This window comes from Ixodes scapularis, unplaced genomic scaffold (genome assembly GCF_016920785.2).
Source record: "Ixodes scapularis isolate PalLabHiFi unplaced genomic scaffold, ASM1692078v2 PGA_scaffold1__304_contigs__length_218370807, whole genome shotgun sequence".
NCBI classification, from domain to species: Eukaryota; Metazoa; Arthropoda; class Arachnida; order Ixodida; family Ixodidae; genus Ixodes; species Ixodes scapularis.
The window spans coordinates 2,345,922-2,418,010 of record NW_024609846.1 but is presented as its reverse complement, the minus strand read 5'-3'; the positions used below and the strand labels follow the sequence as shown (position 1 = coordinate 2,418,010).

General features: G+C 46.1%; 2 protein-coding genes across 2 annotated transcripts; both read left to right on the top strand.

Moving 5' to 3' along the window:
• The first annotated feature begins 31,420 nt into the window (after positions 1-31,420).
• LOC8024428 (mucin-2) lies at positions 31,421-48,031 on the top strand. The gene is made up of 12 exons (XM_042290596.1): positions 31,421-31,601; positions 34,679-34,738; positions 36,883-37,068; positions 39,952-40,155; positions 40,562-40,756; positions 41,649-41,990; positions 42,093-42,245; positions 43,261-43,471; positions 44,181-44,320; positions 44,799-44,999; positions 45,138-46,733; positions 47,769-48,031. The coding sequence occupies exons 1-12, from the start codon at positions 31,421-31,423 to the stop codon at positions 48,029-48,031; spliced, it is 3,732 nt and encodes a 1,243-aa protein (XP_042146530.1).
• Positions 48,032-49,964: 1,933 nt separating this feature from the next.
• On the top strand, positions 49,965-56,568 carry LOC121835997 (mucin-2-like). The gene is made up of 6 exons (XM_042290595.1): positions 49,965-50,007; positions 50,196-50,302; positions 51,702-51,777; positions 51,888-54,878; positions 55,461-55,643; positions 56,366-56,568. The coding sequence occupies exons 1-6, from the start codon at positions 49,965-49,967 to the stop codon at positions 56,566-56,568; spliced, it is 3,603 nt and encodes a 1,200-aa protein (XP_042146529.1).
• Positions 56,569-72,089: the final 15,521 nt, after the last annotated feature.

Genomic DNA, 72,089 nt, shown 5'->3' with positions numbered 1-72,089 from the left:
TGACTTCGCCTGTACTGCGCGGATTTAGTGACACAGAGCACAGAAGGGGTCAGTTTGGAAACTCGCTTCCCGGCGTGGCACCAATTCGCAGAGCGCGCAAGAGGTGGCGCTGTGGTCGTCCTAAGATCGATTCTCGGCAGTCTCTCATGCTCGTTGCTGTTCCTCTTGTTTTCGCTCGTGACGTCGGTGCCTCGTCGTAGGCACGTAAACGTTGCTTTCTGGCGCCTGGAGCTTTGTGTCGTTCTCTAATCAATGAGCAAGCGTGCCGACCAGGTGTGCTCCCGGCTCTCGCAGCGGGGAGGCCTCACAAACGTCGAAAAGTGAAGAGAAGCACCCCTTCTTTACAGCCCCGATGGATGCTCTGCGCCTGACAGTACAGCAGAATGCGATCACTCAGGAAATATTCACGCTCACATAAAAAAGTGATGGACGAGGAGGGTGTTGTTGCGAATCAGGACTGAAGAAAGAACAAACACTTAAGACAAAGACAACACAACCACGTCTTTCACGTTTGTCTTGTATTTGTCTTACATGTTTATTCTTTCTTCCAGCCTGTCATACAAAAAGACCCTGTGCGATTTGAGCTTTAACCCAACAACATTGATCATCATTTCTCGCACGTCATTGATGGGCAAACGGTTCTGATGGTCAAGATTCAACGGCAATTTAAACAAACGCTGTGCCCCGTCTGTTTCCGCTTGTCCCCGTGCATTTTCTGAGGCTGCAGACACTTCTGTTATCCCTGATGTGATAATTACCTACGATCCTGAAGCACTCGACGACGGCAGCAACCGAACAGACACGCTCACCGACGTTATCTAAATCTGTTTCAATACTTCAGGAACACAGTCGCCTGTCATAAAATGATGATGACAAAGGACACCTGACGATCACATGATTTTCTACAAGCTTGTGGAGAAGCAAGGCGTAGTTTCTGTGACGAGGGCTGTCACATTCAAAAGAATCTCCCTCTAGTTGTCAACATAGGAGGAAAGTTGGTGCCAGACGAAAGCTCTAGGAGCCAAAGTACGACTCAGCAATGACTATCAACCCTCAAAGAATTGGGATTGTTCTTGGGCTATGTTGACTTCCTCAGAGTGTGTGCTGGAAGCCCCTATGACTATTTCCAACTGTCAAAACCGCAACAACAGCCGTCTCGAATCGGCGATTTCTAAAAAAGTTGGATTGACAGCTCGAGGTTCATTGATCATTCCTAAGCCGATACACCTACCGGAGGATTCGAGGCGGATCTGGTGAAGCCCGCAGTAGACCATGTAAGCGATGCAAGTTTAGAAGACGCGGGGAGAACGGATCTCACTGCGACGGCAGCGCCACTGTTTCGCCCGCTGCCGCAACGTCCCGCGATCCTCCAGTGAATGCCGCTAGAGTTCCTAAACTGAGCCCCTCTAGTAACGTTGGCTAGCGCACACCAGCTCGGAGCACGTGGAGCGAAAGCTCGCGTTGCAGAACCTGGGGACCCGGAGTTCAGTCTCCACCCTTGCCCGTTTCGATCTGGATGAGCATCGCATACCGCTGTGCGGTCGTGCATCACTACTGCGTGGTGCGCGTTAAAGACCCCGGGCTAGCGGTTGTACTGCGCTGGCTAAATTGATCACCTAGATCTGAGACACCAGACGCCCATTAGAGCTGACTAGACTCAGACTGTCTAAACATGCACACAACACAATTATTAGCTGAAGCACAACCGAAAACAGCGTACTGCTTCAAAAGGTCACACGGACAGAACCTACACGGTCGCTCATCGATAACTACTGTGACGCAAACTCACCTTGCCATTTTCTAGTTCATGGGGCCCAGAACGAAAAAAAAAAGCTACAAAACGTCCAGCGAAACGACACACACAGCGGTCGTTTTCGGCCGGGTTCCCGCCACGTATACGAACCGTGCCGTGTTGCGTCGGAATGACCGCAGCTACCGCCCAGATCGCAGCCGCGTGGTCCACGCCTCCGCGGTCATAGCGGCCGCAGCTTACGTCCGAAAAACAATAGGTGCAGCAGGAAAGAAGAGCGCACTCGCGGGCACCAGCACCACAACCAGAACCACTATCACCACCGGGGCAGCAGCGAGCTCGGCTGGCGCAGCCGAGGCCGATCGGCCAGGCCGTTGACTTTGGAACGAAACGGCAAGCGTGCCAGGAAGGGAGGGGGGGGGGGGGGGAATAGGAATCACGGGCGCACCACAAAAGCCGTAATAGCGCGGAGACAGCAAGACAATGAGCAGGCAGGCATGCCCCCGCCTTGACGGAAAGGGAGAAGAAGAGGGACGCTCACAAGTGTGATGGCCCTAGCGTGCGAGCTGGCCGCCAGGCGCCGGTTATTGACTCGGCACCGCGGAGAATATCCGTGCAGCCGCCGCCCGCCGGACGACAGCAATCTAAAGGACACTGACCACACGGCCGCCACCGAGCGTACCCTCCATTATTGGCAGTCGAAGATGGTCCGGCCTCCTCGCCCGCTCCGCTTTTTTTGGGAAGGGGCTAAAAGCTGCCCCCCCTTTCCCTTCCACGCCCGCTTCGTTTCGGATTGCAATCCGTTATATGTGGCGGCAGCCCGCGTCTCCCTCTTCCTCCCTCCAGGGGCTCCCTCGTGCTTCTTCTCGATTCGATGCGTGCATCTCCCTGAGTAATGGCGAGCCCCGCGAGTGGCGTATACGCTTGATGCTCCATCTGCGGGCCCGCATGCACCGGCGAGGCTTTCTTCCGCTCTTTCTTCATCTTCTACGTCGTCTCGTCGATCAGAATACTTTTCGTCGTTTTCGTGCTTGTCCTCCTCGCGTTACAATTCCTACTTTCTTGGCTGTGTTTTCTTTGTGTCGAGCGTGTTTCGCGTTGTACGCTGCTGCGCGGGAAGCTGCGCTTACTCCGGGCTATTCCACTCGTCGCAGACCGGCCAGCTCATAGTATTAGCGATGGAATGGGTGCATTAGAAAGGGGAGAGAAAGAAAGAGCAGGTGTTACAGGAACTACTAGCCGCCCGGGGAATGCATTGCGTGCTGAGCGGAGCTGATCCCAGGCTCCTAGCTTGCGGACTCACCTTTCTGCATGCCGGAACGAAGATCCGTTTTGCGAGCGTGCGAAGATTGAGGCTCTTTTCTCGCCCCGTGTGCGTGTAACTTGTGCGATTCTTGGTATCGCTGACGGGTTTCGTTCACTGCAGAAGACGAGGCTGTCGAAATTATATTTGCTTCCGGAGTGGCACTTGCGGGCACTGGCCGAATGGACGAGTCACCGAACACGACGCGCGGCGCCGCTTTTAAAATCAATACTTAAGTTCCCGTACTTTTTATTTGTATTTACTTAAACAAGCTCGCGTTGTTGTTCACATTTCTTGTTGATCTCGCCGTCTGTGCGGACATTTCTGTGATCTATAAAAGGTCAAAGGTCAAAACAATTATGTCGTTCCTAAACATAGATGTGAGCCTTTGTTGGTTAGATTTCGTAACGGTGTTGTCCTGCGACAAGTTCCAAATTTCTCTAATCCAGTCAGTTATGTTTCGCATTTGTCTTACCTCGTGATGTAGCGTTGTTTATAGCTCAGACCTTGCTCCCTAGATAGGGTACTCCTGATTCTCGAAATCAAGTGCTTGCAACAATGGACGTTATGATGTCTGCGACGATTGGTTTTACGACCACAAACCAAATCGTTTAAATAAAAAACACAAAAGGATATGGCACGCTCAATGAGGCAGAGGGGCTTAGAGCGAAACACTGGTATCTCACTCTCCAGGCCAAAGTGACCCCCCTCTGGCTGCCGCCATTTTGTATAATTTTGACCATTCGGCACGTGACTTTACCAAATCCTTAGGTTTTTACGCGAAAAATTTGCCGTGATTTGTATTGCGAGCGCTGCAAAAAACAAACTAACAACAACAAAAAACAAATGTTGAACTAATTTCCAATACAGTTAGCCCCAGAGATTACTGTCCAGGTCGGATAAAAACCCAAAATACAGCATCGCCGCTGACGGCATCTAGAGGAGCTACTGCGAAGCCGCTCGATGTTTTGTCGGAAAAGCGGATTTTGAACTTAAAATATACGAAAAATAAACTATCTCGTCGGTACTCTTATTAAGGATCAATAATATATTTTCTGCGCGCGGTATTTCGTAAAAATCTAGGCGTAAAACTATAAGGTCACGTCTCTAGTGGTCAAAACTGTGCAACGTGGCGGTGCCCGGGTGGTGGTGACTTTTAGCTACCAGTTCACGCCCTAAGCGCCTCTACCTCGTTGGTCACACTGCTGTACGTGTACTATCAAGATTCGTTGAAATACGAACAACGGAGCGCGTGGCTTTCGGGGCATGCTGGGTAGTCTGGCAACGAACCAGCGAAGGTTACGCATGCGCGGTGAGACCAGGGGTTCGAGGACTCGTGTCAAACTCCTGGCGAATTTGCGTGGTATTTTCTGCGCGCTCTCGAGCGCTCTTTCCAGAGCGCGCGAGAACGGGCGGGCGAGGGCGCCCCTCTCTTTCAGAGCGCTCCCTAGCACTCCATCTCTAGCCGTCGGAGAGCGGAGCGGCGTCGGTTTCATATGGTAGATGAATAGGGACCACGTAGTTTTGTTGACGATGGCGGGCAGTGGCCTGCTGTGGTCTGGGGGGTCCGGCATGACGGCGATGAATATCTGGTTCTACCAGGTGCTTGTGCGTTCGACGGTGCGAGGATTACAACATACGGGACGACATTCTTTTGTTACTGTGACAGGAAAACTCGACGTGGGAAGTATTCCCAGTGCTTTTACGATATCGTTCATCCCACGTTGGTGAAAAAGCTAAGCCTAACCACTGAAGAAACAGCTACCAGATGCTCGCCGCTGTTTTACCGGGTTCTGTGGACGCTTCAAGAAATTTTCAGGTTTGGTAAATGCGCGTTCCAAGGTTTGAATGCACTGTGATTTGTGTCACATGACGATATGTGCTATGTCCTGTGAGTGATGTTGGGACGATATTCCGCCGTGGGAAAAATGCGATTGATTAACCACTGCATATTTGACTGTTCTGCCGTACGCATGACCGCTATCGCAGCGCGTTCACTCTCGGAACGCGACGAGTTCACAACTATTTACAAACATTAGTTTTCGTTGCGTTGTGCGAATATCGATTCGCATGTTGCTGTGTGTGTGTGTGCGTGTTTAGTCCGCAGCTCTTAGGCGCCCGTTCCCGGCTTGACCAGCGTCGCCGTCGCCGTCTGCGTAACCGCGCGTTGCATTATGGGACGTTTCCCGTAATGACGTCACACGTGGCGTTACGTGTGACGTCACGAGGGTCACGAAGGTCCCTTATGAAGGTCACGACCCTCACGAGGCCTTCACGAGGGTCACGTGTAACGTCACGAGGGAGGGCGGAGGGAGGGGGAGGAGGAAGGGAGGGGAATGAGAGGAGGAAGAGAGTTGAGGGGGAGGAGGAGAGAAGGAAGAGAGAGTACGCAGGAGGAGGAAGGGTAACCCCTTCTCCTCCTCAAGAGCTGCTCTCTAATTCGGCATTACAGGGAATTCTCAACGTCTTCCATTTTTTTTAATAACATGTCGATGCGTAAAACAGTTTACACTCCGTCACAGCCGTTATTTCATCACGTTGCGAGCGTAAATTTTGTTCAATCGTCCATCGTACACTCTAAAATCTTTCTTTTATAGATTACCGACCTTAAGAAGTTTTACCCGTGACTTGTCCGAGAATGTCAGAGCGCTCTGAGCCCAGCTGTTGTGATCGGCTGAAAAGGATCTCGAGATAACTCTGGCGGCAAGGATGGGGTGCTTTGTTGGGTCAAGGTCAGAGGAGTGAGGCGACCGTCCGAATTCATTTTCCGATATGCCTTGACTATTGCTTCGTGTGTCAGCGCTTTGACTCCGGAAGCCGCTGCACTGGGTTCCCGTTCGCGCCGCCGCTATTTCAGCTCTTTGCTGCGTGCGTTCGTGAGCGCCGCTCGCACGCACGCGGCCACGAGCTGAGATAACGGCGGCGCTATCGGGCCCCCAGCCGCCCCAGCGCTGGGGCGCGTCGAGTCAAAACGCTGACACACCGAACGATGGTCAAGACCTATCAGAGTTGGACGCGAATACTCGCACTCCTGGTCTCACGGCTCATGCGCAACCGTCGCTGCTCCGGCGCCAGCCTGCGCAACATGCACCGGAAAGCCACGTGCTCCGATGTTCCTATTTCAATCTGTCTCGATAGCACAGTACAAATCTAAAACTCAGTAGAAACATCATACATAAAAATTAACCTAAACAGACAAGCTATGGTCAGTTCTATCAGTTGCGGCAGCCATGAGGGTGATAATTACATGTGAGCGTAGCTTTACATCAACACTTTACGTGAAACACTGGGTTTCTACGTTCACATTGTCGCGGTGTCGTATGTCTTGCTGAGCAGAGTATTAGCCCCTGCAGTGATGTGATTGCTGCGCCAAAATGCGCCAAAATGCGCCAAGGGGCTAACCCTGCTACATCCTGCTACATTTTGTCAAAATATGGGTAATCTGCGCCAAGCCTGCGCCAAAAAAATGAAAGCCGTTTACAACTCCCTGTAACACCGAATTAGAGTGCAGCTCTTGAGCAGGAGGAGCCAAGGCCACAAAGGTCACGTGACCGCCCCTGAGGTTACGTGACCCCCTCCCCAAAATCACGTGGGGGTCACGTGACCTTGGAGGGGGGGTCACGTGACCCCCCAGTGACGTGACCCCCAGAGACATTTTTCCGCCAGATTTAGCGTGGAAATTGTTCTGCCAGATTTAGCGCAGAAAATTTTCCGCTAGATTTAGCGGGAAAATTTTTCCGCTAGATTTAGCGGGTAAATTTTTCCGCTAGATTTAGCGGGGAAATTTTTCTGCTAGATTTAACGCGGAAAATTTTTCCACTAGATCTAGCGGGGAAATTTCTCCGCTAGATTTAGCGGGGAAATTCTCCCGCTAGATTTAGCGGGGAAATTTACCCATAATGCACCGCGCGGTTACGCCAACGGCGACGCCGACGCCGTCGCCGTCGCCGTCGGCGTAACCGCGCGGTGCATTATGGGTAAATTTTTCCGAAGGAAAAAAAAAACCCGAAGGAACCCGAGGTCGCCCCGAAGGAACCCGAGGTCCTTCGGGAGGACCTCGGGTTTCTTCGGTAGGACCTCGGGAGGACCTCGGGTTCCTTCGGGAGGACCTCGGGTTCCTTCGGGAGGACCTCGGGTTCCTTCGGGAGTTGCATGCAACAGGTTGCATGCAACCTGTTGCATGCAAATGACATACAACGAGTTTTGTGCAATTCGTTGCATGCAATCCAGGTTGCATGCAACCTGATGACGTCATCGTCATCCGCATTGTCATCGTCATCATCACTGATGACGTCATCAGTGACGTCACTGATGACGTCATTGGCCTTCGCATCGTCATCGTCATCATCACTGATGACGTCATTGGCATCCGCATCGTCATCGTCGTCGCTGATGACGTCATCAGTGACGTCCCTGATGACGTCATCAAATCGTCATCGTCAAGGTCACGTGACCCCCGAGGTCACGTGACCTCCCTGAAGTCACGTGAACCCCTGAGGTCACGTGACCCCCTGAGGTCACGTGGCCGCCTGAGGTCACGTGATTCTCCACAGGTCACGTGACCCCCCAGGTCACGTGACTCCCTTGACGTCACCCGACCTCCCATGAGGTCACGTGACTTAGGGAGTCACCTGTCCCTCAGTACGCTTCCATCCTCCTCCTCAAGAGCTGCGCTCCAACCGGCGTTACTGGGAATTGTAAACGGCTTTCATTTTTTTAATATATTTTTAACGATAGACGCGGGTGTGTGCGGAGGCTCCGACGCTATAGCGTACCGGGTACCAGTCATGCCGTCATGCTGTGAAATGAAACCGCGTTTTTGCGCGGCGGGGGTTACTTTGTGAACTGAAGCACTCGCTCCTTAAAGCAACAGCCGTGGGAAAACTATATTTGGTCCCTGCCTTCCAGTCGCCATGGACGCGCGACGTCGGGTGTTGCCGTCCCCACATCGCTGCAGATATGGCGCTTTCTAAAATGAAACTAAGTACCACCACACGTTCATCAACATTCCTGTTCTTGTTTAAATCATACGTTACTACAAACATCCCTCTTCAACTCAAAGACTGCTGTGTCGAAGTATTGATTACCTAGGTTTCTCTCGGTGGGCTTTCTTTCGAGAGGGACCCCGGTACGTGAAAAGACTGCCGCGATAAGAAAGTTGAAGAGATGTGAGCTAAATTAAAGAATCGCATTGTCTGCGCTGAACCCGCACAGCGCGCTTGTTTGTTTCGAGTTCAGTCGTTGCACAAAGCGCTCCAAGTACTTTTTGACCCTGGCTTGCGATGTCTTGCATCGGTGCGCTCAGATTTGTTTTGCTTTTTTTTATGTGTTTAGCTTGTACCTTGTTTGCCTCCCTGACAAGAACGCGCCGCTGGACTGTTTTTCGTCTTATGCTTGACAGTTACATTTTGCATACAATTTCGGGAATCAGTTAGCGACGGAGCGGAGTGACATGGTTTCGGTTGCGATTGTACAGCCGCTGTCTCCGCTCGCGGGACGAAGCACGCGCGACTGCTAGCCTGCTGAAGTTGCCCTCAGGTGTTTGCGAACTTGATTGCACGACAGAGGTACCAGCCGGGACGCTTGCAATCCACTGTTTTACGTTTGCTTACTTTTGACGAAAATCTGATTCGTCAGGAACCAGGAAAACGGTGGCAAGCGGTTTTTCGGAACTGCTCGGCAACGCATACAGCACTGTAGACTTGTGAAATGTCTCAGCAGTACAAACACAAGCAACGAGTTCCGTCACAACACGTCACATTAGAACACTACACAAGTCGCAACAAAAAATGGCCTTCATTTGTACAGCGTTTAAAACGAATATTTTATTTTTCTGAAAATATCTGCTCCAAAAGCCACTTTTTCTGCTCCGAAACACTGTCTTGGCTGCTCCAAAAGCCACTTTTACTGCTCCAAAACACTTTTTGGTTGCTCCAAAGGCCACATTTGCTGCTCCAAAACACTGTTTTGGCTGCTCCGAAAGGTGCTCCAAAATGACTAAGGCCAATCACACCACTGCCCCTGTAACGTCACCTTTTTCCTGCACACTAACGCACTGAGCTGAAACAAGCTGTTCATTGGGTCTATGGTATGAGGCATTTCTAACACCATTAACGTTTCGCGCCATGCGGGAGCTCGCATTTAAGCTGAAAACCTCGTAATCTTTGGCTCTCTCACGTTCTATCTTTCCCTCTCTCCTTCTTTCCTTTCTGGCTCCCCCCAACAAAAATCTGTAGTGTGTTCGCACTTGAAGAGTCGCTTCCCGCAATGTCTGCGTCTCTGCTTCGCGTCAACTATTTCGTGCTACGTTGTCAAGGTCAGCTCAGCTTCGGCAGTGCTCCAACGCGTCTCTTTTGCACGAGTGTGCGTACGCACGAGACACAAGGTGAAGCCACGTGCTCTCGTGGCATTTCGGGGCAGCAGAACCGGGGAAGCTGTGCCGGCCTTGACAACGTTGTACGAAATAGCTGACGTCGAGTATAGACCTTTTCGTGTACTCTCGTCCCCAGCCACCTAATAGGCGTATCCGGTATGGGCGATGAAAAAACAAAAACGTTTCAACCTGCAAATAGTAAAAAAAATAGAGGGGGAGGCGAGAGGAGAATGTGTGACGGTTACGCTTATATCCTACATGTCTTCTATTGGCGTGGCGACGGCAAAGCAATGTTTTCGCCCATACTGAAAGTGGAGACAATTCAAGATGGTGGTGCCCTTGTGAAAAGCATCTATGGTCAAGTCTCTGTTGCTGTTCAAATTTCTCTCAGCATGTTTAGACCATTCCAATGAAGTGCTTCAGGCAGGTGCCATTCTCAGAGATCGTGCGTATGGCGCGCGCTTTGCTCGCTTTCCGAAGCCACGAACACGCGCGTGCTGGGTCGTGGGCCGGCTTGCTACAAACAACGTGATATGCTGTTTGCTGTGATATGCTGAGATGGAGCACAAACTGGGCAAACAAACGAGTAAACTAACATAAACTGCTGAGTTTTTTTGTTTTGTTTTTATGCTTTATAGAAATGGTTTGCTCGCATGCGTGGACTCAACTAAAACTATCCAACACATTCTTCTTCCGTAGTGTAACGAGTAGAAGGAATATACGTATAGCCAATACTTGATTGACGCCTGCGACATTCTAAGAAAGAGAGCAAAACGAAAATCAATACGGCTGAGCAAGCAAGTCTCAGAGGACAGCGGCAATAGATAGCTAACGTGGCGGTTTACGACAGGTTTCTTTAAGGCAAGACGATAAGCAGTTACGTAATTGATAGCCTAGAAGAAAAAAAACCGAGAGGGATTGCCGACGGAAACCAAGTGGTATTTCTTCCTTCAATAATATGTCCCAGCAAAGCTAAGCAAACACATTAGAATCCCCTCAATCTGAAGAAACTGTCTTTCGACGTATTATATGGGCAAATATACGTTGCCTCACCGTGACTCAAAGATAGAATCAGGGACACCGCGCAGGTATATCCCAACGAGGCAGGAACGACAGAATCGCTTTGGCTGCGGAATGCCATAAACACTTCCAATCGCTTTGTAGGCGGCATACATCCTCTGTGGAAACGACCGCTGCTTCTTGTTCCAATGGCGTCCCTTTTTGTTTAACTACCCAAACACCGAAGATTGAGACGACAGGGAGTAAGACATCTCAGAAAACGTAGCCTCTGCAAGGCCGGTCGCAGACGTGATTAGAAATATATTCGGAGATAAGAACCGAAAGTGCGACTTTCCATTGACCCAGTTTGTGCAGTTCGACGTTTCTGCGGGTTCCAACTGACAACGCCAAAGTCGTTAGTGGCTCAACAGCGTGACGGCGGTTGTAACTTTCTCCCATGCTCAATACATTCTTTGGAATGCTTCCCGGGAGCTCTTAATTGTCGACATCTCAAAATGACTTTCCCCACAATTGTTTCTTTTTTTTTTTTTTTACAGAAGAAAGCGAAAAGCTAGGCGATAAAACTTCACTTCGTTCTGTTGACAAATGCGAGTCACGTTTCAAGAGAAAAATGCACTTTCTCCCTCTCATGGTCTAAAAGAAAGACTACGATTTTTTTTCTTAGTTTCTTCTTTGATGCGCACGAGAATTGGTTAAACTACGCACTTGGCTTTATTCCCTCTATGGCGGCGGTGTGGAATAGTCGAGGATCGGGAGTTTTAGACCTCGCCAGCAATTCACGCACATGGGTCTGATTCATCGCAATATTTGAGGGAAACTTTCGAAATCAAAATCAATCTGCGTACCAATGGCTTCTGTGTCACAATGAAGACTCTACGAGTGCCGAATGCCGACATGGGGCTTGCAAAAAAAAAAAAAAAAAAAATACTTACGCAGCCTTTATTTCCCAAAAAGGTATCTTCCAAAATATGCGCGGCACGATACAGTACTCTCTCTTTTCAAATGCGCTACGATGAGGTTTCGCAGGTTACCTTTGAACTCTTTCAAAACTTCATCGAGCAACATTGGCAATCGCCATTCCACAGGCTAGGTGGCGCAAGCTACCGCCCGTTACACACCCTATAGCCATTAACACCCATCCATCCTTGGGCACGAAGCACGTGATTGGATCCGAATCCTCGCCGAACGCTGACGCCGCACTCGTGTCCAATACATGATCAAGCGGCGTGCCCAAACAATGGCGGTCTCGGATAAGTCACGGACCAGCCCACGTTTGAGAAGGGTTTATTAAAAGTGGAAAAGTTGCACATATGTGGATTCTAAGTCGTCCGTACCTTTTTAGCATGCCCATAAACGGGAGCGTAATCACCCTGCAAGGTTTTTGAGAGCAAGGAGATGATGGATACGGCATGGCTGAAGTTAATGGTAGAGACCTGAAACCCGGGAAAGAGAGAGATAAAAAGAGACAAAAAAAAAAAAAGAAGAAAACTATGGACAGCACAAAAAATCTGAAAGGTCTCTTTTTTTATTTTTGTTTGTTCGTTCTGTAGTTCTGATTTTTTACTTTAAAGCAACAAATATCGAACGCGTTGGACTGGTGTTACGTTGTTGCTCGTAAAACAAGTCAGATTGGCATCTCTGATGCGTGCGAGGGCTAGCAAATTGGGGAACAAAAAGCTCGTAAAACCTCAAAAAATTCATGGAACATTGACCTTCTTCAATATACAAAAGCAAACTGTGACAAAAAAACAAAAAACAAAAAAGAAAACCGCCAGTGATTAGCAGCCGAGTTCAATCGTCAACAATTATTTATTCGAAGCTGCAAGAATATAGCTCAGCTTCCTAGAAACGTTGAAGATCAAAAGATATGGCAAAGAAAAAGGTCCAATAGTCTATAGGTGACTCGGAAACTGGCTGAATTGCCGAACATTTCGCGCCATTAACAATTTCCATCGCAAGTTTTCTTTTTTTTTTTTTTATATACAGCGGAGACGTTAAGAATTAGTTTCCCCAGTATCGTGTCCGCGGACAAACAAATGTCGACACAAAACTCCGGACAGCAACCGCCATCTATGAGCGATGGCGGTAACCAGACATCCGGCTTGCCGGTTGTGTGGTTGCCGCCGTTGCTCATAGATGGCGGCAACCTTTCCAGCCTTTCCACTCTGGCTTGCCGACTTGCGGCCGGCCATTACTTCTTTTCCACCATAGTACAGTTCGCTGTACTATAATGGTGGGGTTCTTTCTTCACCCAAAGCAAAAAAAACATTTTTTTTTTTATTTATTATTACGGTTTTGTGTATTGACCGCCAGGCTCTGTGGACATCCGATTCGCTCGAGAAGGCTTGCGAAGAAACCTGCCGCCACAGCTTTCTGTTCTAGCCGCTAGGTGCCGTCGATTTCGCTGGTGTCGTCATCGGTCCATGTCCTATAGGCGGCACTTCGCACATAACAGTGGAGAATTTCCTGCGTGACCTAAGAGCGCTCGACCGCCTCGTCACAGCACCTCTCGCAGCACCCTCACTCATACAGAATGTGGCGCTAAGGTACGATGGATCCAATCAAGCACCGCCAAAAGTGCCTCGTCACGGCGTTCGATGCCTCTCTGGGTTTGCTATCTCTAACTCAATCAATCAGGTACAGAAAAAAAAAGCACATCGAAGACACTTAAGACTGCTTACGTGTAGGAATGCGAAAGCATTCCTACAAACAGCGCCTTCGTACAAGCCGCGCGCCACGTCTTCCTTTTTGCACACGGCGCTCCGGCGGTGACATCACGGTCCCCCACTGCGCAGGCGCGGCGCCCCCGCCGGCCTCACGGTTCCCGTGACAAAGCATCTGCGTTGCTGTGCTTTTCTTCGTGTTTTATTTCTGAGGCGCGTCCGCTTGGACCTTGAGCGACCCCTTCCGTGACGAAGCATTTTGGTTGCTGTGCTTTTTTTTTGTGCTTTATTTCTGAGGCGGGTTCGTTTTAACCTTGAGCCTGGTGACGTATATTTATGGCCATCTCTCGGGCACAACGCCGACGCCGCGCCTTCGCGTATTCAAACATAAAAGTTTCGCCTTAAAAAGAAAAAAGAAAACGCAGGGCTGCGGCGCAGTTACTGTGCTTGATTGATTTTGTAGGTGATAGCGAAGGTACAAATATGATGATTGCTGTGACGGTACACTTTTAACGCGGCTTGATTGTATAATGAACTTTCCCACATGTTTATAGTTACTCTCAGAGCGCAGTGCAATGCTTATTCGTGCACTAAAAGGAAGGATCCAGCAAAACGGTTTTGCCCGAATAGAAGCATATCGACTAACACGGCCAGCAAGTATTCCAAAATGCGTCTTTGCCGCATCGAAACGCAAGAAGGGGGTACGCCAACCAAAGGACGACGGGAGAAAAATGCTGAGTCACTTAGCTGTGGACGCATCCTCGGCGTACCGCACAGTAGAACAAAAGCGCATACTTAGAAGGTGCATGCTCAACAGACAAATATTGCACCGCGCAGATGATTTTTGCAAAGGTGTTGCCATTTGATTGGCGTGTTCTGCCTTGCATTCGATGGGCCAAAGACGCCTTTTTGGAACGCTTGCTCGCCAAATTCAGTAGGTGTTGGCGGAGTCTCTTGTAACATTCAATAAAAAGTATATCTGGAACTCGGCATTCCACGAAGAAACAAACAGGAAGAAAAGCAAGACGCTATATCTTGAAACAATGACCTCCTTTGCACCTAAAGTCCGGTCAGAGTCGTACACGACCCGAAGGGGCCAATCGGGCAATGTCAAAATTCCATCGTCATGACGTCCGTTGTCTTTTGGGGACCCTATTTACGTCGCACCAAGCGCACGCCTGAAACTCGTCACACGACGAAGACAACGAGGCGTCATATCGCAAGAGAGAAAGACTCTAGCCCAGAAGAGAACGCGCACGTGTCCGAGAAACGGGAGTCAGAAACACAGGGGGGACTGGGTCAGTTTCGTCTCGGAAGGGGGGGATGCGCCGATGGTGGGCAGCGCGCATCCAGACGACTTCCGGTGGTTCTGGGTTTCTGGTGCAGCGTGACAGTCGGCGACCAGAACTGGCAAAGCCATTCTCGAGCAACAGGACGACCGTCCCAACCTGGGAGGGCAGCGGCGCCACGCTTGGCCGACCAGATTCCGGGCGGCCGCCAACTTTTGCCTTGTTCTTCGCCGACCTCGGCGCAGTTTGCCACGACGGAGATGGCTGCTCAGATTAAACGCCGCTCTTTATTTCTCCTTTTTGTTTTTCGGTGAGAATCGGTCGACCCCTTCAGTCAGGAGTTTTGGAGCCGCTTGTGTCTTCAAATTCTAGTCACATCGTAGTGGCAATGTACTGTTGAAAAGGTAAAGCTCTTGTCAACAAACTTTTTCTTTCATTGGTTCAGTTCACGCAAAACAACCTAATTCCTGTTTGTACCTTTTTCTTTTTTTTTTTTTGGGGGGGGGGGGGGCGGGGGGGGGGGGGGAGGGGGGCAGGTGTGTGTGTGTGTGTGCGTGTGTGTGTGTGTGTGTGTGTCTGTGTGTGGAAAGGGGGTGTTATTTTTTTTTCATTAGTTCAGTTCACGCGAAAAACATAATTCCTGTTTGTACCTTTTTTCTTTTTTTTTGGGGGGGGGGGGGAGGGGGGGCAGGTGTGTGTGTGTGTGCGTGTGTGTTCGTGTGTGTGTGTGTGTGTAGAAAGGGGGGGGTTATGAAGACCTGTTTCCGACCGACAACATAAAATAACGTTTTCAGTTCCATTTTTCTGCTACACTAACCCAGTCTATAGTGAAGGACCGTCCCTTATACCTTAAAAATAACCCGACTTTCTGTGGCCTGAAAAGTTCGAATGTAAACATACATTTAGCTTCATCGTCAAATGTTAGACGAGTGACGTCCATAGTAGAGGATGACCAGAAAAGACGAATTTATCCGAGCGCCACCATCATGACACCGAAAAATGGCTTGGTTGCGCGAATGTTCGCACCAAACATTACAAAACACCCAGCTACAACTAAAAGACTTCGCCCCCCCCCCCCCCACACACACACACACATGCAACACGGTGTAAGGACTGTGTTTTAGTTTTTGTTTCAATATTTATATTATCTCTAATAATACGTGAAAACTGATAAAACGAGCGGACCTAAGTCCTCGATATCCGCGAGAAGTGCAAAACGAGCGTTCTTTGTGTGCTCACATTTGTATTTTTATTCCGAGAACTAAGCAACAAAGCTTTGTTCTGGTAAATATTTAAGTTATACGCACTTCCTAAAAATAATACAGGAATTGATATAGACCGGTGCTTGTCTGGTGCTTTGCTACCACGCTACAACGCCAAAACGTTACTCACATACAAAAAAAGAAAAAACAAAAAAACAATGTAATCATGAATTTTGTTCGAAAGTATTATCAGTTACACTTTATGGTTATGACAGTTAAAAAAAAAAGTAAAGGAAGTTTCTTCCAATTTAAGACTGGCGCCAAACTCCAGAGAGTAAATTATAGCGATAGCGGGAGGAATAGTGATAAAAAAAAAGAGGGAATCGCAGAACTCCTTTTTTTTTTTTGTCCTTTATTTTCTCCGCGTCTTACGATAATTTCTTCGGACGAGAAGAAACCGGCCGCTCTCTTGCGCCCGCTCATTTCCTGCTTGCAGCGTTGCTCAACTCCAAACACGAACGGATGACTCGCGCCGCCAGTTTCGCACGCCCTCGCGCTTTCTCGCCCGAATTGGCCCTTTCGCAAACCAACTGTTTTATATTCACTCAACAGCACCGAACTTACGAGCTTATTACTCCAGGTCACATACGCGCGCTCAAACACACGCAACGCACAAAAACAACGAAGACGACGAAAACAACAACACCAACCCAAAAGACAACAGAGCCTCGGCGCTAAACAAAAGGCCACATCTTCCGGGGGCCCTCCGCCGTAGAGAGGCACTTACGACAAGCACCGAGATTTATCGCGTACTCTTTCAACTACAGCGCCTCCCTCCCCTTTTCACGAATAGAACCACGGGAGAGAAAATAGAACCACACACACAAAAAGCGTCTCGAGCAAAAGTTTCAGGAAGTGCGGAAGAGAAATGCATTTTTTTCTTTTCCGCGTCCGAGGTTATTACGGTAGTAAAGCTCGCTGCTGGCGCTGCTTCCAGCAGACTGGGAGCATCTTCTTGTGCGTCCTCGACATTGACCTCCGACGCAGCAGCGGCGGCGGGCAGCCCAGGCCAACCCCTCCTCACACCCGCGGGTACTCAACGGTCCAGTCCGCGCTGAGTTACGGGAGGAGGAACCGCCGCCAGCCGCGATGGATTGGTAACGCACATTCCACCAGCGTCGCCTGCGCACTGGACCACGACGCCCGCGCGCTGCAGGCTGCTGGGGCGTTAGTCTTTCCAACGGGCGTCGCTTCCTCCCGCGTAGCCGAGAGAAACACGTCGGCGGCATTCCCCCACCACCAACAACCGACGGACGCAACGTTGCTCCTGCGCAACGGACTCGCGCATCTCGGCTAGAAAAGAACGCGCGGCGGCACCAAGGTTCAATAACCCGGCCAGTTTGGTTTGTGTGCGTAGCGTGGGCATTATTGCGCGCCGCCGTCGGTATCCACACTTGACGGAAGATTTCAAGAGGAGGCAATTTTCGCCTCAACGGCTGTCAGTTTCTAGCGCGGGGCGAGGACTCCTTCCGTCGCTTTCTTCGTCCGCTGCCGACGGGGGAGTCGCCGCCGCCACTGCACATATTGACGGACGTTGCCGATGCTGATGAGGCTTATTAGGGGATCGGGGGAGCGGACCGGGAGGATTCCCGCCGCGCGCAGTCTCGTTTTGTTGCAAGTTCTTGTTTTTTTCTTTCCATCGGCCCGAACCACTTGTTGCTCGGGCATGGGACGCTGCGCTCTTCCGAGACTGTAGGGTGGCCAGACGCAAAGGGTTACCCGGTGTTGCGTGTTTTGCTGCGCGCGCTTTTGTCGGCGTTGCGTTTGTTGCTTCAAAGGCGAGCATTGCAGGGTGTTTGAGCATTGCCGTTTGTTCGGGCTGGCTGGAACGCGGCAGTGCAATCATGGTTGTTTGAGTTCGGGTGCGTGGGTCAGTGCGTTTCGAGCGACGTGCGTTCGAGCTTCCTCACTAAACGAGCAAGGACGGGAACGGACTTATATATCAGTGCTATGTGCGAAAGCGAGACTAAAACGACAGTTGTTTTAAATGCACCTTAAAGAAATTAATTGCCCGTATTGAATACCCGAGAATGAACAGATAATTCTTGAGTAATGATCAACTTAACGAAGTGAATACAAAAATATGCCAACGTTTGTTGAGGCCGATGAAAAACGAAATAAAATAATTTACTTAAAAATTTATTGTCGTTTTTATTGTAGACGAAGGAGGATTAAGATGCACCCATCAACCCACCTTGGCATTGGCGTCACGCCTGTTCCGACTTCCGACAGACAGTCACAGAATTAACTTCCGCGACGCGATTGAGCTTAAGCTAGAGATATTAAAACGCACACACAAAAAGGCAATTTTCCAAACATGATATGACCTAATAATCCGTCCATAGAAATAACACTCTTGTTTCACGTATATTTATTCATGTAACTTCCTATCACATGAGATGAGCTGAAACCCACGATTGGATTCTAAGCATCTATTAACGTTTCCTCATCATGTCCACCCAAGATGTTTTCTAATGCATACAACTACATCACTTATCTTTCCCCGTTTCAAGAAACCGATTGTGAAGCAGAGCCGTGCTTGTTTGTCGTAGAGCAGTGTGAAGTAGTTGTTATTATTTCCTCCTGAGGCAAAGTACGCTACTTCAATAGTGAAAATAAAAAGTTACAAAAAATAAACATAACTTCAGTGATATTCGCAAGTCTAAAAACCTCGGGACTTGAGTGCCGCACTTTCCCCGAACAGAATGTATAGGACCAATCGCGTAAGTGCAGTGTGCTCAAAGTAAAAAAATCCCCAGTCGTGCCGAGAGTCAGGCTTCTACTCTTTGATTCCCAGAAGCCCAGAGTCCCACTTTGACTGTATGTTGTCGTTGTCTAACGCGCGCTTGTTTCTTTTCTCGTTTCAGCTCCACTCTCCTCTCAAGTACGGTCTCCGCGAGATCGAGGTAAGTCTCGGGAGGCCGAAACGAATGCCCCGCATAAATCTCGCTTATCTGCCTGTGGATCGGGCCATTTGATCCGATCCTCATTCCAAGGGCGATGCGACCGCAGCTACTGCGCAGTTCGTTGCCCAAGCGCTACGGTCACGATCAAATTAGTACGGAACGTGCGTAAAGCACCTAGAGGGTCCGCACGCCTCCGTTAAAAGCGGTGGTGATAAGCATCCAATTCTTAACGCTACAAACGAGCGATGATTGGGCCTTCGGAATGCGGATTGTACGATCACAGTCCCACCCGGAACGCTGGCTGTTAACGAGAGCTCACTCGATATTACCGTCAAAGCTCTCTGCTCATGTATGTCAAAAAGCTGCTGCGACCACTTACCAATTGCTCAAAATAGAATGTTAGATAAGCATGTTTTTTGCTTTCAATCGAGTATAACAAACGTTTTCACAATTTACGCACTTTAAGGTATTGTAAGCTAATGATCACGACTCTTGATTGGGTTAGTTAGTTCATTAAAAAAACTAACTAAATAGCGCCAACAAGAAAAACATGAAAAGAGTCACACATATAAGAGAAGCAATGACGGTCCTTGTCGTATGTGGACCGTTCTTGTCTTGTTCGCGCTATTGAATTAGTTTTCGGCTAAGATTGACTCGCGTGCACGTGCGAGTGTTCATTTTGGACTGCGCATTTGTGAAAGGACAATGTGCTTGCGGGTAAACAATTTCTTCCTTTACCTGTTTATTGTTTGCGACAAAAAGTGACCACACGTTTTCTAGAGCTACGAAGGAAGTGGTGAAATGAGAACAGCGGACAATTAAAAAAGAAATATCTGACTCACTGCGTTGGGCAACACACCGCGAATAGAACCAAACCCTTCTTTATCATAAAAAAAAAAAAATACGGAAGGAATGAAGCATAAAAACCGTGAGTCGGTTGTGTGCCAAGACATCTCCTTTGTGAGCGTCCTTGGTAAGAAAAACCAAAACAACGTCTCGAGAGTTTATGCGGAAATGATTCAGAAACAATCGCATTACGCCATAACCACGCGACGTAAGCTCTGTTTACAAAAAATACCATCAAATACTACGAAAAAACTACAAAAAATAATAAGGTAATTAAGACAACGCGGTAGGCTACGTGTGAAATCACGCCTTTTGGATAAAAGAAGTCGGAGGGCTGAAGTTTTCACGGCACCTGAGGAGACAAACGCAGTTCAGGGATTAGAACCGAGTGTTAACGCAGCACTTATGTCAAATCGATGTACCGCGATTGCCTCTTTAGATGACGTTGAAAATTCAGCCCTATAGGCCTTGTTCAGGCGTTAGTAAAAGGAGCTGTCGAATCAATGTGCATCCTGTCTACTTTCTTGGACAACGATGTCCATCAGCTTTAACTTCTGCCCATTTAATGAATGCACCGTAGATCACGCGGCCTCTGCACTTTTCTCGTAATCGTGTCAACATGCGTCGCTGACAGTTGCAATGAGTAGCCCGAACTACTGGGAGCACGTAAAAAAACGATAATTGCATAGAAGCGTCGGTCCGCACAAAAGAAGCTCTACCACGTTTATTTTATCTTTTCGGATCGCTATTCATCCCTCCCGGAAGTGGGCAGTCTTTGTTTGCCCGTCGCTGAGCTGTGTCCGAGGAGCTTTGACTGGCAGCTATGTCTCCGGTATCAGAGCTTCCTGCTAATGATAGTGCTTAGTAGCTGGTCGCGACGCCTTGCGGCCTGGAAAGTGGCGGCCTGCTCGCGAATAAGCGACACCCGACACAGAAGTGGAACGAGCCTTCTCGAAATTCCGATGTCAATCTTAACCATAAGAGGGAGAAGGGAACCACACAGCAGTCTTATTTCTGCGTTTTTCTGACAGGCATTTCCCAATTCGACATGGAGCCACTGCAGAAATCCACCCATAGGCAATTTTGTATGTTTCAAGACACGACTATAAACAAAACTCTAACACAACAACTACAACGTAATGGTGTATTATTAGCTAAGATTTCGTTCCGGAGTTTTGTTTCTGAAATAAGTATTTCGCTTCGTATGTAGGCGGTAAATAAATAGCCGTTGTACATATATTAATACCGACGTATCTACCTCAAGCGGCGTGATATAATCTCAAAATCGAGCACTCACCACCTTTGGTAGAACTAAATATGAATCTACTGATTCTGTGCAAGCAGCCCGCTAATAAACACAATGTCTAGAGGTAGGGGCAATGTCAACATGATTATTCGCTGCGTCCATCCACTCTCTAAAAGAAAACGCAGGCCTTTTAAAGGCCATTAAGTACCCTAAAGATATCAGGTCTAACTCGGACGACTTGCTCGTTGTCGATTCGACGTAATCGCTCGACGTAAACTTTGGACAGCAGACACGAGGCAACGCGAGAAAAGTCGGATAAATTTGTAGGAAATAAGGTGAGTGCAAATAACAGCATAAAAAGACGAAAGAGAAAAAGCCAAGTGTAATTGAAGGTGATGCTAGTGCTACTATTTAGGCATCATCTTATTATCCTCGCATCTTTAGTGCTCTCAACTTGAGACCAGCAACCATGTGGTCGTTCTCCCACTAAGTTGTCTAGCAACGGTTCAAATATAATGGCCACCTAGTAGAGTCTTGAACTGTTCAAACTGCTCTAAGTGACGCGAGTTTCTCCTCAAGGAGATTCATACATACAGACGCATCGTACATTCATTTGCACCGGTGTTTGGGGATAAATTGTTCAATGACTAAAGTTCTTTTTTTTTAAAGTTTAGTCTATTGTTCTAATTATTGTTGCTGCAGTACCCGAAAATTGGGTAATTTGGATATGTCTATACTGCTTCCTACGTACCGTTCTGTTCAATGTCTGTGTTTCTTCAAAACACGCGTCGAAAACTGTTCAGAAATAGTTGTTTTTTTACTATGTCCAAGTAAACTTGTTCATTTCTCACTTTCTACGATGCACCCGGCTGTTAATTTAGAAAACAAGAAGAGAGAGAGAAAAGAAAAAGGCAAGTTCTTATTCCCGATTGTTTATTCTTTAGCGCCGCCGACTTCCTGAAACCTTGACGGTCAGCGCCTTACTTCCGCTAACCGCGCTCCAGCCTACCGGGTGGGACGTCCCCGCGACGCACCCCGCTCACGCGCCCCGCTCACGCGCCCCCCATCTCACGCGCGGCCCGCTCTTCCCGCGCCCTCTCTCTTTGCCGCCCAGGATGCTACTTCATGCTGAAGCACTACGCGAACGGCGAACAGATCGAGACCAACGAGCCGTGCCTGAACTGCACGTGCGTGAGCAGCATGCTCATGTGCTACCTGCGGGTATGCCCCTACGTCAAGCAGCTCGGCGACGACTGCACGGTGACCAAGCGGCCCGGCGAGTGCTGTCCCGACATCGCCTGCCCGGCGGGTACGTCCCAGCGGCCAGACACTTTGGGGGCGCTCGGTACGGACAACTAGCCGCACTCTTTCGTATCTTCTATGACTAACCTAGGAAACACTCCTTGCACGCACGAACCCAACCCAGAACCCCCCGTGGAGTCCCTCCCCCCCACCTTGCCCGTGTCCCATCTAGGGGCCGTTTTTTCTCACCTTTCCCTGGTGTTACGACTTTTGGGCCTGTCCCTTCTTACTCCCCAACTCCCCCGCGTCTTGGGTCTCCCTTTTTGGGTGGTCTCTTGCGTGAATGGTCCCCAGTGGCTGGGCTAGGGACCACGACGCAACGCACTCTTTCCTGGTTGGCTGCCGCCGTCGGTCTGTTCTGCACACTTTGGGAGCTTCGATGAGCCGTGGATTTGGCGTATGCATACTACAATTTGCTTCGAAAGATATCGGTACACCATAGTCTTCGAACAAGGCCGAAAAAAAAAGCGCGTGCAAAGCACACTTCAGATTCGCAAATATATGACTTGGATAAACGCGTAAAGCCCATAAGTGACAGGCAAACACCGATTTTCGTTTGTTTAGTTTGCGCACGTTTCGTACTTGTGCGCGTTGTGAGTTTATAGCACATGTTAACGCCCTGATGACCTTGGGCAAGAGGGATAGCCGCACCCCGCCATGCACAAATAAACGTATTTTCAGTCAATCGGTATACGTTACATACAATTGCGAAAGACAAAGAAATAATCTCTGCTTCTTCTGGAGTTTCTCCTGAACGAGACACTGAGTTTCAGAGTAATCGTTCATTCGTCTCAATAAGGTTCGCGCAGTGTCTCGCTTTGTTTGTCGCTATTTCAGTCATTGCGTAAGAGAAGAAAACGCTTTAAGAAAGACACATTTAATGGCAGGAACATAAAATGGCAACGCTCATAATGGGAATAGCGTACGACGTGAATGTTAAAATCTACGCGGTCTGAGCCGTGTCGGCCAATTACAACCGTATTTTTTATTATCGTTGTAACCATACTAGCCTTAGCTAACCTCATAATTGCAAAGCAAACCAAAAAAAAAAAATACCCAGACCAACAATATGGACGGCATTAACCCAGCAGGGAGTCTGTGTTGTGGTCCCTACGCCGGCGTGCCCACCTGCCTGGCATTGAATGGTGCACCCAGTACTAACCGCATGCCTCCTATGCACCTCCTGACTCGTGCACTCGTTCGCGGAGTTGCACGCAAGTCTGGCGGCGACGGCCAACGGTTGCACGATGTCTTGCCACTGAATGATTCTGAGAATGTTTGAAAACCGCTGGGCTGAAGAAACGTGCGAATCTGTAAATTTCAGACAAAATGAGATGCTGAGATAACTAACTACACGTGCTGCGAGTTAAGTGTGGCTGGGCAATTCAAGTGCCTCTAATGATTCAGACTCTGTTTAGCTATATTTTTTCATTTGTTGCAACTACATACGTTTTACTATTTAAAATCAATACTAGAATGTAGAAAAATAGTTCCACCCCTAATACAGGCACCCTAGGAATAAAATTGTTAACGGGAGCCGATTTAAAAAAAATGTGGGTGTGAAGGTAGATCAGGTGTTAACAAAAATTAAATGATCATTCTTTTTCCTTTTGTAGCACCGGGTTTGTTGGGTTTCTAAATGCCCAAAGCTGGCGTACTGTTACAGTTTGCGAGTACTTGAGACCGAGGGACTATAAAATATGAAAACAACAAGCACACGGAGAATGTTGACTTCATTTCGTTTTGTGTTCCTCGGTCTTGGGTTTTTATGAAGATGACCGTCCGCTAGAATTAGAAGTTTATGGCTCTTCTACAATCCGTGAATCTCTGAGCCTCTAACATAATAAAACGATGTAGAATCTCTGAAGGTCACACTTGACTTCATGTTAAGATTTCAATGAAATCTAACGGCGTGAAAGCACAGAGACACAAAGCCTTTGAGGCAAGAGCGGCGACCTAAATTTGCACCTCATATGCAGTTATAAAAGAAAATATAATACACCATCTCGTTTCTTCAGCCCAGGTTTGAAATGCACGAAACCTTGCACCCTGAAGCTCCTTGGGTCCAAACCAAACTGCACTCTCGTTAACAACCACAGAACAAGATACCCAGTGTTTCTGCTCTGCATGAACCTGCACAGCGATCCTAGGATTAGTCGGAAGATACGGTGTGGTTCGAAAAAAATTAAAGCAAAAACATTCGCAGGAAAGATCGATTTATTGGACCTGTGATTAAAAGTAGATTGTTTTGCTGGGTCTGTCAAAGCACAACGACTTTAATGTAGTAGGTACAATTTTAAACAGTGTTACAATAATAAAGCAGTCGATGTTATTCTGAACGATACCGCTGAATTAAGTCTTCATATTTTTATTTTATGAATAAGAACATGGTAGAAAGAATATTATAAAAAAACTTGAAGTAATTTATCACGTGATTAGCAGTAATATCAGAGATGTATGTCAATAATTTAAAAAAAAGAACAAGGTATTGTAAGACGAATATGAACAATAATACAGCCCAGCAACACAATCGAAACTGTACGCTTATCTGGAAGACAAGGTTGGGTGCAGTGTTTTTTTGTTTTTGTTTTTGTTTTCAAATTGAACATTGAAGTGCTTTTTGCAGTGGTGCAGCAGGGTCAAAAGCTACCAAAAATGATGGACGGCAGCCGAGCAATATTAAAGTATTAAAAAAAAATTATGCACTATTTAGCAAAAAGATGTCAATGACAGTACTAATTTTTGTTATGTAATCAATTAAAAAAGTGACTTTAAAAATTGAATATACTTTACCTCTCGCCTCAGTACAGTTTTGCCTTTGCTGCACGCACCGTTTTGTGAAAGCTCGCAAGCGTTTTGTATAAAAGCAACGTTTTACCTTTTGTTCAAAACGGCTGAGGATAATTTTGCAATACACAAGAAATTCACGTTTTTTGTTTGTCATAAGTGTTTGTGCAAACCAACAAGACCGTCTAAGTGTATTTATAATTCCTCGTTCAATGTATCACTATGTTTGTGTTTGATTTCCAGGTTTGCCCTCTGATTTTTGTGTCTACAGTTTTACACTCGAGTCGTTTTCTCACAAACATCAACAAAACTCCTCTGACGTCAAGGATGACCTCGCACAAACAAAGTCGTCTACCACTCTAAAAAGAAAAAAAAAAGAAAAAAAAAATTATACAGCAACATCGCTATCGTAACAACAAACACACACAATGACATGTCACCGAGCTTAAATGTAACGCTCATATTTCAGCGAGTTGTTGGCGTGCATGCACGCCGAAGGAAACTTGTACCGCCTTGAAATGAGCTCAAAGTTTGTGTAGTCAGAACCGCCTACCATTCACCTTTGCAAGTTCCCGGTCGAGTTCAACGGTCTGATTCCACTGCACGAAAGGCGCCGTAAATTTCCTAACCCGGCCATAAGCGCCCCCACGAAGAAGGGGACGGTCGCTGTGTATAGTGTCACAGATATGCATCTCAGGAACCGCCGCCCTACTCTGCTCATCCGCCACACGAAGAATTAACGAGCAGCCTCTGGCCTGCGAAAGATAGTGGCGAAACTTTACTTTTACGTCGGGGCTGTGCCGTCGTTTTCTTACACTATCGCAGGGACTTCGTTCACGTCCAAGGGAGAATCAATTACTCGAGGAGCCGACCGCTCAGGAAGGGCGGGGATAAGGTTTCCGCTTGACCGACATTGTAGCCTAGAGTCAGTCCTGTTTAGCTTCGTGAATGCATCTTACACGTGGCCATCCATCTTATGCCCGCTGAAGACAAGATGAGGCAACTAGAACATACTTTCTGCCGCTCGTATATAGTCTGAAGCCCTTAAATGCACGCAGAACGTAATGTTGTTTTTGTTTGCAATTAATTATTTGTGTTTGCCTACATGTCGGTAGGAGCCCGAGTTTTCTTCGTGTTCACAGTTTATGGAAGCAGGGAATGCCCTTGATAAGATGAATTTGTAAAAAGCTGGATTTGTTTTTGTTTGTTAACATATCTACGCTAACAAACAACCCAGCTGCAATTTTAGTCGTTGGTGCAGATCTTGAAAATAATAAGTGTAATGAAATTGCGAAACCATTAAATATGCATTCTAATTATAGAGCCTGTGGGCCTAAGCGGCAATTTGTAAACGTATATAGAGTTGCTGAAGGACAAGAAACGTTCGAATGCCTAGCGTCCCTAAGCAACACCACGTAAAAGAAAAGTCCTCCACATGACGTCATTATTAGTGCCCCCCCCCCCCCGTCCTGTTTCAAGCGTGCCAGCATCACGCTAGTTGTGAAGCGCTGTAGAACGCGCTGGCGGCGATGCTGGCCTTGTCTTCTAGGTGTAATTGGTCCAGCACAGGGTCGTTGACTTTGGTTTTGCTTTGGCTGCACGTACACGCTCGAAGGTCACTAGACTCCGCAGTGTTAGTGAAGTTAAGAACCTCGCGCTAGAGACGCTGAACTGAAAGACCTCCCTGTAGTTTTTTGTTACACGAGTTACTACAGTGCTCGACACTTAAAACCCGTTCACAGTCTTGCGACCTCTTAGAACTGGGTTCCTGGAAACCTCTTACAACGAGAGGACACACTGGCGCCATCCATTGGGTAGCAGTGTAAACTTGGCCTCCGGCATATTTTCTATTTCTCTCGCGCATTATCCTTTCTTTCTTGGCTCGAAAAACATTTTGTCAGCATTATAAACGAGCCTTTCTTATAGGTATTACGCACATTTGACCTCGGAAATCCCGCAAAACCTTCGCTCTTGTGAAATGCAGTTCCAGGGTCACCGCGTAGATGGCGCCAGAATGCCAGAGTGTTCCCTCGTCCTAAGAAATATCAAGAGGCTTCAACAGGGCTCGTCTCTCTCGGTCGTACTCGGTTGCAGGAGTGTGAACGGGCCTTTATCCTTTCACAGAGCTCAGAGTTCTGACGTCCTGCCCGTTTTCGTCTCCTCCTCTCCCTCGCTTTTTCGGCGCATAGGAAAGGAAGACCAAAAAGCCATTCCAGAACCCCGTGTCTGAACAACCAAAGAAACTTTACGACGTGAACCCCTATCGCCGTTTCCCTCGCGATTTCCAACAGCCAGACTAGGAAAGTCCTTCGGAGTTTAGTAGCCGGGCCAAGTGCAGCACGACTTCTCTCTCGTCGTTGACCCGAGCGCGAATTAAAATCATGAACGCGAGAAAACAAGAACAAACGCACGCTCGGCGCGGCGAATCGCAGCTCAAACGATGCGGCACCGGGGGCGGCTGGGCGCGTGCGGCTTGCTTTCACGCTCCCCGGGAGGGAGGCGAGAAGCCTCGGCAGGATGTAGGACTGCGCGAGCGGGAAAGCACAGGCCACAGTCACGCAGAAGAGAGAGAGGCGAAGGGGTGGACACGTGCGAGCATTTATACGCGCAAGAACGTGCGCGCCGCGCGCTGAGATGCTAACGGTGCGCGGCCCCAGCGTCTTTGTTTGCATAGCCAAGGTCCCCGGCGGTCAACAGGTGTTTTCATGGGCAATTATCGTCGCCCACTTTACAGTTATTCGGTTTTCCTGGCGTGATGTTCGTCGAACCAATGAAGGAGTGGGCGACGCCCTACGAAAAACCTCGCGCGCACACTTGTATCTCCGTTTTTTTGTTTTTTTTCCTTTTACGAGAAGACGCGAAGATTCTCGTGGCTTTCACTGAGGACTCAAAAGTGAGGAAAAACATCTAAAGAAAGTACAGCATTTTATTTTTGGTTTTTCGAAGCTACCTAGGCGTCATTTAGAGTTCCAGTGTTGGCTTCTCGAGCAATTTCGTGCCGGTGCGATCGTTTTTGTCGTTCGCAAGGGGAGTGGCGTTATCGTTTTTGGCAGCACTTGGGATGCGCTGTTGTCAAGCGAAGTCGTGGGGGGCAACCACGGAACAATGGGAACTTTCCCGAACAATGGGATTCGTGCTCCACGCGGCCCAGGTAGCGTAAGGGGAAGTCAGTCCGTGTTCTTTAAGCATCACTATCATGATTTGGCACACATCTAACCGCCACGTTATTGCGTAAATGTTATGCTTTAGTCAGCTCGGCGGCGTAAGTTTAATCCCTCTGAATTTATTTTAATAGCAGACATACCCGTTGATGCCAAGAGTAATGTCCCGAGCCAGCTTACCTTGACAACTGGTATATTTTTTTGTGAATATTATTTTATCAATTTGCGTGTTCTTAAGAAATATAATCGTACCTTTTTTCCCAGACGAACATAACACTGGCTGCACGAAACCGTTGATTACTAAAACTTTCTTCAAGATATAAAAGCTTTAAACGGACAGGTACTATTATCTTCTCCAGAGGCGAGGCTCACCATGCACACATTTAATCAACTCTGACGAGAGGCATGACAGAGAAACACCTTGTTGGCGACCAGTAGCAGCTTCAGCGGTACTGGCAAGTAACAAGCCCGTGTGGATGTTTCCCATTTGTGACAATGGAATCTCACAAGGGGAAATACATGTTAATGTTGATTCTAGCGACATGTCGAAGTGCACACTGAAATGAATTCTCGTACTAGACAAACATTCAACTAACTTTGTTCACAGATGTGCAAAATACTTCTCCGTAAGTAACGATCTTTCGTTTCAACGTCTTCATCATGTAAAGAAGATACACTTTTGTGAACAAGCGAACTGCTGAAGATCACATCAGGTTGCCAGGAAACTGCTTTTGTTCTGTCGGCACGCAGTGTCGGTGGTTTGTTCGGTTAGTGGGTCTCGGTCGGGAGCAGCTGCGTGCAGCGCTGTGGGAGCTGTGGAGTATTATAGGCCTACTTCGGAGATTAAGCCAGAAAGATGGCGTGGCAATGCGTGACGTAAAGAAATGGCGTCACTGGAGCGTTACGTGACCCCCCGGTTGATGCTGTGCAAATAGAAAATGCCGTGGAAATGTGTCCGCAACGTAAACAAGAATGAGGAGCACTGCAAGTTTTATTGGTAAAAAAAGTTAAAGCAAACCGGCTACTTTTGAAAATGGGCGTAGCTTCGGAACGTTAATTGACTTATATAATTATTCATGGAATAGTCATAAAACAGTTAATAACGGCAGCGTTAAGCTTTGCTCTTACACATAAATAATGCATACCGTTTCATTATAAATATAACTTTTAATTAATATAACTAAACATAATACGCCGTCAGTTTATGAAGAAAGCACAGCAAGCAAAGTATGAATAAATACAAGCAAAAGAAAAGGGTAATTTCATAAACGTTTGGTTAGGTAATATTCACCGTCGAAACCGCACGGGTCAAAACAGCAGCAAAAAAATATATATATATATTTTTTTATACAATCGGGACGTGTATCGAAAAAAGAATGAACCAAAACACCCCAAACTTTGTTTTGGCTGCTGCTCACACGTAATCACATTTCATTTAGAAAAATAAATACCATGCATAAATCGAACCAGTTTTGGGAAGTAAACAGACGAGGCTCTTTATATGAGCTATTTATTTAGATGTGACTTTTATTGTTCTTTCTTTGCTCAGGCCTAATATATTACCTCGGTACTAAGTACGGCAGTCCCTCATTGCTATCGACGCATTAGCCGAATTTCGTATCGCACGTAAATCTACAAACAAGGTAGGTAAGCTGATGTGAGTCGGAATGCATCTGTCACCACCCGAAATTTATGGCAGCGTTGGGCTGTTAACAGCTTAGGCCCAATTGAGTCGTGCTCGGTATGCAGATAATTTTTCTTTTCGCGGTTTTTATCTGAGGCTTATAACTGGCCTGCGCGCAGCAAGTTGCGATGGATGGACAGATACAAACCCAGCAGTTCAAGGGAGAGTGTTTTGAAATATGTGCCGAAATATGTGCTCACAGCGTGCACAGATAAGAAGATGTTCGAAATCAAGGGGGAGCCCCAAGGGGTTGTTCCTTATTTACAAAAACATTAGCGAACGAAAAAATATTGGAAAAAAAAAGTACGTTCGCATTATGTCTGACAGTTTGTTGATTGCGGTGAATGGCGTTGTTGAACAATCAAAACAAAAATTCATAATACGATGAGTTATAATGCGAGAAATACTGCTCGACATTCTGTACCATGGGCTCTCATCCGCTAACAACTGATTACACTCGAGCACAAAAAGAAATAAAGAGGTACTCGATCAAAAAACACGCAATAACACACACACGCACGCACACACACAGGCACGCACGCACGCATGCACACGCACACGCATGCACACGCACACACACGCGCGCTGAAGCGCGCACATTTAAAAGAAGAAGCAATCAGACACAACCCAAACAAACGCACGTAAACACATAAGGCCGAACAAAAGCAATGAACGTACATTCACGCGCACAGTCACGGAGAACCGTTCGCACGGTTGGATATTAACGGATGCAAACAAGGACACGCAGGTTATAGGCACACAGTGACGCTCTTACATCGTCGCCAGTCGCTTCTTTCTTTGCATTTCACAGGTCGCCTGAAAGGTAAACAAAGGCGCCGTCGTTTTCTCGCAAGTTGTTTCTAATGGGTGCTCGCCGTGCTTGAGTGGCGACTTGTTTCCCCAGCGTCCGAGGACCCACGGACCCAGCGGCCTCCCCCGGGAGCGCCATACAAAACGCTGCAATCGGCGGTCGCTATTCTGCTCCTCTTACAGTGCCGGTGCCTACCGCCCTCTATGAACCCGAAACGGAACCTCCGCCGACCGACGGATCAGGTAGCCGCTTCCTCTTTGCCTTCTCTCTTTCTCTCCCCCTGTTCCTCTCTTTGAATTTCTTGTTCTGTTTGGAAGGAAGGGAATGAGAAAAGATTCTCTTTCTCTCCTAACGCGTCGTCCTGTGTACTAGCACGCATTGATTCATCACGAAACATTAAAGAAAAAAAGATATAATTTAATGATGATATGTTTTATACAGATGTTGGCATCGCCTGTGTGTTGCAAGTTACCCGATGACAATTAATTAAAAATATGTGAATGTAGGGACCCCTTAAGCTGTACGAATGCATACTAAGAACACACCGTTCGCCTAGGTCGGCGCTGTTACACGACTCTACTAAGATGACATGGCTAGATTGTTCCCGTGTACGTGTTCGGGATAATTAAGCTTTTTTGTAGTAGCAAATTAAGCATTAAAAAAGACAATTGAAATTATTAGAGCACAATTATTAGAACAATTATTAGAGCAAATTCATCATGCGTTCAAGGCAGTGGACTAAAGGAGAGGTGATAAAATATAAAATAAGAACATGCAAGCAGCATAAAGTGCTAGTCTTGGCAACTGAAATGAAATTGACCATTCGTACATAAGACAGGCGCTTCACACCCCCTCTCCTCTACTCTCAAAATAAAAACGACCTTAGGAACGGCTGAAAGGTTGCGATCTTTATTCCGTGTTACGCAAAGTAAAAAAGCGTAGGTTCCGAGCCGGAATTTAAACACAGAGCTTGGAATCTGTTCGCTGACGTCTGCCCGACCCCTCGCAGGCTGCTACATGGACGGACGGCATTACGCGGAGGGCGCTCGCATGCCGCGCGACCCCAAGAAGCCCTGCGAGGTCTGCTACTGCATCCGGAACAGCAGCGCATGCGTACTCCAGGACTGCGAGCTGCACGTGGACGGATGCTTCCCGGTGTTCTCGCAGCCCAGCTGCTGCCCTTCCAGATACAACTGCAGTAAGTGCTGGGTCCTTCGCTCCCGTCTCTATCTTCTGACGCCTTTGCAACGGTAATTGCAGACGCGTTCCGATAGCAAGGGCGTAGTGTGGAAGTTTCGGTCTCACCTAAAAGAGCCAAACAGAGACCACGGAGTGAGCGAGCGTGTTGCGAAAATGGTCGGCCAGGTCTCGTGTTCTCATTGCTTGAACGGGAGTTCCAGTCGAATGCTTACGCAGAACTCGAGTCCAATTTGTGGCGCGCAACGCGGCTTTTTTAGCACTATGCCAATAATAATAATTGCGGTTGTGCGGATATTTAGACAGCGTGTAGTTGATGGCAAAGTCTTGTAAGCACAGAATATGTGATAGGCCTTCCGCTTATCGGCGTCCGTCTGCGGCGTCCTTGGTAAGGCTCTTCTTTTTAATTCTGCCATTGCTTTAGTACTTTATAAGCTCGCCTCTACGATCTTCCACCGAAGAAGAGAGTGGCGTCTGGACGGCACCGCCTCGCTACAAAACAAGTGTGTCTAATATTTGCTCCAATTGGTGACAAACGCGGTGAATGGCGCAGTATTACAAACCCACATCCTTTCAAGGCCGCGAGTCTAGATTTATTTATTTATTCCGCTTAATGTGCCTATAAACAGCTCGAGGCCTTACTCGTGTGCACCATATTACAATAAGATCTATGAAGATCCATTATTTTGCTCATTCATAATACCGTTACAGACTGACTTACTTTCAAGGCCGCCAAGCGCGCGACCGCGTGTGGGCGTGCGGCCTTAACTCGAACGCCGCGCGAAAGTGTATTTCTTCGCGTCCGGAGCAAACGCCGTCCTTCGCCAGTTCAGCAATAAAATAATCAAAAAGAAATAAGTGCCTCGCTATAGTCGGTGACAGGTCAAGAAGGAAGTGGAAGCCCCTCCCACCTCTTTCCAGTTTAGTAGAGCGAACGCTGGAGAGGAGGTCGCCTCCTCTCCACCGTTCGCTCTGCCAAAGGGGAGAGAGGTGGGAGGGGCTTCCACTTCGTTCTTGACCCGTCACCGACTATAGTTCCGTCGGTAAAGCATTTGGCTCACAATCTCAAGCTGGTGAGTTCAAATTCTGCCGGAGGACTGAAGTCTTTTTAAATGGTTTCCTGAGCACGTAACGCTTTCGGTGTCGGTTTTTCATTCCAGCCAGACAAACGTTACACCCGAAACGTTACAGATCTCCATGAAAATCGGGTGTTAGAACAGATTCCGTGTTAAGCGCCTTCGCTTGGCTTCGCACAATCGATTTAGGGAACGAGTTGCGGGTTTAGTTCGAACGCTAGATGTATTTACGCCTATAGCCCCAACGCCCCGAAATTGCCTGCGCTAATAATGGCAGGCTCATAAATTCAAAACCGAAGTAATCCAGTAGCAACAAACTGCATGTCGAGTAATAAAATGAGAGGCGCGCTCTGTTCGTCAAATCCACTTCGCCGCAGTACTCCGGAGTAAAAGGAGGACCCCGCTTTACGGATACACTCTTCCGCTATCCGGACGGAGTTTCCGAATAGAGAACTTAAGACATAGAATAAACTGCACTTTACCGACAGCTTAAGAAACGCAGGGCCTGACCTATTAGGTTCACGCTTCTAGTTTATCTTCGGCGTTCTTATCAGCTAATGCGGCAATCTCACTTGCGGAGCCATCAGAAGATGCTTGGAACTCGACTAGCTCTGCGTTCTTTAAGCTGTCCTGGACTCTAAATAAACAACAACAAAAAAATCTACATGCAAGGTGTCCCCTAAAAAAAATTACAATGTATTTTTCCCAGCAAAAAAACAAACAAAAACAAAAAAAAAACTACGCATTGGTTAGCGTTTACTTTCCGCCCAAATGTAGTGGTAGCGGTTCGACCCAGATGCCAAAGTTTCAAAACCAACCGTTTATCTCAATTAGCAGCTAGAATTAATTTTCTTACAATTCGATGAAAAAATGTAGCAGGTTTTACCCCCCTTTTTTTTTCTTGGTAAACAGGCGCCACTGAGCTTTATGTATTCGAGAACTCCGTAGGCATCTATCTGCCCGTTGAAATTTTCAGAGGCTTACTTCTAACTCTTGAATAAGATAGTCTCAAGCTCTGAAAGATTGTGGCTCTGAAATGCGGTCTATTTTTGCGCCGAAAAAGCACTGCATTTATTTTCTTGGCTGGGGGGGGGGGACAAGCTATATATATATATATATATATATATATATATATATATATATATATATATATATATATATATATATATATATATATATATATATATATATATATATATATATATATATATATATATATATATATATATATAGATATATATATATATATATATATATAGATATATATATATATATACATATATACATATATATTATGCCTGCCCCCCTCCCCCCCCCCCCCAAGCAAAAACAAAACAAACAACAACAACAACAAAATACAGTGTTTTTCCGCATCAAAAATACACAACACATCCCCAAACGCTCATTCTCTGACTAAATACCGGATGTTTCCGGTTTCAGCAAAGACTGACGAAAATTCCTGAAATTAGTGTGGAGCAGGTACAAGGTTAAAACCCTGATAGGAGACGGAAAGATCGCGCTTCCGCCTTTTCGCAACTGTTAGCCTGCTCCACGAGTGGTGACTTTAGCGCACTAGTACGCTTCTCACGCGTTAAAAGTCTTTCGGAAAATTACTGATATAATGGTTTTCGATGAACCTCTGCAAGTTTCTTATTGGAGTCATTTGTATAATTTCACTAGTTAAAAAGTTAATTACGTTTTCATAATTAATAAGCGAACTCATTAATAAGTATCCCGCATATTCTGATGTCCGCCACCACTAGTAATCCGGTCCCGAGAAAATAACCTTTTTACCTCAAATACACTATATTTTTGGAATTATGGTCAGTACTCAGTCTTCACATATGATTACATTATAATATTATTTGAATTAACGAGAGTGTTAACCTAGAAAAATCAGCACATTCGCTGTGAGGCAGTATTGAAGAGGTTCCATTGCGAATATTTCGTCGTATCCAAGCTTTGCTACGAAACCTAATATATTTTTCTTTTCTATCATCAGGCAAAGAAGCCGCCACAACGGTTCCTCCCGGTTTGATTCCAACAGAAGCTCCAGATACAGGTGAGTGCCTGAAAGGGCAACAAACGAATACTTGCCGCTATTCTCACTTATTGGGCAGAATAAAACGAGTTACGCTACTAGACTGCTTGCATATTATGTTATATCATAGCTCTAAATTAAGTAATGAAAGGTTATCAAAATCTTCTTCCATAAAGTTAAAAAAGCAGTAAAGAAAATTTAAGGTGGACGCTGATATAAGAAGCTTCGATAAAAATGAGATGAGTTGTAAAATTGACACTAAAATAAATCTGAGCAACGCATAATTTTTAACGAATAGATTGAGGATTCGAGCAATAATATTATAAATTTTAGTACTAAAAACACGACTTTCTCAAATAGTACCTATACGAATCCCAGAAGACATAAATCCTTATTTTAGGATGTCAGAGCGCTACTAGTAATTATTTATTTTAATAATGCTAACGCTATTTTTCGTTTTTATTGATTGGTTTTGTTAAGTATTAACATTTTCTTTTATATGTAACATTCAATGTTGCAGGCGTTACTGAAAAAAAAAAGAAAGGAACGAAATACGTTACTCGTTACTTGCAAGTGAATGTAACGCGTTAAAGTTTTACGTTACTTCAATATAACAGGAACGCGTTGCCGAAACCATTGCCGATAAAATTTAACGCACGTTACTTTTGCGTTACTTTTTTAAATTATAAATTATGTCGTTGTACCATTTTGACGTTTCGAGCATGTATAAGCGCCATATTAAAAAAAAAAAAAACAGCAAAAAAACATTATGTTACAATTGAAAACGAGCGTGTTGGTTAATAGATACAAAACTTTAAAGTATAAAACATTGAGGACGAGGACGGGAACAGGACATCTTTCATCCCTCATGAAACAGGACATCTTTCAGCCTTTGAAAGATGTCCTGTTCCTTCTTTATTTTGTTTCGCGGGTTTGCCGCGTAGGGGGCAGAGATAAAGGCGTGGTGCCTGACAAAGCCTCTGCCCCCTAAAGTCCAGCAGCTCAAAGCAGTTACATAATAACAGACTCTACAAAACATCCTACAGTTAAAATAAAACAACAGAAACAAGTCAAAGAAACAAGAAGAATAGACACTATATTCATTTGCTAAAAAATACCTCTCTAAACGAGTGTTGGTCCTAAGAAACCAAAAACAGTAACAACAAACAGTAACAACAAAAAACTAGTATGCAATCTTGTGTTCCTTCGACATATCAGCATCACAAGCAAGTTCACATGAAGGAATACCATGAAAACAAATCTTTGAAATTAGCTATATCTAGCGATTGTATTCTTGGTGAAATACACTATCCAAATGAGAATGCGATTTCACTGCCAACCAGGAAACTTCTACAATCCCTTTTAAAAGCAGGTAACGTGTTGTTAAAGTTAATGTTAAAGTCCGTTCTATTTAGAGTTTTAGTTGTTTGAAAAATAAAAGTTTGTTGACCATAGTTGGTTTTTATGACCGGCATCCTTCGCTTCGGATTTCTAATCGGATATGCACTAAGGCTGTTCGCTGGTGTGGTGTAAAGGACGGAACTTTCCCGTCCTCGTCCTCAATGTTTTATACTTTGAAGTTTTGTAAAACATTATGTCCATGCAGAAACTGAAAATAATTACTCTATTTTTTATGTTTTACCATAAATACTCAAGAAAAATCGCAAAACAACTTAAAATCTTTTATAGTCACATAGCTTGGCGCTTAAAAACACTAAAAACATTGAAGTGTAATTTTTTTAAGTCTTGGGGACAAAAGTAACGAGTAACGTAACTCTGTTACTCGTTACTAGAAATAAGAAACTTAAACGCGTTACCCGTTACTGTTTTGTAAATATGACGAGCGCGTTACACGTTACCGAAAACAATTGACGCGTTACCGGTGACGACGTTACTAGTCGCCAGTTACCGCCAACTCTAAATTGGGGGTTCGAAAATGTAAAGGAAGAAGTTAAATTTTACTCTAATCGTCGCCCGTATTTATTCCAGGAAATTCACAACAAATACTAAGACAACCTTTTTTTTCCACGGGGGAAGGGGGTAGGGTGGGAGGGGGAGGGAGGGGAGGGGAGGCGGGAGTGTTGGCAATGCCGTATAAGCGAGGATTGAGAGCGCGCCATCTCCTCTGCCAGCGTCCCTCCAATAATGGCCTCCTTTGCATCCAGGATGCTTGCACGACGGACAGCTCTACGACGACGGCGCCCCGATCCCGTCGGGCGAGGCGTGCAAACGCTGCTACTGCATGCGCAACGAAGTGGTCTGCGCCGTCAACGAGTGCAAGGCGCCGTCCGACGGATGCGTCGCCATGCCGATCGAGCCGGGACACTGCTGTCCGCAGCGATACGAGTGCCGTGAGTACCGTCTCCTTTGAACTCGAAACCGTCAAGCAATAGTGGGTGCGAATTCCCTGTACATCTCCTAGTGGGACACGGAAATACTAGCAGGTGACAACCAGAGTCCAGAGACGTGATTCTGCACGTGACATTTTCAAAATAAGTGCAGAAACTTGCCCGGACGTGATTGTTCACTTAACATATAGCAAGGTTGCAGGCGAGCTGGTTTAAGATTGACATAACAAACCCTAGAGGGAGGAAAATGGTAAACCGACAAGCACAGAACTTCACACGCCGTTGAAACTTTATTGTACCAAGACCTCTTCAAATACGCCAACCGATGTATGCAGCTAGACATAACACATGAAAGGAATCTTCGAGAAACTAGAACCTACGAGCAAAAGAATATGACAACGCCAAAGCACTGTAATTCGTTCACGTTATTGTTATCTGGCCGACTACAAACGATGCCGAGCTTGTAATGACCGAGTTGGTCTCACAAATTGAACGTGAGTTTACGCCAGTGATCTGGGTGCTCTCGGTGACAAATAAAAATTGTCAACGAATATTTGTGTTCCCGTGTCCAAAATAGACCAACTTTGAAATGTTCGGACACTAGCAAATGATGCGTGCATTGCCAGCCGAGGCTACTGGCTGCGAAATATTGGCGGCGCGGGCCGACGAGGGAATTTCTGACAGCTTGATGGGGTTACACGTTGAAGAGGTTAACCTTGCTTGATTTTCTCGAGTATTTTTCTCATTAAAAATAGCGCACGCAGTTTAAAGCGATCGCGCGTCTTATATATCAGATACATTAGTAAAAACGTTTCACCAGTATTTAGCGAGACTGGAAAAGATCTTCTGTTGTCCTTCCTAGGACTAGATTTTTCTTAGAAAAAACTTTCAGCCTTTCTACTGTGGTGAAGAAGGAAGACCAGCGGAGCTGTACGATGGAAAGTAATGACCCGCCGCAAGTCGGCAAGCTAGATTGAAAACGCTGCCGCCATCTATGAGTGACGGCAGCAACCAATTACGTGGCTTGCCGCCGTCGCTCATAGATAGTGGTAGGTGTCTAAAGTTTGGTGTCTACATTTCTTTACGGGGGACAGAATCCTGGGGACACTAGCCTTTAGCAGCTCCGCTGTAAAATTATTAGGGGCAGTCTATAGAAATCCTATCAACATTTTAACGACTCTTTCAACTTCCTATCCAGTCACGCCGTATTGACAGTTTTCAAAATATTGTGTGGAGACTTTCTTTCAATCGTAGAGTACAGACGCTCTAAGTGCTATAGAATTTCTTTCGCTGTGAATTATAACGATTTCTGTCGCCATAAAATTTCTATTCAGTAGACTTGATAGAATAATAAAATGCAATGCAGAGAAGCGACACCACACCCCGTTGAAACCTGCTTGCGCAGGCTGCTTTTCTGACTGTGTCAAATAAATATCGCCTGTAGCAACGCTTTATATCTGGAGTACAGTTCATTAACCTTTAGAAACCACTTTTTGTAATTAATTATTGATAAAAAAAAATTACATATTTCTAACACTTCTGAGGCGATCCTCGTTCAAATCGTTGCCTCTCAAGTATAGGATATATATGGCGTTGGAGCAGACAACACGACTGAATTACTAGCGTTATGAGGACTCCGTGACGTGTGTATTTGTGGTGCCTGCGTATGTGGACACGGTAAGTGGCGAGTGCATGTTTTTATGGATGTACTGCGACAAACGCACAAGTAATGTTCAGCATTTCTTTTTGTCTCGAGTAACTGGCCAATTGTCTATTAAAAGGGGAAGACGAGTTGTTAGTCTTTACCTTTTTCAATGCAGCTTCTGTCGCATCAAAATTGGGGTGTGTGCATGTTTATACAACTTAGAACTTAGTCTGCCTCATCGAGCGACTTGTTTCCCAGCTGTAGATGAGAAATTTAGCCGGTGCAGTACATCCTCAAGCCTGAGGTGTTTAATGTGCACCACGCAGTAGTGATACACGATTGCACACCGGTACGTTGCTCATCCAGATCGAAACGGGCAGGGGTGGGGATTGAACCCAGGATCCCTGGGTTCTGCAGCGCGTGGTTTCGCTCCACGTGCTCTGAGCTGGTGTGCGCTAGCCTACTCGATCACCGACCCCCGCCAGCTTCTATCCAATCCCTTTACACCATGTTTTTTTTGTTTTTTTTTTAAGTTTACAAAAAGAAAACGCCAGAAAACTAAAATTAGTGGAAAGAAAATTGCATATCTTTTACAATATCTACAGCCTCTATACTCTACTGTTTATAGAGATTCTGTAGAAATTGAATACACATTTTTGTGAGAGGATTGTCGTGTTCGTTTTTGCAATGTTTTAATACGCGTCAAAAATTTGTTCCGCATGACACCAGAAAGCACGAATGTCAGGATCACGCTATTTATTCTTTATTTAGATGCGTAATCTACTGAAGGTTATTAATACACATATGCCGTTTCTTTACCAAAGAAATGTATAGGTATAATTATGAATGATAAACCTTTTAAAGAATTGCGGAATTGAGTGTGACCATGTGTAGGAATAACAAAATAAAGAAAACTACTTGATTGTATGTCGCATATGACGAATTCAATTAAATGTATGCCTTGAAACAGGCTTAGCTGAATAAATAGTACAAAAGTCATGCTAATCACACCTTTAACGCACGAATACTTTACGCGTTGATTAACACGATCACCAAGCTCACTCTCGGGCTAGTTCAAACATTTGGGTTTGAGACCGTCTGTGTTATGGCCGCGTCTTGTTGTTTATGACAAGCTCAAACGCAAATATCTGAACAATCCTCTATGCAAAAGCTGATGACAGTTAAGACTGCAAACACCGACAAAAAATGACTTCACGCCCATTTGACCGCACCTCTTGCAGCCTCCGACATGACAACGCTAGCACCCGGAGAGACGACCCTGACGCCGTACGGCACAACGCCAGCGCCGCCGTCTACCGCGACGTTGGAGCCCGTCGAGGGGCGGAAGAAGACGCCGGAACCGGAAACGGCGACCACGGGAACAGTCGTCCCGTACACGACCACCATGCAGCCCGTCGTATTCCCCTCAGGAATACCAGGAGAAGGTAAATGACCACGTCTGTGCCATGAGTGTTTGACATACAGTCACAGTTATTATAGACAGCGCAAAACAAAAATTCACACGAAGTCCTGCCAGCAACAATGGCTACATTAAGATCAGAGAAGTACAAGTCAGATTAGTTTTACTAGCAATATGCCTCTTCTGTCAGAGAAGCGTGTTATATGAAAGCCGGTGGGATAAATGGGCACGAATTAAACTACCATCACTATGTGAATGTTGTTGTCCTCTCAGATACGTTACACACCTTTAGAGTTATGACACAAGAGAGAGGAGCGCGATCCGAGTACAATCCGATGACCAAAACCAAGTTGAATTTTCTCATGAGCGTGAATGGGGCATATTCACAAGCTGCGATACAAGGCCTCACAAGAGCTTGTGGGCTCTTTCAGGGCGCTGCCGATTTGAAGACGCCATCTACATGCCAGGAGACGAAATCGTATCGCAAGACCCATGTAACACAAACTGTACTTGCGCCAACAGTTTGGTTAGCTGCGACCAGGTCATGTGCCACGAACCGGAGCAAGACATCACAGGATGTCAGGCAGTACATCCCGAAGGCGCGTGCTGCCCTCATTACGATTGCCGTAAGTTTTCTCGTGTTTTTTGTAAAAATTTAATTTATTGCCCACAATGTACCATAGTGCCTTGTGGACATTTTTGTAGGGGTTGGTACATGGATTTAGGATAGACAGGAAAAAACCAATCTCCACCGCCGTTCATGTTTGGGTGCTTTAATTTATCAAAATAACTTTGACTGTAAGAAACACTCGTCTGTGCATCGTGTATTGTTTTTTTTTTCTATCGGAAAACACATTATAAGCTTGCATTAAAGTAGTCTGACAAAATACTTTATATGAATCTGTCTTGTTCTTATTGGAAGTGCACTCACAATATATTTGAAATCTCGTGTTCTTGTTTACCCCATTCTTGGTTTTTTTTTTGTATTTCAATACCCTTGGTGCGTATGTGATCATTTTACCAACGCACTAAACTTTTTAAACAAAACGTTTGTAGTAGATGTACTAATAATATGATTTTGTTGCAGCCACAACTGCAGCTCCGGAGGTATCTACAGGCACTCTGGCTTCCACTGTTGGAAAAGGTGCGTCCGTGTCCTGGATAGTTGTCCTTCGACGTTATCTTTATCATCATGATGTCACAAAAAAAAATCTTTCCTTTTGCCTCACCGTTGCAGCTACTTCATTAACTTCAGTTAGGCATCTTTACTGCACGAGCTTTACATATCAAGGTTGCTGCCCACGTGAATCTTAATTTTGTCGATGTAGCGTGCTTGTCATTCTGATTGTGCAAATTAGAAGCACATGCTGTCATTTGTGAAATGGTGGCTGCTGCTCTTAAAATCCATCAGATTTATTGAGATATCTTGCCCACGGGACGTTATAAGATACCATTATGTATAATTGAATACGTCTGTTTTTATCATTGTTTACTGAATCTTATCTTCCAAACTCACAGAGGTGTCTGAACAGCCGACATCGACAGGTCCAACAGAGCTGCCTTCTGAAACAACAAAGATACCTGAGACAGCAGCTACTGGAGAATCCACTACCGTAACCACGGAGGCTGTGACAACTCCTGTTGAGGAGGCTACAACGCTGAAAACCACACCGGAGGGTACCACGACCTTCCTCACAACCGAGGGCGAACATGTCACGACAGAACCTACAGGTGTTGAAACAATCTCAACAGAAAAAACTACAACGGCAACTCCGGAAGTGAGTGAAACAGGAACTTCTGTGATACCAGAGGTAACCACAGGAACAAAGAAACCAGAAACCGAACGGGAACGCGAAGAAGGTGAGACCACAAGCCCGGGGGCGGTGACCTCTGTTGGAACTGAGCAGCCCCAAGTCACAACAGAATCAGCGGAAGTCACTTCAGAGGAAGCTTCATCTGCAGCACCTTCGACAACGGAAGCGGTGACAGCTTCTGGTGCTCCGAAAGTTACCATTGAGGAGGTTTTCACGACAAAGGGTTCCACCACAGTAGAAGAAATGACAACAGTTGCGGAGGGCGTAACGACGGAAAAATCCGAAGCTCCGAGTTTCTATGGTACTACAGAAAGCACGCCAGAGAGTTCAGCTGAACCCGGAGCTACAGCTGAAGTTACCACAGGCTTTTCAGTCACGCCCGTTGTCACCACAGAGCTACCAGAGGCTAGCACGGTACCCAAAACTACTCAAGAAACCACTAAGCCGGATGTTACGGCCGGAACTACTACAAGTCCAGCTGTTACAGAGGCCGAAGTGACAGAATCTGTGACGACAGCTAAGGCAGTTACTCCGACAGAGTCGACAACACGCCCCACGCCTGTATCAACTACAGAAGGAATTACTACAGAAAAAGTTACAGAGACAACCGAATTCATTTCAACCACTCCAGCAGTCTCAGAGATTGGTCGAGAAGACCTCACTACAGCTGTACCAACGCAAGAGGTAACGACTGAGGTCTCAGCGGCGACAAGCCCCGAGGTTAGCACAACAAAAGCGCCCGAGATCACGACAGAGATTTCAGAAGCGACAACTGTGACGGGTCCCAAAGTGACTAGTACCACAGTTGTATCAGCACCAGCGTACAAGGACAGAACTACAGAGGAGCCCGAGGTCACAACTGTAATTGGTAAAGAGACCGCAAGCACTGCTGTCCCAACTGTAACTACGACCAAGGTATCACCCACGGAGGTCACCGAAGTCACAACTGTGACAAGTGCAGAAACAACTGCTTCAGTCTCACTACCTACATCTACGCCCGTGGCAACTACGGAAGCTCCTGAAACAACACCAGTGACAGGGGCTGAGGCTACTAGTACTGGAATACCTTCTGTACCAACGACTAAGTCCGTAACATCTGGAGCTCCAGAAGTCACGACCGTGATGGGTGCTGAAACTGCAAGTACGGCAGTACCGTCTGTACAGACAACAAAGGTACCAACAGCAGAGACTCCTGAATCTACCACAACAATTAGTACTGAGACACCTGCCACAGCGGTACCGACTGTACCCACGGCAAAGGAGGCCACAACGGAGCCTCCTGAACACACAACAGTGATCGGTCTTGAGACCCCTAGCACAGCAGTACCATCTGTACCGACAACTAAGGAGCCAACAACAGGAGTTTCTGAAGCAACAACAGGAGTCCCTGAAGCAACATCAGGAGTTCCTGAAGCAACAACAGGAGTTCCTGAAGCAACAACAGGAGTTCCTGAAGCAACAACAGGAGTTCCTGAGGCAACACCAGGAGCTTCTGAAGCAACAACAGGAGCTTCTGAAGCAACAACAGTGACAGCTCCTGAAACCGCTAGTACCGGAGTACCGTCTGCGGAGACAACTAGAGAGGTTACTACGGAGACTCCGGGCGGTACAACAATGATTGGTCCCGAGACTGCTAGTACAGCTATGCCGTCCGCACCGACAACTGAAGTGGCGACTAAGGAGGCTCCGGAGCTTACAACGATGGTGGCTCCTAAAACTGCTAGCACAGTAGTACCGTCCGAACCAGTAACCAAGGAGGTCACAACTGGGGCTCCTGAGGTAACGACAATGGTCGGTACTGAGACTCCTAGTACTGTAGTACCAACTGCCCCGACGGCAGGGGTGACAACGGAGGCTCATGAAGCTTCTACAGTGATTGGCCCTGAGACTGCTAGTACACCGGTGCCGTCCGTGATGACGACAAAGGAGACAACAGCAGAGGCTGCCGAAGCTACGACTGTTACTGGGGGCCCAGAAGCAGGTCGGGAAGATCTAACAACAGGTGAGCCGACAGTTCCGACCTCCGTGGGCACAAGTACAGGAACCACCAGAAAAGGAGAGACCACAGAACCATCTGTAGTTTCTACAGACGTTGTTACACCCGCCACTCCAGAAACAACGACTAGATATGAAGTAACCAAACTGACGACGGGAGAAATTACAACGGCATCTGGAACACCCGAGGGAATTACGGAAACTTCTGCTACGACAACCGAAAAATTATTCGTTTCCACAGAACCGGCAACTGGTCCTACGGGAGAAATAACAAGCCCTACTCCAGCGACAGGAATTTACACGGAACCGACGAGGACAACAGTGGTTACCGAAGCTGGAACTACAGAGAAAGCTGGTACAACTCCACCAGAGGAGGCAGAAGTAACTACTTCTCAACCGACCACACCAGTGACATTAGAGGTCACAACAGCTGAATCGGTTTCGACAGAAGGAGCACCAGTTGAAAAGACCGAAGCTACGACAGAGGCCGGTGCAACTGAGAAGCCAGAAATCACGACAAGCACAATGGCGACTGAAATTTCTTCGGACAAAACAACTGCCGGAACGTCTGTTTCTCCCGAAGTTACCACTGGCGCGGTTACCACAGAAGGACCGACCACAAAACCAGTTACAAGCACTACTGTGGAACTAACTACAGAAGAAGTTGAAAGCACGCCATATGTAACCGCAGAAGTTACTGAGAGTCCAGCTGTTACGGAAGCTACAGTCTCAGAAAGGGTTACAACTTCAACTGAAGCCGAGGTGACAGAAGGACCACAAGTGACTACAGGGTCTAGGGCTCCGGAAGCTGCACGGGAAGATGATAAGGGTACGACTCCGATTGTACCGTTTTACACAGCAACCACACCGGCTGAAGAGTTCACAACAGCAGAAGGAGCTCCATTTTCAACTGAAGTTCCAACGCCGGAGGAAGCCACGACTCTCTCCGGAGCCACATCTCCACCAGAAGGTACTACGACGAAATTGCCCGCGACGAGCGAAGCTACTGTCAGCACGCCTACGGAAGAAGAGGTGACATCCGTCTCCGAGCGTACAGAAGGTACTACTGCAGCGGTGACAACACCTGAGCTACCTGCAACTGGTGAAGTAACAACATCTGAACCAACAGCTGGTGAGACAACCTTGACCAGCCAACCTGCAACTGGACCAATAACCACAGCAACGCCCTTGGTTACAGGCGAAGTTACCACTGAAATGGTACCTTCTGTCCCAGCAGAAGTCACGACGCCGAAGCAGCCTTCGACTGAAGAGGTGACAACGCCATCAGCACCAGGGACAGAAGAAGTTTCAACATCAGTACCATCTGTTACAACCATGAAAGCAGAAGCGACTAGCGAAGTTACTACACCTCAACCACCTGTAACAGGCGAAGTGACCACGCCGGAGCCATCGGTAACTCCCGAGGGTGCAACACCTGAGCCTTCTGTAACAGGTGAAGTTACCACAAGTGAGCCGGTCTTAACATCAGAGGGCACGACTCCTGAATCTGAAGTATCAGGCGCAGTGACGACGTCTGCGCCAGCCATAACAAGTGAAGTCACCACGCCTCAAACACCGGTGACCGGAGATGTCACCACCCGGGAGCCGTCCGTAACAACCGAGGGTACAACAGTCAAGCCACCTGTAACTGACGAAGTTACCACTATCCAACCAACAAGTCAGATTACCACGAGCAAACCGCCTGAAACTGAAGGTACCACAGTTGGAACGCCCGTAACAGGCGAAGTGACCACGACTCCGTCGGTAACTGGTGAAGCCACCACCCCTGAAACCTCTGTAACGACCGAGCTATCCACGCCAGGGCCATCGGTAAGTGGTGAAGTTAGTACTTCCTCGCCATCTGTAACTGGGGAAGTTACAGTTAGCACCGGCGCACCTGAAGCAACATCAGAACACGTGACATCCTCTACCATAACGGGCACGCCAGAGAAACCCGAGGTTACCACGGCATCAAAGGTACCAGAAGAGGAAAGAGAAGAAGGAGCAACCACTCCACATGTCACGGAAGTGGTTACCGCAGAGAGCACGACGTCAAGGACAACCGAAAGGCCAGAATTGACTACGACGTCCAAACCAACTTATTTCACTTCGCCGGAAACCGCTCCCACCGGAGCGAAGGCTTCTGAGACATCACCTGCCGAGGGTGTAACCACAGAGGCAGTGACGACACCAATTGGCGAGACGACTGTGAAGCCCGAAGTGACAAGTGCGGTGGTAACAACGGAGGTGTTCTACGAGGCAACTACAAAACCAGCTTTGACGGAAGAGCCGAGCGTCGAGCCGACAAAACCGCAGCTGTCGACGGTGCCTCCACTTGTGGAGGAAACTTCCACTCCAGTTTCTGTAAGTCCCACTGAAGCTGAGGTTACGCCTGAAGAAACTGGAGCTACAACCGGAGCGCCCACAGAAAAACCAGAGATCACTGTTATCACCGAAAGCCCAAGAACTAGACCAACAACAATTGGATTTGATTTCTTAGATCACAAAAAGCTACCAACCACTGTCACGCCGGCATCTACGAAAGAGACAGAGGCAACAACCGTAGCACCATCAGAAACAACGGAACACACAGCTGCGACTGAGAGCCCCGGTACTAAACCAACAACAATTGGATTTGATTTCATCGACCACAGAAAGGGACCCACTGTCACGCCTACAGCCGCACCAGAGGAAAAACCGGAAGTTACAACCCCAGTCAAGTACGAAGTTACCGAAACCAAAGAACCTGAATCGGCAACTACCTCGCTGCCAGAGTCTACAACGCCCAGCACAGGCAAGTGGCATCCTATTCACAGGATCCTACATAAAAGCACTGCCCCTATTAGTGAACAATGTGCGCATGCCAAGCAATGCTATGCCCCAAGGCTTTCAAAAGTTTCACTTTTCTTAGCTACACTTCTACAATGAGAAAAATTTATTTCTAAAACAAAATTTTGAAATCCACGAAGCGCAGTTATTGTATGCCCTCGCAGGAACCTTGGTTCGCGTCAATAGAATCTCATGATCGCCAGTTCCTTGTTTTTATTGGCATTTTCTGCTTTCAGGTGTGCCTTTAGCTGCACAGTGTAACCTATCATGCAGTAGAGTTAGACAACTAGAAAAGCACACTTACGCTAGGGACGAGTGATTGTGTTCACGCGTCTTGCTTCGTGATTCGCTTTTCGCCTTTCTTAAACTCCGCAATATGTGGAACAATAACTAAAAGTCGCGACATGCGGTGTTTTTCTTATTTTGATGGGCACTATAATCATTGACAACTTAAAAAAACACAGGCGTAGACGCAAAGCAAGCTGACTTTGTTTCCACTGCACTCGTCGAACGTGTTCGGACACGAACGCCAGACGCCGGCGTTCCGGGTTCTAACGCGCGTCATGAGTGCAGTGACTGCTTCCACTGTACTTTTTGAATGCGTTACAAGGCGGAACGCTGGCGTCCGGCGTTTGGCGATCGCGTCCAAACGCGTTCGACGAGTGCTGTGGAGACAAGAGCTTTGAGTCTGCCCCCTAATCAGTCCAACCAGAGGTCGGCGTTCTGACATTCGCGTGCGGTCTTGTCTCCTCCTCTCCCTCAGTTCCTGCCCGCATAACTAATTCTTCCTCACCCATTTGTGCTTGACTGTTTGATTTTCCCAAGTTTTGCATATCTCAAAATTTGCCCATTGGATTATACGAAGAAAGATCCTGGGGAGAAAAGAAACCCGTGATCTAATGCTCTCCATGGTACAAAACAAAAAAAAAAGTGATTTGTGTGGAAGAACGTCATATACTCTTATCATAAATGTAATTAGATAAAACTGAACTTCTTGCAGGTGTGCCAACGACGGAAGCAGCAATTACGACGACTGCTGTCGAAGAGCTTCCTGTCTCAACGAAAAAAGACGACACCGTCGCGCGCGAAGACAAACCGACAACCCCCGAGGAGGAGGAAGAAGAGGAAGAAGCTGGTGAGAAATCTTCACGTGTTCCCACTCGGTGTCGATACCATTTACAAGCCATCCTTCGTGGCTACAATCACTTGAGTGTTCTGAACAATAGTTGGCCAAGCGACCTTTTGTGTCGGATAAAAACGTAGCATTCTTGCGCCAACTTTGGGGTCGTTTAAGGCGTTTCTAGATCTGAAAATGATGTGCTAATTGTTTCGTGAAATGCTGCTTAAGTACTACTTTGAAAGGACCTCGTAGTTCCTACGTGCGAAATATAAAAAATAAATAACAGTTCTTATTATTGAAGAAAGTTGGTGTTCAAGCATATGTTGCCGTTTTGATATGTCTTGATGCGCTTTGGGACCGGACCAAGCGTATAGCTGGGAAACGTAGAGAAGCATTGGCGTGTTTTTATTTCTGTTTTCTTTTAAACTTGCGCGTGCTGGCGCGTTTGAGTTGATTTCCAAGACCATGCCTTCATTGCGCATTTAGCTTCCGAAACGCTCCATTCAACGAATGATCCACCTATAAAACTCTTCTATGCGTGGACCTTACTGGTCCTTGCGTGACCCTGTCTTTGGGTTAATAAAGCAAGAACGAGCTGACCATTTAACCTAACTTTCGCAAGCCAATCCGAGGCAGTGACAAAACATATTCACAGGTGACATTGTGTGACATTATTGGATTGTTTATTGAGTCGTAACACTTTTTATATAAACAACAACAAAAAAAAAAACAACTTTAAAATATATTCCTGCTCTGAATCTAACACTATGACAATCCTCAAGAATATAAAGAAGAAATCGAAGATTTTGCATATATGCTACAGCCTCCAAAAATATGAAATATTCATTCGCTAACACAGTTTATGCGGTGGTGCTAAGTACACGTAGGCTGTACAAACTTCATTTTTCAAGCAAGCATCGAAGAATGGTTTATTTATTTTTTCACACCAAGCAAGTAAATTCAGCATAGCCGCCAGAAGCTGCAGCGTCAAATAGGTCTTTCATAGTGGTGCATGGAGAGACTACATAGGAACCAATGCACAAAATACCTACGGGTCTAGGAATACCAATTATGGGTTCCTAAGGGACTCGCTAGTATTTATTGAGATTACGTTATTGCAGTCTATAATTCTTCCGGGTAATGTATCAATTTTGGCAGTTGTTCAGCTGAAATATTTTTTACAGCGCTTTGCTTAGAACAGTTGTTAGAGAAAGAAAGAAAGACAGAGAGCAAGAAACGAATATACCAAAATGTTGAGGGCATGCAAAAAAAAAAAAAAAAGATGAAGAATTAGAACTTTAAATGGGTAAATTGAAGTTAACATTTTTATTATTTGAATTGATGTGTCTCAAAATTAAGATCGGTCAACATTTATTTTATATTCTGACCAGTCTTCTAAATTTCCATATAAAGCAGAAACTTTCAAGGGCTTGCAGCATTCAAACGTTTACGATAGCTTTTATAAACATGCCGCTTATATATTTGTTGCACATAGCAATGCATACAGTGTATTTGAGACAGGGGTGGACTAATCTACAGATTTCTGAACTTGCAGCTAAGAATGCCGACCGAGTGCGTTTTGATACAAACAACCCTCAATGTCGTGCATGCACACGGTAGACTAAAACCCCAACTTTGTTCGGAATATCTCGGACGTCCACTCGAGAGATATAATTGGATTGAGAATCTCAACATCAGGAGTCTCTTCAGTGTTACGCAGATAAAACGCAAAGTAACCCTTTTCACCTATTAAAACAAGAACTACCGTATATCCTGCGCCAATCATAAGTCTTCGATAGACGCCCATGCTTGACCGATCGCAGCTTTTGCTTACCTCCTGGGAGTGTAGAATTTTCTATGTGCGGGCTACTATAGCTACCACAATTATATAACTACTACAACTTGAGCGCAGCCAAAAAACTAGTGGTCGCACAAAATTAACCGCCCAGACTGAAGCACAAGGGGACTTCGGCAGATTTACTTTTCTTGATTGGTTCAGCCGGTGTTAACGTGCGCACATGATGGCGATAAACTCCGTGACTGCGATTTTGGCGCAGATTGATTCGTCCTATAGGCATGAGGCATGAGCTGCTCCGAGTTCTGCTCAATCGCGAACCCGGTGAGAGAACAATGAAGCTTGCATGCAGCCAACCGAGTTAGGCGAATTTTAAGCACGCGGCTATATGTCTAGACATGTGACAGAAAATTTGGCCGTTCTTGTCTTTGTGTGCACGCTCACAGAATGCAACGAAATTCTCACAATTAAATTATTTTGAGTTTGCTTAACATTTTTATATACTCTTACAGACTGCTCGCACGAAGGACAAACATTCAAGTTCGGAGATCTGGTGCCCTCCCCTGATCCCTGCAAATACTGCCGGTGTATCTACGGCGAAGTTCTCTGCGCCGAGAAGGTCTGTCTCCCACCAGCCGAAAATTGCATCCCAGGAAAAGTTCCGGAAGGAGAATGTTGCCCCGAGATGTATAACTGCGGTAAGCCAAAATTTCATGCAAAGAAAACCTAGATTATGGTTATGTGAAAAAAAAGAATTGTATGGAAAATTGCTGGGCAATGGACCTTTTCCACATACTGACGGCATCAGGCGGTGGCTGCACGAACTAACAATTGAGGAAGGACCTACCTGCGCTACCAATCGATAATGGAAGCTACGCTACCTGTTTCCTCGCTCTCTAAGCTGTGACGCCTGCCCAACGCGACACTGAAGAGGGGCATCCGTGGCGTCCACCTAAACTTCGTGTTTTTCTTTGCGTCCACTTTCTTTTTTTGTGTAACACAATTATTTATATGCTGCAATTACGTGTTCTACTCGCTGATCCGCAGCCTCCTTCCGAATTTCCTCTATTTTTCGTGCCGACTTCCGCCGCTTGGCATCGGGCGCTCGCGCATGCGCAGAGCGCTTCTCGGAAAAGGTTCATTGTGTTGCATACGCGAAATGTTCTAGCATCACGTGATGTCAGATCAGGCGACGTTAGTTTTTCTAGCTAAATTTAGAGAAGGAACTCAATTACCATATAGGTCACGTGACATGAGGTCACGGGACGTTGATTTACCAGCTAAATTTAGCGGAGAAATTGACGTCACATGACATAATGTCACGCGATCAATACACCAATTTAGCTTCCCCACTAAATTAGGCTGATAAGCTGAAATGGTTTGTAGGTGTGGGACGTCCATAATGGAACACTGCACGCGTTGCATTATTGGATGTCACAGACACATCCACCAATTCAACTTGTTAAATTTAGCGGAGAAACTGAATTGTTGTGTAGGTTTGCGACGACCCATAATGCCACAGAGCGCGCGTTGCATTCCTGTGACGTCACAGGCCACGGCTTCATGAAATCCGGAGCAACTAGCCAAAGAACGTTTCACGTTAGAACATTTTGCTTTTCTTAAGAAGGCATTGATAGCTAAAAGTGTCCTTACACAAAATTATGTTTCATTGGGATATCGTACGTTTGTTTCAGATGGTGAAGAGATGCCAGGAACGACGGCTTTGCCAACGCTTGTCCCCACGACAAGAAAAACTACAGAAGAGACTCCTCTTCCAAGTCCTGGTGTTACAGAAGAGCCGGTGACCGGTCCGTCTACGGTTGGACCTAGTGAACCTACTAGGGAAGCTGAGACTCGGACTACGCTGGTAACAACCGAAGCTCCGTCCACTAAAGTATCGGATAGGACAACTGGTGCCACGACAGAACCAACGGAAAAGACGACTGGACCCGAAGAGGCTACAACTGAGCTCGAAACAGAAGGTAGGAAGAAGGAGCTCACTACTTCTGCGGTTCCAGAGGGTACAACAGGAACGCCTACGGTGCCAACAACTCCAACTGAAACGAGAGAAACGTCAGAAACAACAACAGGCCCGTCAGTTACCACAGCCGAAGTCACTTCACCTTTGTCAACAGAGGCTTCAGGCGCCACTACTGCAAGGCCGACAGATCTAACTCCAGCTTCATCAACGGCACCTTCAGAAGGTACCCCTTCGGTCGAAACAGCCGAAACAAAAGAGAGCACCACTTCGATAACAACACCACAGGGAACGGAAGGCACCACTGCTATGGCAACGACACCATCAGTACCAGCAAGCTCTACTGAAGGGGCAGTAACGGAAGAAGCTACTACACCTCTGTCAACCGGAGAGCCTGTGACGACTCCAGCTGTGACGCAAGAAACAAGTGAAGCTACCACGTCACCGACAACTGCCCTGCCTTCCGAAACTACATCAGCAGGAACTGAGGAAACAAAAGAGGCAACAACAGCCATATCGACCGAAACGCCAGGATCAACAACTCCATCCGTCACCAGTGAGCCGAAGGAAGCTTCTTCTCCGCCTTATAAGGCGTTGGATATGACTACCCTTGCCGTGACCGAAGAAACCACGATAGCTTCAACGGAACCATCAGCTAAGACCACCGAGGTTACTACTTCTTCAGAGGTTACTACTTCGCCGGGGGCATCAACGGAAGGAGCTACTCCTGAGGTGACCAGCAAAGAAGCAACTACTCCTACAGGAGAAACGACAACTTCTGGAATTACAACACCCGAGGTGACTACTCCAACAGGAGAAGTGACAACAGCCGGAGTTACAACTCCTGGAGTTACAACGCCCGAGGTGACTACTCCAACAGGAGAAGTGACAACAGCTGGAGTTACAACTCCTGGAGTTACAACGCCCGAGGTGACTACTCCAACAGGAGAAGTGACAACAGCTGGAGTTACAACTCCTGGAGTTACAACGCCCGAGGTGACTAGTCCAACAGGAGAAGTGACGACAGCTGGAGTTACAACTCCTGGAGTTACAACGCCCGAGGTGACTACTCCAACAGGAGAAGTGACAACAGCTGGAGTTACAACTCCTGGAGTTACAACGCCCGAGGTGACTACTCCAACAGGAGAAGTGACGACAGCTGGAGTTACAACTCCTGGAGTTACAACGCCCGAGGTGACTACTCCAACAGGAGAAGTTACCACAGCTGGAATTACAACGCCCGAAATGACTACCCCAACAGGAGAAGTGACGACGCCTGGAGTTACAGCTCCTGAGGTAACTACTCCAACAGAAGTGACAACTCCCGAGGTTACTGCCCCTACAGGAGAAGTGACAACTCTTGGAGTTACAACGCCCGAGGTGACTACTTCAACAGGAGAAGTAACAACTATTGGAGTTACAACGCCCGAGGTGACTACTTCAACAGGGGAAACTTCAGGAGTGACGACACCTGAAGTAACAACTCCTGGAGTGACAACTCCATCAGTTACTACATATGAGGTGACCTCTCCATCCATTGCAACATCTGCAGAGACAACTTCAGAAGGAACTTCACCTGCAGCTACAAGTCCTGGAGCCACATCTACTGAAGCGACAACTCCAGAAGTAACAACTCCTGCAGGAACAACCCCTGCCGTTTCAACTGCTGAAGGACCGACGTCTGAGGTAACGACTCATGGAGGAACAACTCCAGAGGTCACAACTCCCACAATAATAACTTCTTCAGAAACAACCTCTGAGATATCGACTTCAGAAGTAACGACCCCTGAAGGAGCGACCTCACAAGTGACAACTTCCGAAGTAACAACGCCGGGGGCGACAACTCCAGCAGTTACAACTCCAATAACAACACCTGCCATATCAACACCCGAAGTAACGACTCCTGAAGGAGTGACGTCTTCAGTAACGACTCCAGAAGGAGTAACTCCTGAAGTAACAACCCCTGCTGGAACTACTCTGGAAGTGTCCACTCCAGAAGCAGCTAGCACTCCTGAAGGAAGTACTCCAGTAACTCAAGCATCTGCCACTACTCCAGAAGTAACTACGCCAGAAGCTACATCCCCATTAGTAAGCACGCCTGAAGCAACAACTCCACCAGTAACTGGAACCACAATAGAAAGTAGTACAGTCACTCCATATGCAGCTTCTGAGACAACAGCAGAGGGAACAGAAATAACAAAAGAAGTATCCACACCATCCGCAACTATGGCCACTGAACCAAGTACTCCTTCAGAGACAAAGGTGTCCGAAGAAGTTACCACGCCATTGTCAACAACTTCTGGTAAACCAGAAGTAACGGATGAAACTAAACCAACCACTGTACCTTCATCGACACCAGAAGCAACAACCGCCAGTTTGATTACCACAGCAGTTACTGAGGCCGAAGAACTCACCACTCCTCCATCCACAAAAATTTCGGAAATGACAACTCCAGCCGAAGCAACAACTAAGGAAATCACTACCGTACCAACAACGAAGGCAGATATGACAACACCAGAAACAACGGAGGGAACAACCGAAGTTCCCACTGCTTCGTCCACGGAAACCCACGCCACGACATCAGCTGAAACGGAAGAGACAAAAGAAACAACAGTGGCTTCGACGCCGGTCACTTCCGAAGCCACATCTCCTACAGGAACTGAGCCCACAGCGTCGTCAGCCACAACGCCCTCTGAAGCAACAACTCCTTCGGCACCAACCACGATAGAGGAGGCTACTACGATTCCGTCTACGAAGGTTACGGAAATTTCAACTCCCGTGGAGACGGCTGAAACGACAGAAGCTACACCAGCAACTAGCACAACGACCTCGGAAGCTACAACATCAGCAGAAACTACATCACCAGGGGTTACAAAAGAAACGGAAGTTCCTACAACTGTTTCATCTACCGAGCCAACAGAAGGAGCCGATGCAAGAAAAGCGCCTACCAAGACTCCTGCGGTAACCGAGCTAACATCGGAGGGAACTACAGTCCCATCCACTATGGGTCCTGAAGTAACCTCGACATTAGAAACCGCAGAAACAAGTCCAGCCACAACAGGTCCGTCAACTATGGGCACTGAGGCGTCTACATCCACTGAGAAGGCTGAAACCACAGAAGCTTCTTCGCCGGCAACAGCAACTCCGGGAGTCACCACGCCAGCGGTTAGTGCCCCAACGACTGAGGCTCCAGAGGTCACAAGTGAATACCCGTCAGGTACGATCAGAGGTCCACTCACGAGCGCATACGTTGCAGTCGCTGACGGAACGTGTAGATTCACCAGAGTTGTTCAGGCCTTATTTTAATCACGAGTCTGCCCGTATATCGTACTCCCATCATGCATAACCCCAGTTTACACTCTAAAAAAGTCCAGTACGTCTACTTTTTAAAAATGCACACGGAAAAACCAATCACAACGCGAGACGTGTTTTTTTCTTGTATTTTTTTAGATTGAATCACATGTTTAGTTTTGTTATTCGACAAGCTCCCGTCATAGATTCACAAAAGTGACCCTCCCAAGTGCTTTGTGGCAACGTAGACGCACCAGATTTCTTTAAGTGTAGATCCACTCTGATTGGAGTAGGTCTATCTTTGGACTCAGTGAGAGTATTCGTAAATACGTATATTATGCGAAATACACTGTACAGGATTCTCCCATGCTTTGTTTCTTCTACCCATAATGGTCACTTATGTTCGTCTCCGCCTCTGGATTTCAATTGCTCCTGAGAAAATGCATGCCGTGGAGTGTTGCACAGCCTGTTGTTATTTACTTGAGCATTTCCGTCGGCTTCTGTGCAGGGTGCGATATCAACGGCACCATGTACGCTGATGGAGAACATGTTCCGGACGACAATCCTTGCTTGTTCTGTAATTGCTTGGAAGGAGAGGCTATCTGTGCTGAAAGAGTCTGCCAGGCTCCTGATGGTGATTGCAAGCCTCTCCCCAAACAGCCTGGGCAATGCTGCGAGGAATACGACTGCGGTAGGTCAAAACGAACAGGCGGCGATTTAATATGTTATCCAAAAGCCTAAGCTGATGACTTTTTTCCCTAATATTTCAGAAGGAATCACTACACCAGCCACTGTCACAATGACGTCGTCCGTTAAGCCGGACGTAAGTGTAACCACGGCACCGAGCGCGACAACTGCTGCTGCACCTACAACTCCAGAAGAAAGCGAGGAGGAAAGCGAAGAAAAACTAGGTATTCAACTGCTTCCTACCACCTAAATCAATACTTTATATTTCGCATTACTAACTGAAAAAGCTAAGTACGGCGCCGAAAAGAAAAGCGAAAAAGCAACGAATTAAATTGTATTTGTTCTTAATCTTGTTTCATCTTGACTCTCACATTTATATATTTGCAAACTGTTTGATATATAACTGCACATCAAAGAAGAACCAGCACTTGAGATATTAAGATATCATAAACTTGTGACTGGGTAACAGAGTGAAATAAGCAGAAATGCATTGTCTCAAGAAATTATCAGTTATAAACTTCTCTTTTTGGTATCCCATTATTTTTAACAATAATGCTTTTTAGAATATTGCATTTCTGAGCCACTCTGTAAATAATTTAGACAAGGGCGGACAATGTCCTACACGAAATATTTCTTGTTTTCCTCAGTCTCCTATTAAAACACTCTCTTTGCATTATTATTAGTAATCTGGGCATGTGTGCCATCTTTTCCTTTCACCTTTTACAGGATGCGACGTGAAAGGAACTAAAATCGAAGAGGGTGAAGTCATCCAGACAGCGGACCCCTGTAAGTTCTGCAAATGTGCCTATGGGGAAATGGTCTGCGCAGAGCGTATATGCGACATTCCACAACCTGACTGCGTGCCTGTTGGGAAGAAGCCCGAGCAATGCTGCGCTGAAGCCTACAAGTGCCGTGAGTACCAGTTGTGAACCTCTAGTGTTTCAGAAGGTCGTGTGGATTGCTTGCTCATTCCATAGATAAGGTACTCCTCCTACGACCTTGTCTAGATAGGGGATTTTTCATTGCACTCCTGTGTCGTTACACATCTTAGAAGTTTCGCAGATAAACCATGGAGGAGTTGTATGAGTGCGGACTTGGTAGCAGCTACGTAAGCGTTCTAAATACTTTACATTCGAAAAATTGAAAATGTGTTCACCAAAGCAAACGTTTTATATTTAACGTTCCATAGGCTGTACGGTGGGACTGGTAATTCTAATTTCTTTTTTTTTAAATAAATTGTTATAAGAAAAAAAATTCAAATAAACGGGTGAGGAATGACAAACGTTGAAAACTTTACAACACTTAAGAGCATCCCAGACCGATTATGACGTTTTTGTCTTATTTTAATTGATAAGTGTCAAGAGCAAGGATATACCAGCGCTTGTTGCAGTCGGGGACAATTAAGTATAAACCGCATGTAAGCGATTTGGCAAACGACGGGTAAGCGACGGCGACCGCTTCGCTGCCGCTCGGTCACTCGCGCGACGTGGCAAACTGCATGAAAGTGACTGAGCGAGCGACCAGGGCGGTGAGCGACGTTTCCTGGAAATCCAAAAACCGAGCAACGCCACGAGCGCTAGTGAGAAGTCTCCGTCATTCGTTGCGCTGACTCTCGTCGCTGTCACCGTCGCTCGTCTCGTCGCTCGCTAAATCGCTTACATGCGGTTCAGCCTTTATTGTGATGCAAATCGAAATCTTCTCGTATAATTCGCCAGGGGGAAGATCCAAGAAAATAAGCATATCACGCAAGTGTTAGACATACACCCCCGAGACTTGTCTCATATTCACACACATCTTTAGTACTATATGTCATAGAAAGCCTTTTAGGGTTTAATGTATAATCACATTTCCGCTCACGCAGCTACCGAGGATGGAAGAGAAGAAATGGTCACGTTCAAACCTCCAATCTACAAGTTCACAACTGTCGCTCCTACCACTGTGGGTGTTATCCTAGGAGAAAATGTCACGACTACGCCGGTACCGCCACAAACAGTTACTCCGTTCGTCTTCGGACTTGAAACTAAGCCTCCCGCGACTCAACCGCCCGTAAAAGACCTCGCAACTGGAGAGCCCGACCTCACCACTCCTCTATTCACTACGCTCAAGCCCACCATTGAAACCACGAAGCCTTCGGTGACAACCGCCGTTCCAGAAACGGGAGCCACAGAAACAGTCAAGTCCGAAGTTACCTCATCTCCAGTAACGACTGAAGCCTTCACCGCAGTGCCTACCACGAAACCAACGCTGCCTCCAGGAGCTGAAACCCCATCAGCCGAAACTGAAGTGCCAGGGATAACCACCGAAGGTGTATTACCCACAACTAAAGCACCCGAGGCGGAAGCAACTAGTCAGCCGGCCGAACCCACTAGTCCTGCTGCCGAGACCCCGGGAGTCACGACCGAAGCGAGGACTGGAGTTCCCACTAGTCAGGAAACGACCGAAAGTGGAGCAACAGAGGCGCCATCTGCAACTACGGGTCTTCCAGGCGTACCGGGAGAGTCCAGGACACCGCTCGTTCATTACACGACGACAACGGAGGCCTCGACGTTAGAACTCACGACGGGAACGCGAGTGGCTCTCGAAGAGACTACTCCCAGTCCAGAGAAGACGGTGCCCCCGTCGAATGCCACCACGCAACCGCCCGAGGGAGTCGAGGGCAGGAAAGATGTCCCAAGCAGAACAGAAGTGCCGTCAGCGACAGAGACGCCTTCCATGCTGACGACAATTATTGAGTTCTTCACTGGAAGCACCCCAGCTACGGAGGAAGTCAGACCGAACGTGACGACAGTTCCATCTGTTTTCAACGAAACGACACCCGCTGTTAGTAGTACAGAGGTCTCACCCGAGGAAGCGGTAACCACAGCGGCTCCGGAAGTTGCGTCGGGCCCAACTTCTACGGAAGCCTCAGCGGCCCCGACAACGCCCTCTGTTGAATTGGCGACTACAGAGAAAGAAGCCGTCCCCGAAACGACGCCGCACGCACTGGTCACCACAGCAACAAAGCCGACGGAGGTAACTACAACGCCTTACACGGTGCCTGAAACGACACCGGCTAAACCTGAGGCAGAAACGACTCCAGCGGGACCGGAGCTTCCGAGGGAAGAGGAGGTTACAACTACATCAATACCTGTGACTCACGGCAAGTCCCTCTCATATAGTATTATTTTTTGTATAAAAGACTAATTACTACGAAGTCCCAGATGCTCGCTTAGATTGCATGGCATCTTATTTGTTAAGAAGGCAGCAATACAACAATTATTTATGTCAGCTCATTCAGCCGGGAAACGTGACAAAATCATGGTAATTTGCGTTCAAATGTGAGTGCCGATTTTTTTTCTTTAAAAAAGGTGGCTTCGTTGGGTTAAGACGGGCATTCTTAATACCTTCTCATCAGTATTTAAATATCGGTACTTTTAGTGCCGACAAATGATCGCCGTTGATTTTTTTTTTTTTTTTTTCTTACGGCTGGTTCCCAGAACACCGTTCTCTCATGTTACGAGGCTTAAGTATGTTTACGTCGATATACGACTGGAAGTCGTCGAAACATCCGCGCTTCGCAAGAAAGGTAATTAGTTAAAGGAGTAGCTTGGTACGCGGAATACGAAGCACGGATGTGCCGGTGACTTTCAGTCGTATCTCCACATAACCGTACGCAAGCTTCGTAATATAACGAAAACGATGCTGTGTGAACCATCCTTTAGATTCAAAAGACTGTCATCAAAACTTCTAGCGTGGTGGGAAGTGCTCATTTGGGGCACGAAATGTCAGTGTGCATACACGCTATTTACCTGACGTATATAATGTGCAAAGTACGACGCACTAATACGCAGTTTGATAACTTTTCGTATTGAAACTTACAGGTAGTTTATGGAGGCGCAAAAACTAGAACCGGGAATAGGTGAAGTTAACTATAAAATCATGCGGAATGTAAAACCTTCTTAATATTGCTGTACGCCTGGAGCTGTTCCCCGCATTAAACGTAATTCCCCGATCAGCACAAAAATATAAAAGACAAACGAACATATAAGCTAGTAATTACGCAATCATTATTACTGCATGCGATGTTCGCCGTGCTTGGGAAAAACGCTGCTTAAAAATAATGGGGTATCTGCCTAAACGCCAAGGGCCGCCGTTAAACGCCACAGCGAGCGACCATAAGACTATGATGTTGCGTTTTTATTTGGTATTTAATTTTTTTTTTCCTATAATATTTTGTTTTACTTCCAGAACCCGAGCAAACAACGACGGAAGAAGGTACTGAAGGGCCCATCATAATAGAGGAAGGATGTAAGTTTCGCCAGCTTTTATGAATAAGTATTTTTATGGCTGCTCATCAAACTCGCCTTTTTTGTAGAACTTAGTTATCTTAACTACGAGCGGTGATTAAAAAAGGAAAGTTACGCTAGTTTCGTTGGACGTAATATAGTGGGTCATAAGACGCGTCGTGTAGATGATAATGGTTTAACGTCAGCCGTAAGGTTCATGGGCTAGTTATGCCATAACATAGATTCTCTATAAGACTGAAATATTTCAGCCCAACAGGTCCATGGTGTTATGTCTCTATACGGCTCTAACACCAGACATCGTAGTATCGATAGCTCTTGGGGATTGCTTAGACAAAATAATCAAAGGGTTAATAATTACGAAATAGTTTCCTCCTACCATCTTAACCAACCATCGCAAACGAGTATCTGCACAAGTCAAACGTTACGTAAAATTCTTGATGGAAAAATTGACCACAACTCAAGTGAGTGGAAATACCAACAGGTCTCGGCCGAAAAATGTCACAATATATAGTGGGCGATAGGATATTTTTTTTAAATTTGTAGGTACGGTTTTTTCAGCTAAACACTGACAGATTCTTGTATGTCTTTCGCAGCTTGCATATTTGATGCCAAGGTGTACCAGTCGGCAGAACAGATCCCTCGGCCGGACCCGTGCGACTTCTGCTTCTGCTTCCGCGGCGACATCATCTGCTTGCAGCAGACCTGTCCTCCGCCCATTCCACAGTGCTTCGAGACTCCGATCAGCGGTTTCTGTTGTCCGAGATACGAATGCCGTGAGTCTTCGAACATTCTTAACCTGAGACAGGGAGCAGCATAAAATGAAACGCACTTACTTTGCCCGACGAAAATAATCCCTGGAGAAAGGGAACAAAAGGAACAAGGGACAAACATAAATCTCCAAACACTAAACGCAAATTATAATAATTACTTTGCCTGCTGTTCTTCAATATCCGAACTAGGTTTCAAAGATGTTAAATTGATATTAGTGTGCCTATAATCGCCTTGCATAGCGCACGCTATAAGCCGTCTTTGTAACTACTGAACACACACCTAATGTCGGCAGGTAAACAGCTGGGAACGTCTGCTGTACAACTAGAAAACAAGGTTGAGCTTTAAATAACACTGAAGTTTAGATATAATGCATGGCCAATATTCAGTCATTGAATCACTTTTAAACTCGGTTTTCTTGCATCATTCATGGATCTGGTTTCGTTGCTGACGAGAAAAACATTATTAATGGGTGTATTAATTTTTTTTATTCTATAAATACTTTATCGAAAGTATTAGAAGTATAAATAGTAATGTTGTAATACCCTTTACCTAATTGTTTTGTGTGCTTTCACAGAATAACGAAAACTTCCCCGTTGTTATCACGCTCAGAAGATTTTTTCCTATGCATCGGCTGAATGAAAGAAGACGTGAACCTTAATTAATGTAATACATATCTCATATGACGTCTTGTCAAACAATCGTTTTTATCAGAATTTGTTATACAGGCCTATTAAAAATTAATAGTGGATCACATACGGACTGGTGGGAAATAAGCGCCAAAAGAACAGGGACAAAGAGTAGAACAACAACGACACAGGGCGCACTCTCAACTGAATTTATTATTTCGTTCTTATTCTACTCTTTGTCCCTGTTCTTTTGGCGCTTATTTGCCACGATGTACGAACTGGCCCACCTAAGCATTTTATTGCATACGGACTCGTTTTAGGAGCTCTATAAAGTACAACAAGTGGCACTGTAAGTTAAAATTGCCTAAGCTCTAGGCAATGACCATTCTGGGAAAACACAGTCGAAAAATGTTTCTTGTTCTTCTTCTAACAGCTGTGCACATGAGCGTAAAGAACGTGAGTATGACTACGACGACGACCACGACAACCACAACTCCTGCACCGAGGTTCGGGGCGCAGACACTCGAAACCTCCATGGAAGTCAAAGGTGAGCATGCATGAAGGTGCGCTCGACACCCTCATAATGTAATGCGCTACGATTATTACCCGGAGAGCAATTTCATAATTCATATGTTTATAGCGCGCTCCTGAGCTTTGAGTTTGAGATATGTTTAACGCGAATAAACGATGGTGTTCAAAGATGCGCAACGACATGTCTGTTTCCGCGCTCGGTCTTTTTTTTTTTTTTTTTTGTAAAACGTGTTCGCATAAAAATTCTTCAAATGGATAGGATTAATTTATTTATGTATTTCATATTTGAAGATCAGTTATGAACAATTGTTTTAAATTGCATTCGGTCAAATATATTTGGTTCGCTCAAATATGGAACTCTATTTTTGGCAGAATTTAGTCTTTGTTCCTCTCAAAATGCAAATTTTGCGTAGCGTAGCGCATTGCGCTTGAGTTTGCGTTGGTCAGGTTGCTTTAAAATATGTAATTACGGAAGGGTCTGAAAATGATTGATATATGTTCTTCTTTATCGTTAGGTTTATACGTAATCAGAGGATTGTGATTCTTGCGTCTACTTAATACTACAAAGAACGAGAAAGAATAAATTTCGAATTGTCACATCCCGAGCTCACGAAGAGTTTCTCGAACGCGGCTAGTGTAGGACTAATCATTCGTTCAAAATATACGAAGATCCTTGAAGTGCCCCTGAAATTTCGGTTACACAATGCCAGTACCGTAATAAACCTTCGCGGAAATGCGGGATTCGCGGTCATAATTACTAGCGAATGCGGAATAGAAGATACCATGCTTCCGTTATTGATTATGGCGCAAACGAAGCATTGCGATATAATGTAATTAACACAAACTCTCTTGTTGGGAATTTTCCCGTAAGTAGGTTTATCCCCAGTACCGTGACGCAACACTCAACTACTCACCACCCCATGTCGCAGGCTGCGACATCAACGGCAACTTCTACCAAGTGGGACAGGTGGTGAAGAAGGCCAGCGGACCGTGCCTCGAGTGCATCTGCGATGCCAGCGGCATGATCAAGTGCAACCCCAAGGAGTGCCAGCCGCAGGCGCCCCTCTTGCTCAGGATGAACCGGTCCTACTTCAGGACGCGGTAGGCGCCCTCCTGGGGCATCCTAGTTATACTCGTCTTCCCTTCATCGCCCCACGGAGACAACACGACTGCAACACTGACTCAGAGCGACGCGAGAATACGCGAGACTACAAGACTGACCAAGAAGACACGGGGTGCGTGAAAGCAGCAGCAGCAAGGACACGACAACCTCCTCCCGCGGGTGTCGGGAGGAACGGGACCATTGTCAGACCTTCCAGTGCCGCCACTCACTGACCGACTTCACGGTGCCTTCGCGACAGCAACCAGACTGTGTCCCTTTTCCGTGACCGCCGACTTCACGAAGTGCACCATCGAGGCGATACGAGAAACTTGGCGTGATTTTTTTAGCGTTTATTTTATTTTAATACGTGTGCCTGTGCGACGGAGGAGGAGGAGTCTTCCGCACTCCCACCCCACGACGTTTTCTTGTTCGTCGCATCCTGTGGAAGGAACTGGCCTTGCCGTGATCCCATGGTTGTTGGATGCTGCGCTGCGCGCGGTGCACAGTTCCACACACAAGAACACACACGGTAGCGCACACCAACACAAGACACAAACCAGAGAGAGAGAGAGAGCGAGACAGATAGAGAGAGAGCTCGAAAAAGGGGGAGAAAGAAAGTTTGCTTCCAGGTTCATACACCACTTGGGCGCGATCAACTTAAGGAGACACGTGCCTTTTGTTTTGAGCGCCCTTCTCAACGGTAATCAAAAGGACGAAAAGGAGGAAGTCTGTTCCAGGCGCCGGCGCTTTTACCCACTTCACTATGCAGGCTAAGATACGTGCTTCCGTAACGGAAAGTGAGAAAGTACATTCCATGGCGACTGAGTCGCTTTTGCTGGAGCCACTCTCCGCTTGAGACAAGGCCCGAAGGCGTGGACCACTCAATGGACGACGCTGGTGCTTAGGTACCACATACGCATCTGCACTAAACTTTGAAACGTGCGTGTTCCTAGATTACTTGCTATAGATGACGTACATTCGTACAAATACGGGGCAGTTAACTTACACATAAAAACATTAAAGTAGCTTGAAAAAAAAAAAACTGAAATTAAAGAATTTATTTACTCTTAGAATATCGGCAAGCTAAAAAGGGACCCACGATTATGTCGAGCAGTTGTCACACCCATCAAAAATGCTAAGAATATATTCGCTCTCCAATAGATCCCACATACAATTCAGAAACTATCAGAATAAAACGTTTTAAGTATCACGATAAAGCACCAATATGCTACGGCGGAATTAGGTATCAGCGTTCATTACGTTGTTTGGTTCCATCTTCAGTACTTTGACTCGCTGATAGAGAAGCTCCAGCCGCTACTTCATATATATATACATCTATATATATATATAATATTTTTGAACGTTATAATCGCTCGTCATTTCAGACATTTTCACCAGTCCTATGAGCCGTACTCGGCGGTGGCCGATTGCGCTTTGCAGGACTGACTCCCGTCCAAGTGGGGTCTACATCAGTATTCATCGTCCAAGTGTATATTTACAATGCTCCGCGCGCTTCCGCAAGGCTTTCAGATCGCCTGCAAGACCTCGATAATGTACTTCCCCTGAAACTCTCAGGGACGGCTAAAAATGCGCTGCTAGACGTGTTTCACTTGTCACGAGGGTTCCAATGTATGATAATATGTCTGACGTTATCGAGATATCTCAAGAAAACGGACTTTCCCCTCTGACGTCTAGCGATAAGCTCGTCTAAACAACGTTTACAGCTTGCAAATATTTAGCTTACACCGTAAAGGACGAGCTCGCATAAGCCTCACCTGGCAGTTCTTGGGTCTCCTCAAGTGCCTAACTCACAAACAGAGGCTACAAAACGAAAGAGCGCCTGACTTTTTTACAACCTTCCAGGGAGGTACACCTGGAAGACCTATTTATGTGTCTACGTAAACTCATCGCTCATCAACGCTCGAATGCTAAGAGAAGAAGAAAAAAAATGCACGCGGCGGAAGTGCTCCTGTCTGTCTCTCTCTGACGCTTACGGGATCCCTTCAGAGGTGCCAAATAATTCTCACCAGAACATATTTTTGCTAACTCGTTTACATCGAACATTGCACGCGCAGCGTTCCAAGACGCGGGGCAGGCGGCAGCGACTATTGCAGCTGCTCGTGTTTCCGTCAAAGCGAAACTGCGGCGCACGCTTAGGGAGAGGGCTCCTTTCGCGCATGCGTACCAGGTGATACCGTGAGGTTCATAGCCTCCCTCGCTTCCTCAGCTTCGCGCGCGCTAAAGTCGGCTCGTTGACGGAAGTGCCGGGTACGAAAGTTGGATGAGCGTGTGTTTTGTTTTTTAACGTGGTCTTGTGGTGGGGTGTTCTTTAGTGTGTGTGTTCTTTTTTTTTTTTTTCTCGTCGCTTCTAAGAAGCATTCCCTCATCACGCGGAAAATGACTTTGCGAGAAAGCAAAATGTAGTGGTGCGTGCTCCTGTGGTCCGATAACTGTTGCCTATTCCCCAGGTTTTTTTTTTTTTTGGTTTTTTTATTTGTGTGTGTAAGACATACCTTCGCCGGCTCTGCTTCTGCAAGTGGTTCTTTGGGGGAGCCTGCCCATGTAGCTATCATCGTCGACGCCCCTGAAGTGCCGTCTTTTTTTATTTTTAGGTGTGAATGCCAAGACAACACCGTCACGCCAGTGTATTGCCCAGTGCATCTCGTGTCGTGAGCCCTACTAGGCCTTCTAAGAAATGCATTTAAATCATTGCTCTGCCTTATAGTCACGCGATAATTTAAAAGAGACAAAATGTAGTGCCATGATCCAATGGTGGTACATTTTGTAAGTAAAATATGTTCAGTGAGAACGTTCAAATCCTCAAGTTCTGCTTATTGACGGTTAATGCAAAGCATATCACGCTTTGTAGTAGAATGCTTATGAAATCTGAACACTCTAAGAAATTCCTGAGCGCATCCTTACCGTTTGTTCACTCCGAAAACAAGCGTTTTCAGTAAGACAGCCAATGACCGAGCCAGCGATCACTGTGTCCAAGAAAGGACAAGTCATAAACAGGCAAAATGATACAGGGAAGCTTAAAGTGGCTCCTCTTACCTCTTTGTCAATTCGTAATCATAGCTTCTCTTGAACACGCCCGTCTTAATTTGCGCCGATGATTGCTAGTCCCAAGAACAATTAAGGCATAGCCTCACCGAGCACGAGAATGGCAACGCTCTCGTCTCTCGTGCCCTATGTATTTTTGCTTCGAAGCGATATCAATTCACACTGATTGTCTATGTTGCTCTCTAATAAATCACAGTGATCGGTCGTCAGCGCGTATTGCCCGCAATAATACTTTTTAAAAGTTAAAACGGAACTACAAGCCATTTTTCACGAGATAGCGTTGTTTCCGGTCCCTGCGATCATTCTAGCGTATTACGATGTCTGAAACAACAATCGTCGTGACGTAACTGATGTTCACAAGCGCCGGAATGTGCAGCCTTTTTATGTTAAAATACCGAAGTAGCATTTCATTCCGCATGTACTTGGACAGGCTTGGTTCGGTTGACGGGCACGGGACTGCAAATGAGCGCTCAGAGGCGATTGCAATTCATACGCAATTTGGGAACGCTTATATGAGTGAGTGTTCTAGTGCACCATGGAAAGCGTGCATTTCTCTCCGGGAGTGCCTTCAGGTTCAGAAAACTGCGAAAGCTCAGGGGCCTGACCAAGGCGATGGTAGTGAGCCTGGCCACAAGGGTACCAAGTGGCTTCTCTCTGTGTGCGTGAGTGTGGTTTAGCGACGTGTGTGTATTTTTTTTTTTTTTTAATTTAAGTTGGGTGACGGTGTCTGCGCTTGGAGCTGCAGGAGTTCAGGCTGCCGAAGGTATGAATCATAAACTTAAGATTTTTTTTTCTTTTAGAAATTTTGATTGTGAGTTTGTGTTCAGTTCATGTTTTATTAAACGACGATTCTTATAAAGAAAAGAACTCAAATCGCGTCTCTGGCTTCTCTCTTTTTCGTTTCTTTTCACGGTTAACTTCCAGTGTGATCTGCTCACCATGTTGCAGGAGAGAAAAAAAAGGAGGAAGAAAAAGGTAAGCGCGGCCAAAAACGAAAAAAATAATTCTTTTTTTTTAATGCGTGGTATTGGATGTTTATGTGGTGGGTTTTTAGTGATTCCTATAATAAAGATAAATAAAGCAACTTGTTTTCTTTTTACTGCGTTCGGACAAATATAGCCTAGCAACTTCGTAGTGCGAGACAGTTAGTGGAACGAAGCGATCGACGGTTTTAACTGTGTCTAACACAGCTGAATAGTTTTAGTCAAAATTGATATTTATTTATTTATTTATTTATTTATTTATTATACCCTCAGGGTCGAAGCATTACAGAGGGGGTGGGCAACGGAAGTACAAAAAACGCTGAAAAATGGTTAGTCCGGCACAGATCATGAATAGTAACTTGTTAAAGCTTCTTAAGAGGACAAAATCGCCAATGGACGCAATGGGTGAGGGAAGGCCGTTCCAATCACGAGATGTTTTTGGGATGAAAGATTTGCAAAAAGAATTTGAAATGGAAGTGGGTATACCAACTTTGCAGCAGTGATCGAGGCGAGAGGATACGTAGATGGGAGCACTGATTAGTTGTTCTTTCAAGAGTGAATTGGCATAGTAAATTTTATGGAATATACAGAGACGGGAGATAGTGCGACGAGTGGAAAGAGGGGGCAGTGAGAGACTAGCTTTCATGGATGTGACGCTTGATGTACGATGGTAGTTTGATAATATAAAACGTGCTGACCGGTTTTGGATGGCTTCAAGCGCTGATATGAGGCTTTCTGTACCGGGATCCCAGACCGAGCATGCATATTAAAGTTTTGGTCGCACCAGTGTTTTATAAAGTAGTAATTTTAATGATGATGGAGCTAGAGAAAAGTTACGCCTTAAATATCCAAGCATGCGGTTACTGTTATTAACGATATATTCGGTGTGAGTTTTCCATGATAGGTCAGAAGAGATATGAACACCTAGATATTTGTAAGTTGATACGTTTTCAAGGATGTTATTTGATAGGAAGTAGTTAGGACAGAGTGCTGCTTTGCGAGAAATCCTCATTGTCTTACACTTCATAGTGTTTAGTTTCATGTGCCAAGCATCACACCAGGAAGAAATTGCATTTAAGTCAGATTGAATTATGTGTACGTCAGAGTCATTAGTAATTTCACGGTAAACAACGCAATCATCCGCAAATACGCTTATGGAGGAGGAAATGCTAGTAGGTAGGTCATTTATATATACTAAGAATAAGAGGGGGCCTAGGACAGAACCCTGTGGTACACCGGACTTAACGAGGGACGATGACGAGTTTTTGTTATTGACAGTTACAAATTGCGATCTGTTAGTGAGGAAACACTCTAACCAAGATAAGATATATGGATCAATACTGAGTAGGCTAAGCTTGTATAGTAGTAGTTTATGTGTTACCTTATCGAAAGCCTTTGCAAAGTCCAGAAAGATGCAGTCAGTCTGAGATCCACGGTCCAGAGCCGAGTGGAGGTTGTGGGTGAAAACTAAAAGCTGAGTATCGCACGAGAAAGATTTGCGGAATCCATGTTGAAAAGGGCTAAAGAAGGAGTTGCACTCCAGGAAACGCGAGAGCTGTGAAGAAATTATGTGCTCCATGATTTTGCAGGGTACGCTAGTAAGAGATATTGGCCTGTAATTGAAAGGGGAGAAACGGTCACCAGCTTTGTGAATTGGAACAACCTTCCCTACCTTCCAGTCCTCGGGTAAGACGCCATGATCAAGTGATTGTTGAAACAAAGATGACAAGATGATTGAGGAGTACATTTTGGTATTTTTTAGAAATTTCGCGTTTATCTCGTCGACACCTGATGCCGACGACAGCTTGAGGTTTTCAATAATTTTAACAATACCGGGTGGATCAAACACAATTGGTAACATGGGCGAAAAATCAGAAGATGGTAGTACGGGATGGTTGGCACCTAAGAAATCACTAAAGACACTGATGAAACTTTCGTTGAAAGTCATAGCGCAATCTTCACCAGAAATCACCTCTCCGCCTGAATTTTTAAGTTGTATTAAATGTTTGTCGGCAGGGTTGACTAAGTTCCAAAACTGTTTTGGATTGTTAGTGAGCATTGAGGGTAATTTTATGCTGAAGAAGTTATATTTAGTTTCATCGACGGCCAATTTGTATACTTCAGCTGCCGAATGGTACGCGGCCCAGCGATCGGGAGACATTGATGATTTAGCTGCTCGAAACAAGCGCTTTTTCTTATTAGACAGCCTTTTTAAAGTCGTATTATACCAAGGTGATTTCGAGTTTGATTTGACAACACGACAGGGAATGTAGTTGGTGATCAATGAAGTAATTTTATCTTTGAACAGACACCAATTGCCTTCAACCGATCGTTCTGAAAAATTCTGCATATAAGAGCCCATGAATGTACATAGCTCGCGGTTTATGGATTCAAAGTCGGCTCTGGCGTAATCACGGATGTGTTTGACACAATCAGCAGGATTGTTCTTAGGACTTTTCAGGAAAAAATGCAAGGCTAAATGGTCGCTAAGACCTGGAAGATAAGAGATCGGCTCTACGAGGTCCTTAGACGTAGTTAAAATAAGATCAAGAACGTTGGATGCTGAGGACGTAATTCTCGTGGGCTCGGTTACTAATTGCGAAAGATTAAAATCTGCACAGAGATTTAGGAAATCGTTGCTTTCAGAAGAATAAGGCACGCAAGTAGGAATATCTTGTGACCAGTTAATATTTGGGTAGTTAAAATCGCCAAAAATAAATAGCTGCGAGTTAGGAAACCTTGAAACAATCCCGCTAAGTGTGTCATGTAATAACTCCACAAAATTCTTAGCAAAGGTAGGTGGGCGGTAACATGCACAGACAACAATGTTTCTGTGACTTAGTTGGAATCGTACACACACAATTTCTAAGCTAGATGCTAAGTTAATATGGGATGACTCAATGTAATCAGCAACTGCAACCAGCACGCCTCCGCCCGTCCGCGAATCCCTATCATGCCAATAAACTTTGTACTGCTTATCACAAAAAAAAAGTTCATCGTTACGTATTTTGCTAGAGAGCCATGTCTCGGTCAACACAATGATGTCGGCAGAAGCAGAATCAAGAGCGGAGCACAATTCATCGCGTTTCTTTATTACGCTTCGGATATTTGTAAAGAAAACAGAAACATTTTCCACCGTCGAATCTTTGACTGGAAGAGTGCACGATTGTTATGACGTTGCTGATTGCACGTGTTGCGGTTGGAGTGACTCGGCACCTCTATCAGTAGCACTGGTAGCACTAGAAATTTCATAAACTTCGTCACTCGTACTGCACTAGGCGTAACACTTCTTGTTTAGGTGAAGCCTGTTGTACCTTATCTTAAATATACTATTGGGACTCTGAGCCTTTGCGAAGTCAAACAACTTCTTGCGCGCATAACGTGTGGCTGGTGCGAAGTCTTTGCGGTATCACTACATGTCTGGTACAAGACATTGGCGGCAGAGTTCGTTATTTGTCAGCAACATGCCTGAGAAAAACGCAGAGAAGCACCAAATTCACGCTTGCACTACCAGTGCCATGAAGTGCCGATAATTAGTAAATTTAGAACAGGGTCGGGAAGAAATCCCTCAAAAGTATTTGCAAATACAAATACTAGGATGCATGGCCAGAACAGCTAAAATAATGATACCGAAATACATTTATAAATATTTATGGCGACACGTATCAGAAATACATCTGAAAAGTAGAACATGTTGAAATGCAACTACAGGAATACATTTTGGTGAGAAAGAAATGCATACACTCAAATACGACCACCTAAAGTGCGGAAAAACTGTCGTTAACTTTTGCCAACGTTACAAGAATCACTCAGTTGGGAAACTGCCACGGAGTACTGGTAAAAGCGAGCGAGTTGAACAGTACTTAAAATCGAAAGAATACAACGTGCCATAGAGCCTGCTCCGAAAAAGTGGCGCCGATCCTTATCCCAGTACTGAGCTAACGGCGATCGCAAAGCTGCCATTCCTCCCGCAGCGGCCACTCCGTGAACTGCACGGCTGCACTTACTGGTACCGTCGAGTCACGGAAGGGCCGGTGGCGCCATCTCGCAGAGCCATCTTGCAGTAGGCGTATAAAGCAACTTTCATGTTTCAAGTCGTCGCTAAAGGGTGGCGCTGTTATCGTATTTAGCTGGGTCTCGGTGGACGCCAGCGGCCCGGGTTTCAAGAGCGAGTTTCCCAACTCAGTGTTTTAGTTACGTTGACTTTTGAACTTCAAAGAATGGAGTCATGTGCGGTCGTAGACTGAAACCGTCCCAGGTGAAACTCGGTCTTGGCCGTCTGTGTGGAACTCAACAATTGCTTTAAAATTGTACCGAAATGCGTCGGCCATAATAGTATCCCGATACCAGGAATAAACTCGAAAATGTATTTCGATACAGAAATACAGAATACAGCTGAAACACCATGGCGATACTGAAATATACATACAAAATATATTTCTGAAATACTTTCGTACAACCTGTTGTACAACTAATTACGTGCAACCCAGCGAAACCAGTGGGACAGGCTCCATTCAAGTTATCGACAGTGTATGCTAATTATTTTTCCTTATAATTGGCTCGCGAGCAGCTTCTAAGAAAATAATACTAATGTACGCAATGTAGTTTTGTGTTGTTTTTACATATCTGCGATGGCACTGCGTTGTTGTCATTCAAAGAAACGTAGCAAGCAACACGCTAAGAGGCTCGGAACAGCCAAGTGACTAATACATTACAGCATTTCATAGAAGATACGGGAAATACAGGCTGGACTCTGGAACTCTTGTGCTAAGGATCTGAAAGCTTAGTCCGTACGAAGCAATATTAACTCAACAAATAAGGTTCGACATAACAGTTTTACCGTGTTTACTTTGTAAGTAAAGAAGTATCATCTCTCGCATTTCCAAATGTGGTAACGTTGTATATACACAACATGAGAGAGACATACCCCGGGGAAGAAGCGTCATCCTTGCTCCTTTTGCTGTTGCAACAGTGTGTCAGCACGCGTCTTAATGCTTTACACGCAGTTCCTAAGCTGCGTGAATATTATCAAAGGTCTTTAAATTCACTGGAATTGCCGCGATACCGCGTTGATGCCCCTAAAACTAT

Bases quoted from the DNA above. Each gene is read 5' to 3' on its own strand.
- LOC8024428 (XM_042290596.1), top strand. From the start codon at position 31,421: ATGGACGGACGGCATTACGCGGAGGGCGCTCGCATGCCGCGCGACCCC. The intron at 40,757-41,648 runs GTAAGTTTTCTC...CCAAACTCACAG, and splicing joins CTGCCCTCATTACGATTGCC to AGGTGTCTGAACAGCCGACA. The intron at 45,000-45,137 runs GTACTACTGCAG...CCTTGGTTACAG, and splicing joins CGTCTCCGAGCGTACAGAAG to GCGAAGTTACCACTGAAATG.
- LOC121835997 (XM_042290595.1), top strand. From the start codon at position 49,965: ATGAGGCATGAGCTGCTCCGAGTTCTGCTCAATCGCGAACCCG. The intron at 50,303-51,701 runs GTCTGTCTCCCA...CTGCGGTTCCAG, and splicing joins AAGTTCTCTGCGCCGAGAAG to AGGGTACAACAGGAACGCCT. The intron at 55,644-56,365 runs GTAGGTCAAAAC...CACCTTTTACAG, and splicing joins CTGCGAGGAATACGACTGCG to GATGCGACGTGAAAGGAACT.